We start from the raw sequence: 72,089 nt of genomic DNA, 5'->3' as shown, positions 1-72,089 counted from the left end.
TGTTTCACATGGTCTTTCCGGTGCTTGCCTGTGAATGGGATTTGGTAGGTACGCTAGCATATGAGAGGAATTTTGAGGAGTTAGAGTTGCTGATACGTCTCTTGACCACGACTGATCCATACTTTGTAGAGAGTGTTTTTCCCATTGCACAAGCTTACCCTTTTGACCAAGATGACTATAGGCGTCTAGTGACCTTCTTAGTAAACATTGGTGCCTCTGATGAAGAAGAAAATTTACATGATTACACGGATGGCACATATGGTCTCACGGATGATGACTTTGTTTTTGTCGACGACGAGGATAGGGGTTTAGCCTTAGGGTTCCCCCCCAATCTCTACAATATCCTATTCCCTTGACTCTCTAGGGGGAGTGCAAATAATTAGGCTATGTTTTTTAATTGTGTTCAATAAGTGTTGGTACCTTTTTCCACTTATGTGCCTCTGGAAGGTGGATATTTGGTGGTGACTATTGTGCAGTTTGTGACTACATAAGGATGCCTTCAAAAGACGACAATGATAGATGTTTACATGTTACAACGGATGTTCTCTATTATATAAGGTGTACTACTTTCTTTTATCTATGCTTCCACATTTACATGTTTGCATCTCGTCATTTGAATTCTAAAATGCATAAAATTTATGAAGTTGTGACATTGCCAATTTAGATGCTATAATTTTTTCAAAGTTCTAGTACCTTGTTCTTCTCTTTGAGTTTGGTCTATTAGTTGGCTTTAAGTAGGTATCAGGACCTTAGGCTAAACTAGGACACTTAATTGCTGACTTTAATTCCTAAATAGTCTATTAATTGTAGTAACTTTGGTAATGTTTTAGGCTATGGGGATATAGTTCTCTCTAGTTTATTCCACCTAAGTGTGACTTGTGTTATGGAAGCCCATGTGTTAAGATGGTATTTGAGACCTCGAGTCTCCCGGCTAGTTTATGCTCAAGCTGGTATTTGAGACCTTGAATCTCCCAGCTGTGCTGGTATTTGAGACCTCAAGTCCCCCAGCTACTTGTAGCAACAAAGAAAGAGAAAAGAAAACAAAAAGAGAAAAAGAAAAGAGAAAGCAAATAGCACAAACTTCCTTGTATTTTATGTGGATCATGCTTAAGTGATATAAGTGACAAGACCACAAGTCCTTAGACCCCAACGAGCGTTCCTAAGGTTAACTACTCTTTATTCGACATTTCTTAATTAACGTTGGTCAACCTAGTACTTACTTTAGCCCTAGCTCTTGTGTACTTCTCTTAGAGTCGACCTAATAGACCCTAACTCAATTGCATTTTATTCAGGTACTACGCTTGTTCTAGTTGGCAATGTTACAATTCATGAATTTGTTTTTGCATTTCCTAGAATATCATGTATGCATCTCACTTATTGCACACATGTACATGCTGCCTTTGAGCTTTCACAATGTTGTTTTTCTTCTGACATAGGTACTTCTATCGTGGATCCCGATGCTGCACTGTTAGTCCGAGGACGGAATCTACATCAGGAAGGGGGGCATGTTAATCACTGGCATCTACTTCTAGTAGTCATGGGCCGGGCTTGTCAGTCCAATAGGAAAAGGGTAAGAGTGATCGCCGATGAGAGGCACACTCTAACAGGAACATTCAAGGGTTAGTTGGCTAAGTATGGGTGCCTAAGTGTGCCTCCATCTCCATCTTCTTCTTCTTCATCTCCTTGTGTGTGTGTGTGTATGCCTGATAGAGAGGGAGAGAGAGAGAGAGAGAGAGAGAGAGAGAGAGAGAGAGGGAGAGTGAGAGAGTGTGTGCGATCGAGCATTGCGACAACGGCACGGCGGTAGCTCCTTCTTCTTCGCGGCAAGGAATCCTCCACGAAGGTGAGCGTAGGGCGGTGAGTGACACACCCTTGCTCTCTTGAGCTTGCTAGATTTGTGCTTGGAGCCATTTGTGGCTTGCACACAGTGTATCGGCAACTCCCTTGCATTGACACGTGCGACAGACACGCACAGTTCTCCTGTTTGAGCTAGAACACACCCAATAGCAAAGTTTTGATGCATCAATATGCACATGGAAAATTACATTCCAATCGGGCACTCGCAGGATGGGAGCATGTGTCAAGGCCTTTTTTTATCACTCATAACCATGGTCACACTCCACGGTCCAGTGGAACTCAATACGAAGCTTGTACAATGGGCAAGCTATCTCGGCAAAGTTTAAAATAAACCGCCTGTAATAACCGACATAGCCCATGGACCTTTGAGCTCCTTTATAGTTTGCAGGTGGTGGCAAATTGGAAATGGCTTTAATTTTGCTCTCATCTGTGTGGAAATCCCATTTTTGGACACTATATGCCCTAAAATGACTCCATGTTTAACCCAAAATTGGCATTTGAAAGGGTTTAATGAGATGCAATACAATCTGCACTTTTCAAACACTTCTCATAAACATGATAGATGTTCTTTCCAAGAAGAATAAACACAAAGTTCATCTAACAAAACTTTGCAAAACTCCCTCTAATATTCCCTAAAAACAGTGTTTATTAATCTTTGAAAGATAGCAGGGACATTGGTTAAGCCAAAAGCCATAACACAAAATACGAACACTCCAAATTTGGTTATAAAAGCAGTTTTAGCTTGGTCCTCTAGTGCAATTGTGATTTGATTGTAGCCAGAGTACCCATCTAAAAAGCTACAAGCTTCCCTCCCTGCAACTCTTTCAACCACATGTTCCGAATATGGCAAGGGGTAATGGTCTCTCCTAGTAGCCACATTGACCTTCTTGAGATCCACACACACTCTCAATTTCCCATTCTTTTTTGGCACAATAAACTATTTGAGCCACCCATTCTGAGTGCTCAATAGGATATACGAATCCGCATTTTCAATCTCTTCTTGAGAAATCTTTGCATACTTAGGATTCATTGGGTAGGGTCGTTGCTCGACTAGTTTAGCCATGCTATTCAATCATAAGAATTGTGTGTTGCACCACGGAAGGTAGAACACCTTTCATATTATGATATGTCAAAGCAAATATATCCTTGAATTCCTTGAGAAGCTCCTTAAGTACATATTCCCCAGTCTCTGTCAGATCTTGGGCAATGAAAACAAGTTTGGACTCCTCGCCTAGGTCTGCTAACTCTATTTCCTTAACTATCACTGGACCATCATAGATTCCATTGCTTCTATCGATAGGTGTTCTCTGGGCCTTTGTATACACAACCTTATGCTCCTCTATGGTGTAGGATTTGAAATGCTCTGGTAGTGTAGGGTGTAAATATGTGGGGTCTTGTTGTTCTGTGGACTGTGATTTCTCTTCCGCTTCCTTTTGTTGTTAAGCTAACTCTTGATTTTGTCGTCTCCTTATACTACAGCTCAAATTTGGCTTCTCTGTAGCTTCTAGATGTGCGATGTCAATGTGTTGTGGACTGCACCACATGAATTTTGAAGGTATTCACTCCAATTATCTACCAGCTTCTGATGAGCATCACATGCCCCCATAGAACTGATCCATTCTGCGATAGATTTCTTTTCATTTATCCTAGCACGTACATTGGCTCGATATCATCGCCTCTTATATTGCTTACTCCTCTTGTCTGATTTTTTATTATGGCCGATCTCTAGTGCATAGCTACTTGTGTCTTCTCCTCTCCAATATAGATTGTCATCTAGGTTACCATTGGGCCTTGAATGGTTTGTTCCCACATTTGCACCAAGATTTAACTCAGACTCTTCGTCCTCAAAGTCAATTTCAACTGGTGATTCTGACTCCAAGTCGTGTGGGTTGTAGTCTTTTGAGACGCTACTGGTTCCAATGTTAGTCAAGCCTTCATTTGGTAGGTCATCAGAAGCTATATGCATTGCTCCTATAATATTTAAAGGTACGAGTTGTGGCATTTCATCCCCCTCAGGTGTTACCCAGGTCGTCCCCTATTCCCTCAAGTGTCTATGGTTGCTACTAGGTGGACCCAATCCACATTGTCATACTCAGTCATCCCAGGTAGAACATCCATATAGGGTGAAAAAGGTGATTAAGGATCTTGTTTCTTTTGTTAGACAAGAGCATCCCAATCCATTGAGTCTCACCTTTTTGCTAGGATTTTGTTTGTTGTTGCAACAATGTATAACTTATGTTGGCACCACTCTTGCTACCTCCTAGGATTCCCAAGTCTTGGTTGCTTCAAGGACTCTCAAAAGAACTATTTTTCATTTATCTTAAATGGATCTTGTGTCTTCCCATTGGTCAATGATGATATACCCTCAAATGATGTGGTGTTGGGAGATAATTTGTTCAAGAGGTGAGCCAGGATGAGCCGGGACAGTGCCACTGGTGGCTGTTAGAGATGCAAGATAGGAGAAGAGAAAAAATATAGAGACGAATGGCATCAATAATCAAAATAAAGACTAGAATTATTAGAATGTACATGGTATGGTTCAATCGATCTCTTACAATTATCCATGATAATCAAAAAAATTGGGTGAATGTCTTAACATAAGCTCGAGCACTAATAGTCAATCAAAAACCGTTGATCGGCTTCCAATCAGCCATAATCTTGGAGTTTTCTTTATGCATGCTCAAGCCCTCCTAGCTACACACCGAGCCTCTCAATAAACATAGATTGGCCTTCACATATGTTACCATATACATGTGGTAGTAATGTGTGTGAACACACTAGGACTGACAAGGCATTTTTTCCCTCTTTAGGAGGTTTTTCCCCCCGTGCATTGTATATACGCCCATCACTCTAGGGCTATCTATCTTTCCATTATACACTAAGTAACACACTCTCTGTTGTGTGCCTTGAGCTTCCTTCATCTTCTCCAAGCTGTGTGCGTTTCCCTGCAACCCTAATTCCAACAATTGGTATCACAGCAGGTCACATTCTCCTGGGCTTAGTCGCCAGCATCTCTAGAACACCCCTGCTTGTTTTCTTAGATTTCAACGAGCTTTGGCAAGCGTCAGTTGGTCTACTTAAAATTTCATTTCGAGCTCATTTCGACCTCCGTTCCACTACAGCCAGGTCTACACAGGCAACTTTGTCATTTTGTGCAAAATTTCTATCAGTGTCAATTACTGCATAACAGGTCCCATATAGTCTATTGCGGGTTGTGCTATATAGCAAGTGCTGGTCTCACTCAGTTTCTCCTCATTTTGGGTAGTTTTCACATCAGGTGCAGGCATTTTCCATGGCTGACAACAACACATATGTGTTCAAGATATTTGCTACTGAGGACAGATTGGATGGGGACAATAACCCTATGTGGTCTTACATGATGCAACATGTACTTGTATCAAAGGGAGTTTGGAACATTGTGCAGGGCATTGAAGTACATCTTGGTACTGTGGATGTAGACGATGTTGAGGATGCTCCAGGTTTTGTTGTTAGGGTTGTTGATGTCAGAGTTGTTTTGCCTACGGCTGAGCAGGCTCGTTGGGATGTAAGAGATGCACAGGCTCATGCATTGATTGCATTGTCTGTGAAGCGCACTATCACTCCTTACATCCGTTCAGCAAAATTTGCAAAACAGGCTTGGGATATTCTAGCAGGTCTTTATGCAAGCCGCGATGAGGCTAAAATTGCTTTGCTGCGTAAAGAGTTGGAATCGAAGATTATGCATGAGGAAGATGAAATGGACACTTTCCTTGCTGGTGTCAAGGATGTTAATGAGCAACTAATTTTTGCAGGAGAAGTCATTTTTGACATTTCACTTGTGTAGACTGTTCTTGATGCTTTGCCAGATTCTCACCAGACTTTTGCTAGTACTTGGAGACTTATGACCCAAGGAAATCCTGAAGGTCTCAAGTTTGATGCATTATGCACATTGCTATTGCAAGAGTCACTTTCCAAAAAAAACAGGACTAGGCAGCGTGCAATTGAATAAGCTTTTATTGCAGCTCAAAGAAAAGGTGGGAACGACAATGTAACCACTTTTTATGGTTCTGCTGAGAGTGGAAAAACTTCTGTTTCTAATGTGTCTGCTGGCAGCACTTCGTCTGGCAATTCTGGTGATAAGGGCAAAAAGAAGATGCATTGCCATTATTGTAAAGCTAATGATCACTTGATCAAGCAGTGTCCAAAATTGAAGGCAAAAGAGGCTAAGAAGAAAGAGGTTGGATCCACTACACGGTCCAATACAAGTGCAGCGATTGTAGAGTCTTTTATCAAAGGAGATTGTGATGTTGATGTTGATGTTGATGTAGAATGGGCATTTAGTGCAGAGTGCACTTATGATCCTATTGTCCATGATGCATGTATGTCAACTGCTGCAGATTCACATGTGTGGTATTTTGACAGTGGTGCTACAAAGCACATTACCTCACATCGTGATTTTTTTACCTCTATTGAGTCTGTCCCTCATGGGAATACAGTGACTTGTGCCAACAATGCCTCTTATCCTGTTCAAGGAGTTGGAAAGATTGTGCTTACTACTGCAAATGGCAGTTCTTTTACACTTGTTGATGCATTGTATGTACCTGGGATCAAAAAGAACATTTTGTCTCTATCTGCACTTGCTAGACTTGGTCTTGTAGTCAAATTTGTGGATGACGGATGTACAGTTCATGATCTCGGTTTTGGTGATGAAATTGTTGCATCTGGCCTTTTGTGTCATGGGTTGTATAAGCTCACTTTGTATGACAAGTGTGGACAAAATTTTGCAAATGCAGTTGCAGATTCAAGGTTTGTTTCAGATGCAAAACTATGGTATGCACGTTTTGGGCATCTAAATTTTGCCAATTTGTTGCATTTGCAGAAATCTGATATGGTTGATTCTTTGCCGCCTCTTGAAGCACATGTCAAACATGTTTGTGAAGGTTGTATTTTGGGTAAAATGCAGCGTGCTAAGTTCCCAAAGGATGGGTCAGTTCGTGCTACATGCAGATTGCAACTTGTGCATAGTGATGTTTGTGGGCCTATGCAAACTCCGTCCTTGGGAAATTACTTGTACTTTGTGACTTCATTGATAACTACTCCAAGCATGCATGGGTATATCCGTTGAAAGATAATTCCAAAGTGTTTATGTGCTTCAAGCAATTTCTTGCTATGGCTGAAAATGTCTCGAAATGTACTATGGACATCCTCCATTCCAATCGAGGGGGGGATTATATGTCTCATGAATTTAATGCATTTTTGGCTAGTCGTGGGATAAAACACCAATGTACAATGCCGTATACGCCTCGGCAAAATGGTGTTGGTCTCTTTACCACATTTGTTTTGGCTTGAGGCTGTCATGTGTGCCACTTATGTACTCAACAGGTGTCCTATAAAAGCGTTGCAGTCTATGACTCCATATGAAGCATGGCATGACAGAAAGCTATCTATTGAGCACATGCATTTTTTTGGTTGTTTGGCTTATGGTTTAGTGCCACAAGCGCAGCGCAGAAAATTGGATGATAAGGATCTCAAATGTATTTTTGTTGGTTATAGTGCTGAAAGAAAAGGTTACAGGTTGTCCCATCCACAAACAAAGTGTATATTGGTCTCACGTGATGTTGTGTTTGTGGAAGATTCTGTTCAGCTTTTGTTGTCATGTACTAGAGATAATAATGTAAGCTCACAGGACATTATGATAGTTTATTGCCTCTTTTCAGTGGTGGAAGTTCGAATGTAAATTCAAATGAGGCAAATGTACAGCCTATGGGGGTTTTTCAAAATGTTAAGATCAGCCAATTACTGATGCCGATATACATGATGTACTTGATGAGGAAAGGGATGAAAATGAGCAGGCTAGAGGTATGCCAAAATGGCTAGTGCACACTTTGCGTGACAGTAAATTGGATGCACCTTTGTCTAGTCGTACTCGTTCAGGTTCTCACCATGTCTCTTATGCATCAGATTGTTATGCTTTGGTTGTGTCTAGCTTATGTGATATAGAGGAGCCTCTATCTTTCCATGAAGCATATAATTCAAAAAATTGGATGGCTACCATGCAATCAAATATATGATGCACTTCTAGAAAATGACACATGGAATTTATGTGATTTGCCTCCTGGCAAAAAGGCCATTGGTACAAAGTGAGTTTACAAGTTGAAACGCAAGCCGGATGGTGAGGTTGATCACCATAAGGCTCAACTTCCTGCAAAAGGCTATGCGCAACAGAAAGGCATAGATTATGAAGAAACTTTTGCTCCCACTTGTCGTATGACTACTGTTCATTTTCTATGTGCATTGGCAGCTCATTTTGGTTGGGATGTACATCAATTAGATATTGTTACTGCTTTCTTAAATGGTGACATTTTTAAGGAAGTCTATGTAATGCAGCCTCACTGTTTTGTCAAGAAAGGACAAGAGGACAAAGTATGCATATGTAAGAAGGCTTTGTATGGGTTGAAGCATTTTCCTCGTGCTTGGTATGAGAAAGTTGACACTCATTTGGTCAAACAAGGCTTTCAATCCAGCAGAAAGCACATTGTATGTCAAGCGTGAGAGCAATGTACTTCTCATTGTTGTTCTTTATGTGGATTATTTGCTAATCATTGGTCCCAATGAGGCACATATTGCTGAAATTAAGGCTGATTTGAATGCTACTTTCAAGATGAAAGATTTGGGGCTGGTGCATCATTACTTGGGCATACAATTTAAGCAGTGTGATGGCGGTATTGCCTTGTGTCAAAAAAGTTACATAGAGACATTGCTATGTAAGTTTGGACTTGAGGATTGCAAACCTATTGCCACTCCCATGGAGACAGGTTTGAAGTTGAGTGTACATGATGCTGGTGATCTTGTTGATGTCACTCTTTACCAAATTGCTGTTGGCTACCTCATTTATGTATGCAACACGAGGCCGGATATTCAGTTTGCAATCTCACAGGTCAGCAGATGTATTCATAGTCCAGGGTCTAAACATTGGCAGGCAGTCAAGAGGATTTTTTGCTACTACTTGAGTGGCACTTTGCATCTTGGCTTGTTTTATCCCAAGGAGGGATCATTGACGCCATATTTACATGCTTTTTTGGACTCGGATTGGGCTGGTTGTTATGACACACGAGTGTCCACAAGAGTGGTTTTTGTTTCATGCTTGGCAGTTCATGTGTTTCATGGTTGAGCAAGAATCAACCTACTATGGCCACTTCCAGTTGTGAGGCTGACTACCAGACAGTCTTCACAGCTATGGTTGAGTGTGTATGGCTCAAACGTCTTATGGCTGATTTGGGTGTTGGACAAGACATTTCCAACATCATCTACACTAACAGTCAGAGCACATTGGCAGTTGCAAGGAACCCATTTTTTCATGCTCGCACAAAGCACATTGAGGTGCATTACCACTATGTCAAGGAGAGGCTCTCAACAAGAGAGATCAGCTTGGCTTATGTGCCAACATAGGACAACCTTGCAGATCTTTTCACAAAGGCATTGTCTCGTGAGGAGTTCGAAGCTTTCCGCAAAGCTTTGGGCTTACTCCCCTTTGTGGATTGATCATGTCCTCGGGGCATGGAACTTCCCTTTACTCTTTGTGCCAACCCTCGTTGACCACATCACTCCCAGGGGGGATTTGTTACCATATACATGTGGTAGTGATGTGTGTGAACACATTAGGACCGTCATGCCATTTTTCCCCTCTTTACGAGGTTTTTCCCCCGTGCATTATATATACGCCCATCACTCTAGGGCTATCTATCTTTCCATTACACACTAAGTAACACACTCTCTATTGTGTGCCTTGACCTTCCTTTGTCTTCTCCAAGTTGTGTGCGTTTCCTTGCAACCCTAATTCCAACAACATCAAACTTAGGCAATCGTCCCACTTGTTGTTGAGCTCACCCTTCCTTTCTCGAAGCCCTTCCACACCCTCAAAACAATAGAGAACAAGAGACAGATACAGTGTTCTGCCTCCCTCTAGCTTATTTTCTCTTCTCTTTGTCACCACACACCTTGCTTTTCTTCTTTTCCTTTGCCAATAAAGAGATCGAGAATGATAGAGATGGAACTTCAATTCCCCCTTCCTCTTCATCTCCTTCTTCTCTTGCCTAGCCAAAAGATGGAGAGTGAGAGCGAGCAAGTGAGGGAGACCCCTCTTCACCCTTCTTCCTTCCCACTTCTTCTTCTTCCTCCTCCTCTTTTGTCCCCTTTTTCTTCTTCTTTTTTCTCTTCTTTTTCTTTCTCATCATCATCATCATCGTCATCAACATCTTCTTCTTCTTCTTCTTCTTTACCAACACCCACCTATCTTTTTCTTGATTAGAGGCCTCCTCCTTCCTCTTGTCATGCCAAAAAAAATATTTAAAAATCCTAAAAATAGCTCACTAAGAGTCCACCATCACTGCCTCTTTTTTTGGGGTTATACTTTGGCCAAAAAAAGGGGGCTATTGTGCTCCACATGGGGGAACTACCCCATTAAAGTGTATCACAACACAACTATTCTAGTGGAATTGAAAACAAGATTGAAAAATAAAAGAAACTTTGAATAAGTTCTCTTATTGCTATCGGAGGTGGCGTGAGTCCAGCTCGTTATGTTGGATTTTATTACAATTGTTCATGTGAGGAAAAAGGAGGTGTCAGGCTCAGAATCACTAAAGACTGTAGCCTCCTCAACAACTTTTTCTTCACAAAAGGTGCACAAACCAAAACATGTTGCATTCTGTTAGCAAACCGATGCATATATAGCACAACCCACAAAAGAATACATAATGCTTGCTTTGTAAAAATCTGCACTGTTAAAATTCTAGCATCAAAGGACAAAGTTGTTAGCACAATGTCAATGAGCATGACTGTAGATCACTTTCATTGAAGAAAGTGAAGCTTGCATGTGTCAACTTGCAGGATGCTCAAAGAAAGCAAAGCATGGGGTGTTGTGATGAATGCTAGATTTAGGGTCAAAAGAATGCACACATAAAGCTTGAAGAAGAAGGAAAAATCTAAGGCATACATCAAGAAGCAATATAACTTAGTGTGCAAGACCTTGAATGACTAACGTACACCCACCAATGCAAACGGAAAAAAACTTCGAGTGATGAAACAAGTTACTTTGCCAATGCTAAGTGTCCGCACACATCACTACCAACTAAGGTAGTGTTGTGCATTTGCTTTGGAGGCAAAAACCAATAAGATAGTTGGCTATATGGATGAACTTTGTTCAAGGAACGTGGACAACAAAAGGTCCAAATTTGGCTATATCTACTTTCAAGGCGATCATGTTTGTAAGATTTCATGTCCCAATCTAATCTAGAAATAGAGTATGTAGATGCATTAGATGCCAGTAAGGAAGATACATGACCTACTCATCTAGTGGGAGACTTGAGCATCCATACAAATTTTTTAGTTTTGCATTGTGATCATTGATTGTGAGGGAAGAAAGATATTTGAGACTCGAAGGTCCAATTTTGTGAGGCCATTCCCCCTCTAAAATTTGATAATCAACATCGTCATAACTGAATTTTTAGCATTTATGACCATTCTCTCTAGTGCAAAGAGAGAAAAATCCATCTCAAGTCTCAAACCTATCATTTGACTAAATGCACACAAACAATTGTGTGATAAAGATTATACTTTTGACATTGCAATTGCATTACATTTCCTTGCCTTTACCATGATAACATCTAGGACAATTTGCACATGGAAATGTATGGTAATTGTTGGCACACGCAAAAGGTTTCACACTGAGAACTTGCACAACAAGCTATATTTAACAATCCTATTTTGCAGAATGCATGAAAGGCACTTAGTTGTATACATGTATTTGTAATGAATCCACGACATAAATGGCCTCAAGAGGCAAGAGGGCCACTTTGCACTCTCTCTCTCTCTCTCTCTCTCTCTCTCTCTCTCTCTCTCTCTCTCTCTCTCTCTCTCTCTCTCTCTCTCTCTCTCTCTCTCTCTCTCTCTCTCTCTCTCTCTCTCTCTCTCTCTCTCTCTCTCACACACACACACACACACACACACACACACACACACACACTTACACTTTTTTACGAAGGTAAAGTTCTATCACATGTCCTTCTCTATCTTCGAACATTGAGAGAGGGTACCTAATGGCTTAAAAAATACTAGATTAATATTCTTGTTTCTAAGGTTTGGCATCTTTGATGATGTGGAAACAATTGTGGGATCACTGGTAGGTGGATTGTTCAAGGGTGGACTGAAGGGCCGATTGAGAGACTCGTGGGGGCTAGTGGCGGATGGTTGACCAAGCGACACCTTTGATATGTACTAAGTGGTGTCACATAACGATAAAGAGACAGTGTCGGGGATTTATATGTTCGGTTAGTGAGTCGATCAGCACAAGGCTGTTGGTTGCGGGAGATCGAGAAACATTTACAATACTCAAACGATGCTCTAAAACTAGTTTTTAACTACTGAAACTTTAAGTTTGCATACAAATTCAAAGTTACGGCTTTTGTTGTCTCTAATTAGTCGATCATGAGCGAAAGTGATAGAAATGGCCTTTGCCAAGAGAGCGCAAGAAGTCTTTATCTTGCCTTGCTCTCTTCTTTACACAAACTCTATCCGATGCTCCAGCACTTTCCTTGCTCTGATTCGCACAAAATCCGTCACTTCCACATAGATCACTTCCTTACTGCTTTAAGCACATGAATCGCCTTTATCAATCAAAACGCTCATCTTCTCAAACTTGGCCCTTTGTATCAGCCTTTGTATGTTGAAACTCTCTCCTACTTATCAGTCTTTTGAATCTGGAAGAGTGTAAGTTTTCTAATTGGTTGTTGTGTCGAGACTCAGTGTGAGAATGGAGTTCAATTTTTTTAATACCTTGAGCTTCAAGCTTTTAACCAAAAAAAAAAAGTTTGTTGACTCCTGCCTCCCAAAAATCCACAAAAAAAAGGTGCCAATTGTCCTCTGCTCTCTTGTCAACTAGTTGGAGGCCTCATGATGTTGCCCTCAGTGCCTATGTCGCTTGTCGACCTTGCCCATCTCGACCTCACTGACTGTTGACTCTACGCTTCCCTTCTTCTGCACGCCAACTCCCGTACTCTGCAACTCTCTGAAGCTACCCATCTGCGTCTTGATTTCCCGCTTCGTATCCTTCTCACCATGCTTTTGTTGCACTGCTTGTTGGCCTTCTATTTTCGTCTTCAAAAGCCACTCCTCCCCTTGCTCATTTGCACCTCTCACCACGCTGCTCGCTGACCTTCTCCAGTGCTTGCTTCTTCTTTCTTGCCTCTGCTCACAACGATGATTCCCCCTCTACAATCGACGCTAGGCCGCTTTCATCAATCCTCCTTACCGTTTATAAATAGGATTGCCTTTAATTTTAGAAATGCGGTCGTTCACACCCGTAATGAGCAGGCATTGCCCCTTGAGCCTAATTTGTCACCAAATTTGGCATACATTTTATCGAGGGCAATATTGAAGACATTCATATCAATCAAAGCATTGGCAAACCCCTTACTTTTCTCTCGTAGCCATAAGAAAGATCAATCGATCAAAGCTTAGTTCATATCGGCCAAGCATCACTAAACACAATCATCAAGGTGCAAGCTTAGGTGAATACATCAAAAAAATCTTCCTCGCTATGGTGAACATTAGGCTTATACCGCAATGAATGCTCTTTAAGAATTTAACTTTCGTAACAACCAAAGCAGCCTTACCACTGCCATTATGAGCATAATTTTGCAATCCAAGAACTTGAACTCCGAATGAGGAGCTCCTCAAGCACTTATGGTGCTCTCTGAAGTCCATCACATTTGACTTACATAATAACTAGGGCATCGTAAGCATCACATCAAAACCCAATATCTTTTTCCAAAAAACCCAAAAAAATCCTATGAATCTTGTGCTTTTCTCCTAGTGAAAGCGAAGCGTCATGACATCCACCCCCTCTGAACCTGTACAACCTCCTTAAGTCTGTTCCAACCGGTATTGTTGCATCGTTGTAAAACTGTAAATCAATTACCATAGTGTGTAAGCATCTCAAACTCTACCAGGATCATATGGCGTATATATCAACTGCCATAGGCCAAATACATAACCATGTCCTTTTGGATCAAATGGCATAAGATACTTTTCAAACATGTTGATCATATCTTTGTAACATTCCATATAACCACATGTATCACTGATTGATAGAAGATCATCAAACTGAATCAAATACGTAGTCACCTCGATCTTTGGCATAATTGGTACTAATCGACAATTAGTATGTAACAAGAATCCATCTTTCTTCATGGCATCCAAATCATTGTTTAGTACCTAAAAAGTTGTAGGTATGTCATCTCTGGTAAGCTTGAAATCCTCTAGAGCTTCATCAAGTATCTTCACGAGTTCTCTACCATCTGCTTCTTTTCGTTGCTCTAAGCTGCCTATGAAATGCAAGCCTCAAATGTCCTTCCCATATGGAGCAGAAAACTCTCTTAAAGCATCATCCAAAAGAGCAATAAGCTCTAGATCTTTCTAAGGAATTTCAAAGGTCGAGCAACATTTTTGAGAAAACCAAAAATTGAGCAAAACGAACCAATTGAAGAGAAAAACTTACACAATGTTATCAACACTCACCACATTTTGGTAGCAATTAAGAACACATAAAAACCACTAAACAAAGTCCTCTTAAGCACGCTTCCATCACAAGTATCTAAAAAGAGGTTTTTTTGAAGCATAAGAAAAATCTCTTTCTCTTGTTTTTGTGGACACATTCCATGAATTTTTTTATTAAATAAAACTTCTATCTCTCCGTCTCTTTCTGTGTGTGTGTGTGTGTGTGTGTGTGTGTGTGTGTGTGTGTGTGTGTGTGTGTGTGTGTGTTTGTGTGCACGTGCGCGCGCACGCGCAATTAAGACTAAACTTTAGCAAGACCACCCTTATAGTGGACTTTTAATAGGAATAATTTAAAGAAATTGGATCAAATATTCCAACTTTCTTCTATGATAGTACGACCATAGACATTACCAAACTCCACAAATTTGAGGTTAATGTGTACATGAAAATGGGAATTGATGTATATGGCAATGAGAAGCATAACCATGTCATAAACATATTCACATTATTTAAGTGTAGTATTTTTTATGCCATCCCTTACACTAATATAGATGGTTCTTATAAGTTGAAAGATACAGATCAAATAACAGACATGATTCTTGCAATGTTTCCATAGTAAATTCAAGATGGGCCAACTGAATAGGTTGAAGCAATGGATAAGAAAACTCATAACTTGGGTAAGTTGAGGAGCCCAAAGCATAGATGACAAAAAGATGAATGGAACCTCCTAGGCCAACAATATTATCTCAATCTTTTCCTAGGCCAACAATATTATCTCAATCTTTTCATTGCCCTTGTAGCCTCTACCATATTTGCCCTTGTAGACTTTGCCTACTTTGCATCATGTCTACCTCTCCCCTCTCAACTCTTAACCTTTCTGATATTGGTAGGGTTATCTGTACTCGTGCCTAAGAAAAGTGTTCACTCACTATGCAAGCTTACATCGCTCTCAAATCAACTAGGATTCATATGAAACCCCTCTTACATAGTTGACTTTCAAACCCTCTTTGACTAGGGCCCTAGATACCAATGATATTAACCTGGGCCAGTCAAAACTACCACCAGATATTAAAAGTTCCACTCTAGCAACTGCAATTTGAGAGCAATCAGGTTGGTGTATCATGGGCAACCGCGACGGTCGGAGCTCATCCCATCAGCTCCATTTCCTAGTTTCAAATGCTCCTTCAACTCTGCAAAAATCTGGTGGCCCATCAAAGCGTAGAGCAGTTGAAACACCATCAAAGGGCATTGCAAGATCGAGTGCGATTGATGGCTAAAGGAAAAACTCCCTTGTCCTTGCGCCAAGTGAAAAAGGGCAATCCCTCGCTAGAGGCGCATTGCATTGGAGCACATGGAAAACGAAGGGCTTTGGCATCCTTGAAAAAGCACACGGAGAGATAAGAGCGCCACTCACCCATCGCTTGAGGAGGTGCCCCATGTTATGGAATTGACATTTTACTATTTATTACAGTTGACAGGTGGAAAAGGCTTGACCAAGCTAGGCTATTGCAAAAGGAAATTACATTTTATGTATATTTATTCAAGTGCTCTTTTATGAGCTTTGGCCATTTATGATCGGCCGGCCAGTTTGTACTTACATTTGACCATTCAAGAAATCTATAAAACAAATACGTGCAAGAGGGAAATGGTCACTCTTGCACGGGGGGAGATTGTACCCAGAGCTTGTGTATTCTTCTCTTCTCTCCTCTCCTCTCCCTCGCCGTGCCAGGCGTAGCACTCCGCTCTCGGAGGTGCGCCTGCGCATGTTCTCTTCCTCTCTCTCTCTCACTCTATCTCTCTTTGTTCGTGTATCTCACGATTATGCGTCTACGGGGTCGGCAGGTATGTAGATTTATTCATTTATCTCTTGCTATGTGCTATTTTTGAGTATTTTGTAGGCCTTTCTACGCTCCCGGCTGTAGCAGTGGTATCAGAGCGTAGGCTGCGCTCCAAGACTCAAGATTTTCTACAAGTAGCAGCTAAGTGTTTGTTTCCTTATGCTTGTAGATTTTGGTAATTGCTTCAATTTATAATAATAGTGTTGATTATATTATATAGTTAGTCATCTTGAAATTAGAGACAATTTATTCTTTGTTGTTATGATATAGTAATTACTAGTGAGATTACGATAATTAAACATCGTAATTGAACAGATTACACTTAATGAAAATACTCAATAATAAGAAGGGATTAGCATACGGCCTAGATAGGATATTATAAAAGATTAAGTAGTAGAGAGGGGATTAAAAAGGATTAATAAAGGAATTATGACTGTTAATATCATTACCACTTGCTAACGTTGCGGATCGAAGTAAGAAGAAATCCGTGTTATTTTACTTTATTATTTATCCACTTCTCTGCACTGAGTCCCATTCTGCAACTTAGAGCGATCTATTGACGTTGATCTTTAGAGGATGTCCTCCGAGCAAGGATAAGCCCACTCCCAACTTCGATCATCCACCATATTACAAATCGCAGGCGTATCGAGTTTCTTCCTCGTGAGAACTGCCCATTGCATAAAATATAATAGGTTATATATAATGCAGTTGAAGCCTTCAAAAATTAGCAATGATTGCAGCAAATTCATATCGCCAATCCACTGAGGTGTGTATAGCGGAGCTGGGTACAACACAGTCTCTGCCTCTCTCTACAATCACATTTCTCTCTCTCTCTCATGCTGTGGTGCACTGTCAGCCGACTCCCTCATTCTCTCTCTCTCTCTCTCTCTCTCTCTCTCTCTCTCTCTCTCTCTCTCTCTCTCTCTCTCTCTCTCTCTCTCTCTCTCTCTCTCTCTCTCTCACTTTTCTCTTCTACTCTCACTTAACGAGAGACTCCAGCTCGTGGTCTACCAACCCATGCAAGTGGCCGTCTTTGCAGTTCGCCTACCTCTCTCTCTCTCGCCAACCACAGGCCACTTTTTTTTCGTGGTGTGCATGGCGTCGCCCAGCCCCACACACACACCGCATGTCTTTCTCTCTCGCTCTGCCAACCACTGGCGCACGCCAACCAACACACCACACCCTTCTAAATGTGTATCTCTCTCTATCTCCTTCGTAGGGCATGCAACCACAATGCCCCACACTCCCTATCTAACTCCAGCCACCATGCACACACACTCACACAAAACGTCGTTGAACTCTCTCTCTCTCTCTCTCTCTCTCTCTCTCTCTCTCTCTCTCTCTCTCTCTCTCTCTCTCTCTCTCTCTCTCTCTCTCTCTCTCTCTCTCTCTCTCTCTCTCTCTCTCTCTCTCTCTCTCTCTCTCTCTCTCTCTCTCTCACGTTCACAAGCTGCTCTATATAGCCGTGCCTACCCCACCAACCCTCGGAGTCGTAGTCACATCACTCCCAGTCTCATCCACCATTTTTATATTGCCATGCAAGAGCGCAGTTGATTGCAGCACACAGGTCTTCAGCCCACACATGGAGATGATCACATGCCGCCATCGAGTGTGTGTTCACTCTCTCTTTGTCTAGCTCGTAAGCTGCAGCACCACCTCTTTCACTCTTGCCTGGAAGCCACATGCACTCACATGAGTATGATGCTAATGGGAGATGAAAAAGGGATCCGACCAGTGCTTGGCAGAGACGGAGTTGCATGAAAGCTGGAAAAGAGATAGTTAAATGAAGCGCGCCCGTACTTAACGAAAGGTTGGCAGCCGCTTGCAATTGGCAGTATGTGGTGAAAATAGTTGCTGGTGATGATAGTCACCATCAAATGATAAGTTACTTTGTGAAAAGATCCTCTTCAGTTCACAATCAAGCAGTCAATTGGGCATGGTGATTTTGCCACAATACACGAGGTTGAATGGTTTGGCCAAAGGTTTGCACAGAAAGTTTTTTTTTTTTTTTTTTTTTTGGCGTGAATGAGACTACTTGCAAAGGCGCAGATGAGCTTAGGCTTGGGAGCTATCATCAGGGCTCGATAATACGAGATGAGGAGTAGTAACCACACCCCTCAGCAAACATGAAGCCTCCCCGCTCACCTCTCTCTCCTCACTACCCACGCTAGCGGCAGTACCTTGCATGGCGCCTTTGAGCGGTGTCCGGGACAAAACAATTTAACAAAGGGACGGTTGCATTACCTTGGCAGACAACGGCCGCTGCCGGGCAACCTCGACATGACGACGACAATGATTATTTTACTCTGATAGTTCGACTTTTTTTTATTTGTTTTAGCGTTGCACTATACATTTCAGTTTAACACCCACACATCAAATTCAATTCATAAGAGTGGCGTAAAAAGATTGTTCGCCATTGGAAACACCCCCCCCCCCCCCCCCCCCCCCCCTTTTCTCTCTCTCTCTCTCTCTCTCTCTCTCTCTCTCTCTCTCTCTCTCTCTCTCTCTCTCTCTCTCTCTCTCTCTCTCTCTCTCTCTGTGCCTGTTCGCTACATCCGACGCCCACACAACACTGGAGCCCCCCCAACTACTTACAGAGACGGACATTGACGAAGCTCTTTCGAACTTAGTCTAGTGCCCTGAGACTTTTAGTTTCTCACTTTATTTTATTACAATTTTGTACCCAGACATTGTATTCAATCCATAAAGATTGCATCAACATGGTCTCCTAGGCCTTTTGACGACGAGTAATATAACCTTTTATTTCATTTCACTTTCCCTCTTTCCCCTCCCAGTATCGCTGCATACAGAGGCGCCCATTGTTGACGTTCTTCAGCGAGCAATGCACTACTTTCTCGCACAACGCCCGATGCCATGTATCCTCAGTCATCAACAATAATGATGACGATTTTAGTATGATTTTTTTTTAGGGTTTTAATTTTAGTCTTTCATTTTACCTCATCTTATTTTTAGTACACAGGTCACATTGGATTAGATTCACACTGATTGCATCAATTTTGACTTACAATATAATTTTGGCCTTTGAAGGCATTTAATGTAACATTCTATTTCATTTCATTTCTCGCTTTTTTCCCCTCGTCTGCTGCGTCTGACACCTCCACAAAAGAGCCCCCCCCCCCCCCCCCCCCCCCTCCCTCTCAAAATTACATTGACGATATGCCCCATCGACGATTACAATGTGACTAGATATTGACGAATGGTACAAACTACGAAATGATATGTTGGAGACGACCACAATCAAGCTTCATAAAGTGATCATAAGACTTAGGTTTATATAACTCTAATATCTTCAATGGATTCCATCACACTATTTGCAGAGATTTTATTTTACTTATAATCTGTGGATTTTTATGGCATGATTTGCATGATCTTTTTTCGGTACGTAGCACAATATTTTAAATCCTTTGCGATACCTAGCAATGTTGTTAGCATTTTATTTTCAATTGGTTAATGTTTTAATTAGCACAAACTGGTACAAAATATTCTATGCTCATTCTACTACTGCCAGCTTGCTCGGTGACCTCTTTTCGCAACTTCATCTAATTGCAACACAGCTATATAGCATGCTCTTTTTGCGATTCCTTCTATCAACCGCGGTTGTCAAATGTCCCGCATTCTTCATTCGGGACTTAAAATTGGGAGGATTACCAAATTGTGAAGATTTTATGGGTTTCTCTCCTCTTCGAATGGCTCATCATTTAATGTACAATAGCACTGCTCAACCCCCATACCACAGTAATTGACAAGAAATTAAAATTATTTGTCTTGCTTGACTTCAATCAAATGATTTTTTTCATAATCTTCACTTGTTTTTGTTACATTTCTCTAACTCATTTAAGGATTCACAAAAACCGATGCAGACCATAATGCGAGGACGTCAGATAAGTCATCTTTTAACTTTATTTTTCAAATTCATTCTTACGGCTTTCGTACTCATCTTCTCACTATATTTTATCGAGTTTTATGATACCTCCTACTCTGTTATCGATCCAATATCTATCCTCACCTAAACCTTACTACCTCCTGCTTGATTATATTAACTCTGTCATACAAGATTGTGCCAAGCTCCTAGTTATGTTTACTGATACCATTCCAAGAGAAAACACAACTTTCTCGACACACATAATCAAGTAGCCACTCTGGATCCTGCTGGTATGTACCTCGACTACGTCACTCCTCTTTTTCTCTGCATTATATTTAAGGTCAATACTCAAACACTGCGAAGATTATGCCCTCTAATTGAATTCAAAGAAATTTTTGTGAGATAATTGTGTTGAGATGCTTTATCAGTAAGCTATGCAGCTGCTCATGCGACCTAAGGTGCTCTGGGATACTGCACGACCATTTGTAAATCCTTTGGTGATATATTGCACTGTGATGTCGACAATGTAGTAAATAGACTTATTTTTTTTCTCCTTTATGTCTTGTCTAGTCCATTGGTCACAAGCACACATATTCGCCGGTTTAGGCAGTGTGTAAATGCTCATCCTAGTGCAGATTCGTCGATTTAGGCAGCACATTGATAAATTGCAGATTCATGATTTTTAAACTTATACAAAATGCAGATCCGCCGATTTAGGCAGCATTAGTGCAGATTCGCCGATTTAGGCAGCACGTCTTATTGGTGTAGATTCGCCGATTTAGGCAACACCAATCACAAAACCATGCTGCAGTGGCTGGCCACCACTGTAACTGGTATGATTTTGTTACCCGGGTATACAAAATGACGGATATTTGGATTTGGATTTAAAATGGGTACATATTGGTAGATGTTTGGATTTGGATTTGGAATGGATATATCATGTTTTTCTGTCGCGACAGTACTTGTGGAATTGGACTTGAGATTGATGAGAATTGATTATTGAAAGATGAGTGTGACCAATGATATCCTGATTCATCAGGGTATGACATATACTGCTTATTCTAGTGGTATGGGACACTAAAATAGGTAGTATGTGGATGACGACAGGCATAAGCAATTTTGTTTAATTTCATTATTTTTACTATATGTTATTGTTTGACACAGATTTTTAATCATTGTTTTTGACAAGTATGATTTGCAGATTCTTATCTTTGCAACTGAGAACAGTTGCTTTCCAACGGAGAGGTATGTTATGGAATTGACATTTTACTATTTATTACAGCTGACAGGTGGAAAAGGCTTGACCAAGCTAAGCTATTGCAAAAGGAAATTACATTTTATGTATATTTATTCAAGTGCTCTTTTATGAGCTTTGGCCATTTAAGACCGGCCGGCCAGTTTGTACTTACATTTGACCATTCAAGAAATCTATAAAACAAATACGTGCAAGAGGGAAATGGTCACTCTTGCACGAGGGGAGATTGTACCCAGTGCTTGTGTATTCTTCTCTTCTCTCCTCTCCTCTCCCTCGCCGTGCCAGGCGTAGCACTCCGCTCTCGGAGGTGCACCTGCGCATGTTCTCTTCCTCTCTCTCTCTCACTCTGTCTCTCTCTGTTCGTGTATCTCGCGATTATGCGTCTACGGGGTCGGCAGGTATGTAGATTTATTCATTTATCTCTTGCTATGTGCTATTTTTGAGTATTTTACAGGCCTTTCTACGCTCCCGGCTGTAGCACCCCATTGGTCTGTGTTCGGTGGTGGTGCACCGGCATGCAAGGCCAAACGGTAGAGGCAAGAGCTAGGGCACGGATGGCTGCATGCAATGGTAGAGAAGACTAAACTACAGGCATGGATGCCCCGCTTTTCTAGAATAATTTCTCATACAAGAGTTAGGATAGAAGCTGAGACTCGGGATACAAACACCAGCTCTTTGGATAAAAAGCCGCATGTAGCCATCCGTGTCGGCACGGATGGCTACAGGAATCTTTTTTTGTCAAATTGGTAATTACTCATTTCACTTTGATTTGCAAGGGAAAGATAATAATGCTACGTTCATTACTTGCTTGCTTAGGTCCATGTCACATTGTGAGAGGCAAAATGCAACCCATCTGAGATGGCGACTCCATGTTGACTGCATGAAAAGAAAACGGAGGTCTCCTCGCCTCACAAGACTGGCCTTACCAGCTCGGCCATCTTTTCTCTTGGTGGACATCCTCCAAAAGTGGGAGCACGAACACAACTCATGGGATTTGATCTCTAATGTATTCGAGAACTGTGCACACCTTACCAGCTAGCCACACGCCATTTGCTAAAAAAAATTGCTAACATTTTGTTTAAATTATAGTCCAGTGTGACATTGTGAGGCCATCGATCCGCCGTCCCAAATGAAAGTGGGTGGATGCCCCATTGTGCCAAGGGCCTTAACTTTATTTTGGCGTCAACATTGTTTTCCTTGTCTAGCATGGATTCAAAGCCATGAAGGTCATTAAATTCTAATATCTCCTTTAGCCCTTTCCTAGCATGGGGTCAAAAACCATGTAGGTCATTAAACTTCTCTAAAAGCTCTTTTAGCCCTTTGATGGTTGCATGTAGTCATCCATCCCAACATGGATGGCTACATGAAATTGTTGAAGGGGAGCCAAATCACCATGTTATGTTGGTGTTTTGGATATGACTATAGCTCTTAAGCTGAGTATTCTTGGTGAGGTGATTGACCCAATATAGCTTTTGCAAATTGAGCTTTTTATGAGAAATTATATGTTCTAGGTGATCGTTTTTGCATTGTTATGCTGCACAAGTCCTGATTGTGTTGCACCTCAAAAGGCTTCAAGGTTAGTTGTTTCATTTTGAATTTAAGTACTTGTTATGAAGATCACGCTACAAGAATACACCTACCTATCATCAACGTGCTTGATGTATCTAATTTCATGTAATGCTCTTTCACATAATTCTTGAAAGCTTCAAAGTATTTGGGTGCAACCAATCTGAAGACCAGTTTCTTGGGAGATATCCATGATAGCTTATGCTATTGTTGTAACTTCATTTGATACCTTGAAATTGGATAGTATTTCCATGAGACAAACTAGTGAATATATGAGGGTGTTTTAAAATTGACACAAAATTTGAGAACTCTAAAAGGATCAACTTGTTGACCTATTGTTGCAACATTCCCTTTAGCATGGATAAAGAAACAAAAATTTTAGTCTGAACGAGAGAGAGAGAGAGAGAGAGAGAGAGAGAGAGAGAGAGAGAGAGAGAGAGAGAGAGAGAGAGAGAGAGAGAGAGAAAGAGAGAGAGATGAAAATTATTATTTTGTGGAATATGTCCACAAAAGCAGCAAAAATAGATTTTTCTTGTGCTTCCCTTGCTCCACCAATGCACAAGTGCTAGCTAATCTCTACCCTATCAACAAAGATAATGCAAGGTTTGAAAATGTCATCCTTTTTATAATGGACTGCACCTTTCCGAGCATGGTTAATAATTTGAGGGTGCATTCCATCTTGTGTGTACGTATATGCTCAGGGAATGGTTGGATCTTGAGCAATAAACTAGGGTAGGTATATAGGTTACATGGATAGTAGATTGTATCTTCTAGCTCTCTCCCCTTCCTAACATGGGTTTGTGCTTATGATCAAGTCGCTCGGTTATGGACTTGCTCGAAGATATTCGCTTGCCAATCGGTAGGACTCTTTCTTTCTCAATCGGCAAAGAATCTTGTAAAGCTTGTATATCTTGGTCCACATAAACCTGTAAAATCCCTATATCTTGATCAAAAGAGGTATCAACATGCCTAGAGATCAACGGTTTGGCAAAACACTATGCACCCCTTTTACTCTTTATCAAATACCGTTCAAGTGTATCAACACAAGATCTAGCATGCATCTCAAAGATTTCATTAATCTCCCTAGTAAGAGCATCATCATAATAGATTGGGTTAAACAGAGCATTGTATGGTTGCACAACAGCTTCTTGCACCCCCTCTGAACTGATACTAAGCACTAAGTAACCTGCATACCTGGGTGCTTCAAGTTCACATACCATCGGTTGAGAGTCAAAATCACAAAATATGCATGCATCAAGTGGTGAACCTAGACCTTCATAAAGGAAAGTCTCTACATTTGTATCTACATCATCATCAAAATTATTAGAGCTAATATTACCCTCATCCATACGTAGTTGTGTATGGTTGCAATTATGCGCTTGCATGATTCTCTCTGTAGATTCACCCGACTCGCCTAACAGCAGAGCTAGACTACTCCCTTTATACTCCTCCACTTGAGGTGGAGCTTCATCTGGTATAGGTAAGATATGTAAATCTTCAACTTTATCAAATATCTCCTCTCGCACAGTCAAACCATATAATTCTGCAGCTTCGATAGATACTTGCTCTAGCACATCCAAGCCATCTGAATCCTCATGTATCTGTAGACCTTGTATATTGTCATTCTTATCTAATGGCACAACTGGATTTGTAGAATCTGGAACCCCAAGATTTGCATAAAGCATCTTTGCAATTTCTTGATCATCTGCAATTTGTAATAACATGTCATTTTCAAGCAGACAGTCATCAACTACAGCTTCAAGCTTAGCTCAAATGTCTTTACAAACATTTGTATAGGTAGGCACGTCAGCATTATCTCTATCTTCATCTACATCCGTGCAAGAATCAATGATGGAAGTAGCTTCCAAGCGAGTAGGCTTTGAAAAACTTTCATTAATGATTTTAGGATGGAAGTCATTATTTACCCATGTTAGGTTACCTGAAGCATGACCTAACCTGAAGCGTGATTCTCTGGGGCTAAATATGCTACTTTCAAAGTTGCATTTGCTTTAGCTTTACTTCTTGCACAAAATCTGCTCCCAAAATTGATCATAACTGATTGTCTGCAATTGATCTCCATCACCTTTATTGAAAGTAACCTCCTTCTTTTGAGTCATTTGCTCTATTTCCAAGGTTATGTGCCGGCCAACCACCTATACAATTGCCTCTTCAAATTTTACCTAGTTATCTGCATACATACAGATAAGCTCTTGTATTTGATCACACAATTTTGGAGCTACTAACCGGTCAAACTCCTTGATCATATGCTTAGTTGGAATACCCATAAGCTCCATCTCTGACCTGTAGCATGCAAGATATCCATCACCATCGTAGCCATCGAACGTACCTCTTTCAGCGTAATCCTTATCCAATGCTTCTTCCACCGCTTCGTCCACTTTTGCTTGTTCCATCTCAACTTCATCCGATTGAGACAATCCTCGTAATAAATCTGCTTGGCCCAAACCAAATTGCCCATAAGTAGCTTGCTACTGTAAGAAAGCATCAAATAGCTGCATCATTTCTACTTGAGACGTCGTCATCATCCTCTCTACCAAAATTTCCCACCCCAGGTCACTTCACGTTGGGTTCACCAAAGATGTTGGGGATTTTTATGTTTGGTTAGTGAGTCAGGTCAGCACGGGGCTGTTGGTTGTGGGAAATTGAGAAACATATAAAACACTCAAACGATGCTCTAAAATTAGATTTTTAACTACTGAAACATTAAGTTCGAATACAAATTTAGAGTTACGGCATTTGTTGTCTCTGATTAGATGATCATGAATGAAAGTGATAAAAACGGCCTTTGCCAAGAGAGCACGAGAAGGATTTATCTCGCCTTGCTCTCTTCTTTGCACAAATTCTATCCGATCCTCCAACACTTCCCTTGCTTTGATTCACACAGAATCCGTCACTTCCACTCACATCACTTCCTTACTGCTTTAAGCACACGAATCTCCTTCATCAATCAAAACGATCATCTTCTAGAACTTGGCCCTTTGTATCAGCCTTTGTATGTCGAAACTCTCTCTTGCTTGTCAGTCTTTGAATCTGGAAGATCGTAAGTTTTCTAATTGGTTGTTGTGCCGAGACTCAGCATGAGAACGGAGTTTAAATTTTTTAATACCTTGAGCTTCAAGCTTGAGCCAAAAAAAACTCAGTTTGTATGTCAAAAATCTCTCCTGCTTATCAGGCTTTGAATCTAGAAGAGCGTAAGTTTTCTAATTGGTTGTTGTGCCGAGACTCAGCGTTAGAACGGAGTTCAAATTTTTTAATACCTTGAGCTTCAATCTTTTAACCAAAAAAACTATGTCTGTCGGCTTTTGCATCCCAAAAATCTGGAAAAAATGGTGCCAACTGCCCTGTGCTCTCTTGTCAACTGGTCAGCGGCCTCAACATGTTGCCCTCAGTGCCTATGCCGCTTGTCGGCCTTGTCCGTTCATCGGCCTCGCTGCCAATTGACTTCGCGCTTCCCTTTTTCTGCATGCCAACTCTTGTACTCTGCAACTCTCTGAAGCTGCACGTGTACGCCTTGATTGTCCGCTTTGTATCCTTCCATCACGCTTCCGCTGCGCTGCTTGTTGGCCTTCTGCTTTCTTCTTCAGAAGCCACTCCTCCCCTTGCTCATTTGCGGCTCTCACCACTCTGCTCGCTAGCCTTCTCTAGCGCTTGCTTCTTCTTTCTTGCCTCTACTCAAGGCGATGATCCCCCCTCTGCAGTGGACGTTGTATTGCTTTTATTGATCCTCCTTACCCTTTATAAATAGCATTGCCTTTTATTTTAGCAATGGGCGACCGTTCACACCCTTAATGTGCGGGCATTGCCCCTTGAGCCTTGCTCCTCACCAAATTTGGCATACATTTTATTGAGGGCAATATTGAAGACATGATATCAATCAAAACATTGGCAAACCCCTTACTTTTCTCCCATAGCCATAAGAAAGAGCAATCGATCAAAGCTTCCTTGCTCATATCGCCCAAGCATCGCTAAACACAATCATCAAGGTGCAAGCTTAGGTGATTACATCAGAAAAATCTTCTTCGCTATGGTGAACATTAGGCTTATACCACGATGAATGCTCTTCAAGAATTTAACTTTCATAACAACCAAAGCATCCATACCAGTGCCATTATGAGCATAATTTTGCAATCCAAGAACTTGAACTCCAAACGAGAAGCTCCTCAAGCACTTATGGTGCTCTCTAAAGTCAAGCACATTTGGCTTACATAATAACTAGGGCATCGTAGATCACCACATCAAAACCCGATATCCTTATACCAAAAAACCTTAAAAAATCCTATGATTCTTGTGCTTTTTGCCTAGTGAATGCGAAGCGTCACGACAATGGGCTCTCAGAGTCGAGGGGGGCTTGTAATACAGCAAGAGGGTGACGGAGGGTGCATCAAAGGTGAGGCCAAGTAAGTGATCCATGGTACGAACTGAGGAGACAATGTGCAAATGTGAATTCAATGGCTGAGGGCAATATTGGACTCACAAGCAGAGGCGGAAGGCTTGTGTGAAGGTAGATGGTTGGAATGACACAACGAGGAGACTCAAGAGGGCAAGGCACCAAGTGCCGTATGGTGCCACAGTAGAGAGAGAGAGAGAGAGAGAGAGAGAGAGAGAGAGAGAGAGAGAGAGAGAGAGAGAGAGAGAGAGAGAGAGAGAGAGAGAGAGAGAGAGCGTTGGGTTAGAAATTAATTTTCATATATATACCCATCACTCTAGGGCTAACTTATCTTTCTATTTTGCACTAAGCAATACCTCCCTCGCTGCATCTTTTTTTGATGAAGAACGAACGAGCCCTTGGATGTTCGAAATCCTTCACATAGGCTGAGTAGCTTTAGAGGCGCCAATAGGGATCAAATAGGCTGTGAGTACCCTTAGTAGGTGAACTTGAAGAAAAAGGGTTTGAAAAGCTCAGAGATGTCGAGCAGATGACAATGAGGACCACGACTTGATGCACTAGGGGAGCAAATCTTGACGAGCTTTAAGGAGTAGGTTGCAGCTACAACAACAGTGGCAAATCTTGATGAGCTTGGCGATAGGGAAGACGAGGCAATACTCTAGTTGGTTAGGGGCCTCCCTTCGGGGCTACCCCTCGCCCAAGGGGAGGTCAACAAGAGTGAGGAAGGTTTCTCTGTTAGGGCTACATCAAATGTCGCACAAGTGCACGAGAGAGAGAGAGAGAGAGAGAGAGAGAGAGAGAGAGAGAGAGAGAGAGAGAGAGAGAGAGAGAGAGAGAGAGAGAGAGAGAGAGAGAGAGAGAGAGAGAGAGAGAGAGAGAGAGAGAGAGAGAGAGAGAGAGAGAGATATTGTCTTTTGTCCCACTACGTACTTGCTACTCTGTCCTTGTGGGTTGACTAACAGCGAATGCAACAAATAGACAATGCTAACGAGTAGTGGACTCGGGTAGAGTAGCTAAACGCAACCAAGCCAATAAGATTTATGAAGGGGCATTACTTGACTCTCTGTCATTGCTCACAAAGGCGACTCTCTACCTATATTCCAAAGTCTTTAAGGTTTAAAGCCTTAAACTTGTAAGCGTTTTCCCTATCTGTATGACTTTATCCTTTAAAATGAAGCGAGGGTACCTACTCTCTATCTTCACTCTCCCTCTTTTTGTATTTCATGCGGGTGCAATTGATAAATTTCAGCGCTTGAAAAAACCTAGGTTTAGTGTAATCCCACCTACGAATTTTGAGATTGAACTCTAAATTTTAAAATTTAAAGGTGAGATAATTTGCAAAAATTGAAGGTGAGAAAACCTTCAAATTTTAAATTTGAAGGTGAGAAAACATACAGAATTTAGAGACGATTAGTGCAATTAAAATTTGAAGGTGAGAAAACATACAGAATTTAGAGACGATTAGTGAAACCTTTAAATTTAGTCACTTAATCTCTAAAATTTCGCATGTGTACGTTTCCAAGTTTTTTCGATTGGAAAAAAGATGGAATCCATAAGGATGCTTAAGGATATGCTTTGATCAACATGCGTGCTAAGCTTAGCACCATAATGCTTTGTGGGCTCCACTCTGAAAACAAAGTCCGTATGTGAAGCTAACTTTGGGGGTGGCTGTTCCATCTTCGTCTTCGTCTACCTTCCCAACTGCAGGCCTTTTCAGCGTGATACTGGTTTGTGCTGCAGGCTATGGCGGCCTTAGACTTGCTTCCACAACCTTACTCTGTTGACAACCGCCCCAAGAAACGGCCCCGCTTGCGTTGGGACGATCCGGGGCCTTCTTATTGCGACGAGGCCACTCGCTTACAATTACAGCTCGCCTCTCAGTTTCTCTTCTCGGTATGCTTGCTCTCGGTGTCTTTCCCAGATCTGTCATGTAGTTTTTTCTCTCTGGTCTCTTGACCTTTACCTGTGGTATTATGGCTTTATCTGAACCATTGCTTTGCATATCCCTCGTGTAAAGTGGAATTTGGAGCTGCATTGGCGAAGGTAGGTAGGTATGCTGTTCCTGTCTTGACATGAAAGCAATGTTAAGGCGTTAATGGCCTTGGAATTAGGATTGCATGTTGAGAAGTATATGTAGATTATATGTTGCAGGGCTAGGATATGCAGTTTATAAAGTTGCGAGCAGTGCTGCTCTCGCACAGAAAATATTGCTTTTAAGGAGCGAGCTCTGTGCCTCTTTCCAATTGGTCAATTTATCCAGCAGGGTTGTGGATGCCCTGCCTTGCTGCACTAGTGTGCCCTGCCCTGATGCACTTACTCATTCACATTGTCCATGTGGGAAGTTCATCTTTCTGGATGTCTTCTTGAGTTCTGTGTTAGTGTCTGGCCGTTTCTGTGTGTTTCGACAGGATAGAAATATCACGGCGGAGGCTCTATTCTAAATGATTTGAGGCTGTTGCTCTGATGATGTGAGGCAATCATGATGTAGAATGTTGTTTTTCATGGTGCAGGCGAGTGGAGAAGATGTGCAAAAGGGAGCAGATAATCCTACTGCCAGGGAATATGCGACTGTTAGCTCCCAGCAGGTCAAGCGAGTCAGTTCTTGTCGACTGCCCTCAGCTCCTTGGCATGCGGATGATGAAGATGGTCATTTTAACTACAGGGTGGGAGAGAATCTGACCCCTCGTTGTAAGTTTCTGTCCATTCAACAAGCTGGAGGGGAATTTGTGGCAGTTTTTTGCAATTTAATAGTGATGGATTTCCACTAAATTTAGATCCATTTCTCTGTTGTGCATGACAGATAAAATTTTGCGGCAGATGGGTGAAGGTAAGTAGCTGGGGCCTCATGCTGCTGAGAGAACATTTTAAGTTGAAATTGTACTTATTAAAAGCTTCCTCTGTACAGGGACATTTGGTCGGGTCTTGGAATGTTGGGATAGGGATGGCCAAGAACTTGTTGCTATTAAGGTTGTGCGCAGTGCTGAAAAGTACCGAGAGGCAGCAAGGATTGAGATAGACATGCTTTGCACACTTTCTGAGAAAGATGTAGGAGGTTTGGGGTACTGTCCCGGACCTTAACTGGAATTATCATGTATGTGATTTCCTGTACTTAGTAAATGCTTTGGTTTGCAGAGGTTGCGTGCAGATCAGAAACTGGTTTGACTACCGAAATCACATTTGCATTGTAAGTTTATCCGCATCCATGGTGGTTGTGTAAGTATGATTTTTCATTTCTTTTTATTCGTGGTTTTTAAACTTTCACTGCTTTTCAACTGAAGACTTTTTCTTGTGTGTTTCTCTTTTCTACAAGTAATGTTGTTTTCTTTGCATATGAATATCCACTGCTTCACAGGTTTGTGAGAAGCTTGGAGCAAGTTTATTCGATTTTCTTCGGACAAACAATTATCGCCCATTCTCTGTTGATTTAGTCCAGGAGTTTGGCCGACAGATTTTGGGTTCTGTAGCATGTGTGTCGCTTGGACCTAGCTCTCTAGCTTTTTTTTGACCCATTTGAGTTTATCTCTGGCATGATTGTGACTGCATACACTTCTTGAGGACCTGAATTATATGTTGATGCTTGTCATTGTCTGTGATGCAGTCATGCACAGCCTGCGCCTCATCCATACAGACTTGAAACCTGAAAATGTTCTTCTTACATCTTCGGACTACTCCAAAGTTGTAGATCACAAGGTGCTTACTCCCAGTTTTACGGATGTCTGTATTGTACAATTGTTATGCTACTTTTATTGATTCAAAGTTGGCTGAACGATCATCATGAACACTTTGTACTTGCCGCTCTCAATCACTTAACACTTGAGCTTCTCATGTTCTGCTTACAGAACAGCTCGAAGCATCCTTTTCAAATGAAACGGGTTCCTAAATCAAGTAGAATAAAGCTCATTGATTTTGGTAGCGCTACATATGACAGAGAGGATAGTTTTTCTGTTGTCTCTACAAGGCATTATCGAGCACCTGAGGTGATTTTAGGTTAGTCTGAAAGCCAAGGTTGGCATGGAACTTACAAAGTTCTGCTTTTTGAATTAGTGATTGTTAAGAGGAAACGTATATATGCTCATTGCAAACGATAATTGGGTTTATCAATCACGTGGATATGCTTTTGATTATCCATGTCTCAGGTCTTGGGTGGAGCTTTCCTTGTGATATCTGGAGCGTGGGTTGTATTTTGGTTGAACTCTGCTCGGTATTATATTTTTCTTACATATGTGGCAGACTGCTCTGACTGCCAGTCTTGCTAGGAACTCATTAGTTAACAATAACAAGGACATTCATGGTGTAGGGTGAAGCTCTTTTTCAAACCCATGAAAATATAGAGCACCTTGCGATGATGGAACGTGTGCTTGGGCCAATTCCCTCACATATCATCAAGAGGTCTATGTAAGTATAAGAGCTCAAGTGTAATCAGGTTTTCTGGTTCTTGGAGCCAGTGCTAAGCTTCTGTCGGTCTGGTTGGATCTTTCTTCTCTGAAATATCACCACTTGTTGATGTGTGATGCGTGATCTGTGTTTTGACTTCTCAGTATGTGTAGTGGCTTGTAATTCTCACACAATTAGGAAGCCCTGATTTGTGGTTTGACACAGTTGAACTCTTTGATGCTTCAAATTTGGCACTGTCCTTTTGAAAGTGTCATTTAATTTCTCGCTGTGTATCATAGACAGTCTGTTGGGGTATGGCTGGCATCATTGGTTTCCTTAGTGTCTTAGTCTCACATATCTGCATACCTTGGTTTTACGGTGTGGTTGCTGATCAAATGCAATGAATTTTGCATGCTTTGAAAAATTTGTCCGTGTGGTCACAGCTTGTTACCCTTGAGAATATTCATCTTCCATTTTGTATCAGTTTGTATACATGCAAAAAAAAGTTTCTTGAGTTCTAGTAGGCTCTACGTTCTCAAGTGAACAGTGCTCATGAATGTGCATTCCACCATGGGTGAGGAGGTCGCGTTCTTGTAATTGTCTGGCAGAGTATGTTCATTTACTCAATCTGCAGGCCTTTGTTTTATGTCTGGCTGATATTGCCTTGTTTTCGTGCTCTGATTTGTATTTTGATCATTTCGATGTTTTGATTTTAGGCGGAGAGCAGATAAATATTTCAGATATGGCCGAGAGCTCAATTGGCCTGATGGATCTACGTCCAAAGATAGTATTTGGGCTGTACGGAAGCTACCTCGATTGAGAGTAAGCCATTTATCTTGATGATTTTAACTAATTTGTATGCATGGTGGCAAGTATCAATCAGGTGCTCCTGTACTGTCGTGCAGAATCTTGTTATGCAGCATGCCGACCACTCTGCAGGGTCGTTGATTGACCTACTTGAGCGATTGTTGAAGTATGATCCTGAAGAGAGGCTAACAGCTAGGGAGGCTTTGAAGCACCCTTTCTTCAAAGAAAGTTCTCGAAGATGACAATTGGTTAGCTGGGTTGTGTGTATCATTAGTGAAGCTGTGAGATAGCTGTGGGTTGTATCTTCGCTTGCTTTCAAGATAAAAGCAATTGCGCCTTACGATTGGAGCTATGCAGGCTTCATCACTTAAGCTGTGTCAAAGATGCAGCAGGAACAGTGCTGGAGTTGCGGCTTCTGTAGTCCATTTATTTCACACCTTCCTTGGTAGGTATGGAATGTTTGTAAAAGAGGATTTCTGTCTTGCCTATCATACACCTGCTTTTGAACTTCCGAAGGTTTGTGTTCCGAAACGACTCTGCCTCAAGATACAGATGTTTGTAAAGAGGCTTGTCTGGATGGCCAAATCACACACCTGTGTCTGAACTTCTGAAAGAAACTTGTACAATCAGTTGTTCCAAGCAATGAGAATGGTCTCTCTCTCTCTCTCTCTCTCTCTCTCTCTCTCTCTCTCTCTCTCTTTGTGAGATAAGGGGTTGCATTTTGTGTACAAAAGAGACTAACACAAAGTACAAAATTGAGATAACAACGTGAAGGCTATGTAAATGTCATGCTTGAAATGAAACACTGGGGAGGTGCATGATGCCTTATGATGTAGGCATGGTCCTGACTGAAAACAACTGACGATCTCGCCCATGTGCGAGGAAAGACCCATCTTTGTTGCTCTTCTCCTGCCTTGGAGGAGCTGGCTGAACTATCCCACTGAATGTGAAGAGTATCGAGCAACTGCACCCAAGTTGCTGGAAAACTGTGAGCGGAGAATGTTAGCACACTGAGCTTTCCACATGGTCCAAAGAGTGAAGTATGTGGCAGTGAAAACTCTGTCCCGCTAGTTGGAAGTCCAACTGTTGATCTACATCTATCTTGGATCGTTTGTAAAGTGCCCAATTTGAATCCTTAGGAAGTGAGCATGAAGATTGGGTTTGTTGGTAAGCCTTGAAAAAAGGTGAGTTGCTCCCACGCCATGAACCCATCATGTATGCTGATTCTAATCGATAGACAACAAGTTGCCATCTACACTGGCTGTGCATGTGGACAAACCCAGAAACAGTGCGTTAAGGACTTGGGCTCTAAAGTACATATTTAACAAATCAGATTATGACCAATGATTGCAACCCAAGTTCCAACAGGCAATCTTTCGTACGTCGTTATCCACCTGATTTGTAACACATGTTGTAGTTGATCATGTGGGTCCGAATGCATGACCAAGACTGTTGCTAGAAAGCAAGGAGAATTTGATACCTTTGCTTGGCGTGGATAGTGAGGTAGGTGCAATAGAGGCTTCCTCCTAGTGGATACAATGTACTCAAAAAAGGAAAGAGGGCTTCCATCATCGCGTAATGAAGGCTATTGTTACTAGTCCAAGGTGCTTTCTCTACCAAATCCACAATCTTCTATTGTCACTAGTCCAACGTGTTTTCTCTACGAAATCCACAATCTTCGAAGTGGTACCTCTTCCGGAGTATAAACTGGTCAACACATGATCTCCTCTCGAAAGAGCCTACAACTCTGATCAGGTGGTGCCTCCTCTCTCTCTCTCTCTAATTGAAAACTAACACATGAAGTGTGCGTTGTGAGAGCGTGTGTGTGTGTGCAGCAATGGAGAAGAGAGAATAAGAGAGGAGACATAGGTTTGGGTGGACTCCAAACACAATAGTGTTAGGGTTACGAGTCCTTATTGTTTTAGGTAGAATGAATGGTCAATGTTAGTTCTTGGTTAGTCTTCGGTTGCTCAACACTTCGACATGGCACATTGGGTTTTACCACCCTAACAACCTCTCACTTGAAGGACAATGTGTCTTTAAGCTGGGGTGACAATGTATATATACATACAATATAGGTAGACAATGATCATGATCATCTACCCAATGCCCATGAGTGTCTGGTAGTGTGCAAACTGCTCTGAAGGTAAGCCCTTTGTTAGAAGATCAACAGGATTTTCAATGGTGTGAATCTTGGCAAGCTGCAATAGCTTGTCCTCAAGCATCTCACGAATGAAGTGATACTTCATATCCACATACTTTCTTTGCATGAAACACTGGATTCTTTGCCAATTGTATAGCACTTGGGCTATCACAATGTACCACATACTTTGTTTTTGCATGAAACACTGGATTCTTTGCCAATTGTATAGCACTTTAGCTATCACAATGTAATAGATGTATCTCAACATTGATTCTTCACGGCGATCTCGTTTGCAAGGTTGTGTTCCCTTGTCTACTACAGAGGCTAAATATGTTGCAGCTTCAGAAGCTTGCAAGGAAGCTATATGGCTTGGTCGGCTAATGGGAGACTTGGGAATCAATGTTGAGATGCCCGTGGTACATTGTGATAATCAAAGTGCTATACAATTGGCAAAGAATCCAGTGTTTCATGCAAAGACAAAGCATGTGGATGTGAACTTTCACTTCATTCATGAGGTGCTTGAGGACAAGCGATTGCAGCTTATCAAGATTCTCACCATCGAGAATCTTGCTAATCTTCTAACAAAGGGCTTACCTTCAGAGCGGTTTGCACATTGTTGGACACTCATGGGCATTGGGTAGATGATCATGATCATTGTCTATCTCTATTGTATGTATACATACATTGTCACCCCAATTTAAAGACACAACTATCCTTTAAGTGGGAGGTTGTTCGGGTAGTAAAGATCAATGTGCCGCGCCTATTGTTGGACGTTAACCGGGAACTAACACTAACCATTCATTCTACATAAAACAATAAGGACTCATAACCCTAACACTATTGATTATGTGTTGGCTTGGCAAAAGGAGGAGTTACTATATTTTATACCCTTTCTGCAACTACAAATTCTTGTAGCCCCTGCTATTGAGCAGGGTAGCTCCACCCCCCAAACTTAGATCAAAGCACTTCATTTTTGAAGCTCTTCCTTACAAGCAGTGCAACATGGAATGCAATGATGACCCTCTATGAGCTGATCAACAAAAGCATGGCATTGAGGAACTCGCTTGTGCATCAAGGTGTTATAACTCTTTTACCATGGCTTCACATACTTGTGTTGTTAGGGTGGTAAAGCCCAATGTGCTGCGTGAGTGCCACTCAAGAGTAGAGTTCTTCATAGTCAAGTATGTTACTAGCATACAATTGCTACTAAGTAAGTTTGCCATGACACAACCGCAATATCTCCACTTGTATTATGTCATTATAAGGGCTGGAGCGAAATTGTGTCGCTCACACATTTGTAGTCTCCTTGTGCTATTGGCTACCTAGAAAGAACCAATAAAGGCAAAGGGTGAAGAGTTTACAACACAATTTTCTAGGTTCAAATGTGTCATCAACGTCAGCATGGAAAACACTCACATGCTATCAAGTTAGATGAATGCTTACATATTTTGAAGTGATGATGCCAAGTTGTGTGAGGAGCCAACACAAATTATGGGAATATCGATGAATGTTAAACACAACCTACAGGTGGAGGATTTGTTAATTGTTGAGTGAGCGAGATCAGCATAGAGGTGATGGTCAACTCTAGTAGGGGAGGTCTCTTAATTATATTCCTAATATATAATGTACAAAACTTTATTGATATGCAAGGTAGGGGTTGATATTAAAACTTTGTACATCAATGTACGATGTTTCACATAAAGCATCATCTTGTTTGGTGGTGCATGCCCCTCGCCTCCCTTCTTGTGTGTTGGCGGCTAGTCTCTCTCTCTCTCTCTCTCTCTCCCCGCGCCCCTGCCGCCCCCTTTTTAGGAATCGTCTTACCCCCAATAATCATGCAAGAAGAGCCACCTTTGAGAAGTTGGTAGCTTAACTCGTGTATATCATTCTTCCATTTGTGGAGACAATGATTTAAGCCTCTTTGCTGGCTCGCTGTCTAGGGTAAAGGAGCCAATCTAGAGGTGTTTTGTTGAAAAATAGTATTTTTGGGGGGGATTTTGCAAATCTAATCATTTTTCATATTTACACATTGCACGGGATTCCTTATGAAAAGGCAAATCAAATGATATCAAAATAGATATATTTTGGATTTTTGTTTGAATGCTCCATTTGAAAAGGAGGCTTTTTGAAGCATTAGAGACACTCAAGGTCCATTAATGGTACACTTTTTCAACAAATCACAAAATGACACATAAGCAAGATTCTAAGCATATTCCAAATTTTTTGTCTCTAAATTGGGGGTGGATATGTGTCTAACCTGGGGGTCAAATTTTTTCGTCTCTAAACTGGCTACCCTACCCTATATATATTCGTGCTCCAATTGGAGCTTGTTTTTGCATTCTCTAGGAAAGAGAAGATGGTGAGCTCGTGGTCATTGTCCGCTTCAAATCCCGCAACGTCTTTGCTACCCCTCATCCGTTCTTGATCGACCTCCTGGTCGCCCAAAATGGTGAAGTGCCCTTATTTTAGTGTACCTAAATAGGGGTTTTTACCCTACTGCATGATCCTATCATGAAAGAACGACCAAAGAGACACCCCCACACAAAATTTAGCCTTCTTGCCTCCTGTAGACTCACAGAGAGTTTCTCTTTAAAGGCCATCAATGAGGGCTTGGGAAAAGATAGCTCAGCCCGAGAAATTACCCTCTCAGTTTTGGTTGAGAAGAAACAAAATCCATCTCGAATTTTAGAATTTGTAGTCCTAAACTTGAAATTTATATTGATATATTGAATGTCTAAAATCACAGCTTGAAACCCAGCTTGAATCAGTTTTCCCAAGCCTTGCATCCAAGAGCATTTTCCAAATGGTAGCGGTGGTATGTCATTGGTCCAATAGAAAGCCATTTAGTATACCCACAGTACAGAGGTATTATATAATCTATAAATTGCTTGTGCCACAAAGGGGTGGTGGCGCAGTTGGCTAGCGCGTAGGTCTCATAGCTCTGAGTTATCCTGAGGTCGAGAGTTCGAGCCTCTCTCACCCCATATTTTTTCTTTCCTATAGGACTGCCGTAAGTTGATGTCCCTGTCTTTCTTCTGTGCAGCCACTTGTTCGTAAAAAGTTGTGGGACATATGCCCCATACAGCACAAGGTATCTCCCAAAATGCCGTCAATTTTTTGTCAATGCACTAGTCATGGAGGCAAGGGAAGCTTTGGCTGGTTTCAGCCAATGTGGAACAAGGGCTTCTCTCCAAATAGGTCAGGGCTCGGGAAAATAATTTCATGGAGCAGGCTTCATGAAGAGGTAAAAACCATATTTGAGAAGGTGAATTTGAACTTTCAAGTAAAATGAGCTGGCCTCAAATCCTTCTTGTGGCCGCCATTTCCGGATTTGAATAGGTTTTAGTTTTAAGCGAACCTACAGTTTTTCCAAGCCCCGACACACATTCGCTCGGATGGCAACATATAAGCTCACTTGGGCACAAAATTCATGATGAGATCATGTGCTCTTCAGACTGATCAATAGTAGCATGCTTGGAAATGATTTAGTCAACATCTACTAACATAATATGGCGGAAGGGCTCCCCTTTACACGTGTCGCAATCTGCGACCTGAAGGCTAAAAGTCCAAAAAGAAAAAAAGCCGGCCAGCTACACGCGATAGAGAGGGAGAGAGGGGGAGAGAGAGAGGTACTAAGTTCTTTCGTAGTCTTTGGGAGTGATGGATTGCAGGATATGACCAAAGAGGGCTTGGTCAAGAAGCTCTACGCTGTTTTTAGCGAATACAGAACACTAAATTGCACATGGACCGCATTGTTGAGTCGAGAAGGTTTTACTATAGAAACATTAATAATCACCTTAAGCACCTTGGTTCTATCAGCAATTCTTGACTTTCCAACTCTCACAACCTCTTAGGAATATTGGTGCAATGAACCTATCACTCTAGTACCCTAATCTATCTTCTCTGCAGCCGAATGCGAAGACACACACACACACACACACCCCACCCCAATAAAGTGCCTCCACCGCTCAATAATTTCAAGTAAAGTAATTGATAATGAAGTGAACCTTCCTTTTCTTTTGCCTCATTAGAGTGATGCATACTTAGTTTGTGGTGAAACTTCAGTATAATATTTGTGTCAGGACAAGGGTAGGACCATTGGGGGGGGGGGGCACAGCCAGTTCAAGTGTTCCTAGAGATGGGCTACGATGCCTATAAGAGGATACAGTTGGGTGGAGAATGGCATGCTTGGTCCCATGCCCTCTCAAATTGCTATCAATATTTGTGCATCCATTTGTGTGCTATCAAATGACATCAATTAAACAAAAAGAGCATCCTTTCAAGTGGATCTCGACAATAGATTTGCTTTCAGCATCGAGTATAATAACTCAATACTACAGCTCACATTCTTTTTTGCACACAAACATGCCCATGCATTGCACAAATTGTACAAGAATTTGTGCATAGCACATATACAGCCACCAAAACATACACATACAAGTCAACACACAGATAAAAGGAGCTCTGCGACCGCTTATACGATTTTATGCAACAACATATGACAAAGGTTGATTGATTGGTGGATCATTAGAAACAATTAAAGGAAAATAGTCTCTCTGGAAATAAATAAAGCAAACATTCGATCCTGAACTCAACAAAGACTGGTTCATTGGACTTAGAAATGTTTGTCTGCGCATGTACAAGCCCATCCACTTAAGCATGTAAGTATACGTTGAGACACAGTCACACGTGCTTTGGCATGGCAAGGCAACTTACTTGCACTCTTGCACCACACTATAAGATACAGACGCATAAAGCACAACTACACATACATAATAAAATAATCACTCAAGAAAACCTCAAGGCCATGTAAATTTGTAGCTGTAAGAACAAGCTCTTAAGGCAAAACTGGAGTGTCATCATCTATAACATGACGTCTGGCCTCAAACTGATAACAAGTCCCAAGTTATCTTGTTATTCCCAAGGTGTATTGTTACATACGAAGTTTTTCATCGTGATTCAAACATAAGATGTAGTTTGGCAATATAATAGATGCCATGATTCACTCAAAAAATAACATACAAGGCGCTTGTTTGTTGGCACCCTCAACTGAATCTTTGTGTCAAAGAATCTTGTCGAGTCCAGGTTGATAGAAAAAAGACCACCTTCGCTGGTTTCTCTCGATGTACTCCTTTCTATTTGCGGATACAAGTTATTGCAAGACTTATACGCTGAGACATTGAAGAAACTCCCCTTTCAATTTAAGGCAACCTTGAAGAAGCCTGAATTGTACATCAAACAAGACCCCTCGGATCATGGACTCAATCATTGGACCATTGACTTCTCATGTGTCCCCCCAGAGCCTGGCCTGTCACGAATATACGGTGGCAAAGAGCACACTTATGTCCTTGTACGTCATTCATGTCCTCAACTGAACTCTTTTCAAAAGTCCTTAATTTCTTGAGCTTCACGTGCCTTGTTGTATGCCCTCCAAGAGCTTGATAAGAACTGACACGCTTGCGACAAACTTGACTCTTGAATTGGTTTGTTAATTGCTTATTGCTCATATGTTCAACCTTGCATGCAGGGCCAAGGTAGCCATATTCATGTTCACATATGCAGGTGCCGGAAATAGTATCCTCTGCTAAATCTTTCAGCCCTACAGAAAACATGATCAGGGCAATGGCTGCTTCAACTTCTCTCGGTAAAGATTTTTCTTCAAGCGCTGTATGTGCTTGCTTTCCTTCAATCGCAGAAGCTGAAAATCTTTTGGTTTTTGATGTAGAGTCGTTCACGGATGTCCTTGGTGTCGAAAAAGAGAGAGGATGCTGCATGGAATTCAGGGGATTTTGCTCCTTGTCTGTAACAAACTGCTCATTCTTCTGAACTGGCTCGTCAGTAGGCTTGGATGTATCGGAAAATCTCAGAAAACTGCTTGTTGAAGAGCAACCACCCGTCCTCTTGACATATCGAAGAACTGGATTGACCAAGTCTTTCTCTTGACATGTCTGGTGATGTCGATGGATTGCAAGTAGGTGATACAGACACCCTATTTGTATGCCATCGCATGTCATGAAACATTACACTCTGAGTTTGAACGCTTTTCAAACACATGTTTACGTAAGACTCATACGAGTAGTAGTTCAAAGGTGCCAAATCGCATGAATTTTGAGCGGCTATATTTGAATGATGTTCTTCCATACCCACATAATCCTTGTCTGTCAAGAAAGAGTTTCTCTTGGATTTCTGTCGAAGCACATACTGAAGAGGTATTCTCTTCAAGCTCTGCAAATCTGAGGTGTTTCCGGAAGGACTTACGAATGAGCTTATCTTGTGTTTCTCCATATCCTGCATTTTAACAAATCCATTGTTTCCTGTTCCATACTTAGCTTCTTCCTCTGCTTCAAAGTCATTGTCTGGTGAATTTCGGTCGTCCGTCTCGTCCTCCATGGATGGCACCTCACTCCTCCAATGGTTCTGCAGGAGAGACGCTTCGAAAGGAAGGTTCGAGATGGGAAAAGCTGTGCTATCAGGGCGAGCCTCTGAGGCACCACCATGGACTCGCATGTGCCCGACGAGAGAGAAAACTCTTGGAGCACATATAACATACAGAGGACTCACCTGATGAAGACGAAACCCTAGCTTGTCTCAAGAGAGGAGACGCTGATCTGCTCCTGAAAAGCTACGGCTCCGAGTCGAAGAGAGAGCGGGCGTATTTCCAAAATTCAGAGTTAGTAAGGGAGCAGTGTCAATGCTATTAAGTAAAATATAGTTAGCAGTCAGATTACTTCTGAATGGACAAATGAGGAACTAGAGTGCATCGTTAGCCTGCATGACTGCAAGGGCACTATTGTAATTACTATTTTCTTCTCATCGAAGCATTGAACAAGAGTATACATCAGTAAACAAGAACATAGAAGTGAAAGGGGAGAGAGAGAGAGAGAGAGAGAGGGAGGGAGGGAGAGCACGTGAGTGCATTTATCATTTGTTTTCCAAAAATGTTGTTACCCTAAGTGAGTAGAAGTCACTGATACATACAAGATTGTATTTACTATTTTGTTCTCATGGAAGCATTGAATAAGAGTATACATCTGTAAAAGAACGCAGAAATGAAAGTTGAGAGAGAGAGAGAGAGAGAGAGAGAGAGAGAGAGAGAGAGAGAGAGAGAGAGAGCGCTTATTATTTGTTTTGCACAAATCTTGTTATCGCAAGTGAGTATAAGTCACTGAAACGATTTGATGTAGAGAGTATGCAAAAAAAATGTTGATGAATTAAGAATGGAACTAAGCAAGAGAGAGTTGGGAAGACCTTGAAATGTAGCAGGCAATGACTGCTTTACTATGCAATGGACAAAATTTTTGTGGAGAAGAAGAGGAGGACAAGGTAACTACACATATCAATGGGAGTTTTTGATGTAGGAACAAAGGGCTATATCGGTAAGATGCTCTTCAAAGTTGCACGTGTGGTTAACTGGTTGTCAGGAAAGTAGCGTGAAACGAATTGTTTAGTTGACTGAAGGTGGTTGGGAACCACATTAGAGTAATTTATTTCTATAGTCTCAAGTGGGCGAGCACATCCGCAATCTGTACGAACAACATACAATGGTGTTTTGTGGAGCAACTAGCCAGTACGGTGATGTTGATGTGGTGATTTGTCGACCGAGTGTATTCCAAGTGATGTAATGTGGATGCCATGGGGTAGGTGGTTGAACTGGCCATGGAATGAACTCACTCCATTTATGCATGTAGTGTCTGAGCACCTGCTCTTGAAAATTTGGGTAAAGGCAAAATTGCAACTTATACATTGCAGTCTCAAATTCTATCTGCTGCTCAATCAGGTGAGTTGGAATTGGCCTACCCATTCTGAAGGAAAAAGAAAAAGCATGAAAAAAGCTCAACCACCTGCTATATACTTTAGAAGTCTCATGCTTTGGTGAGGTCTCACAATATCAGGTTGTTTGGGTGCTCTGTTTGATTTAATGTTAACATTTGAAAATTTTGATTAAGTTGGTGGCTTATACTAAAGTACTTCGTTCGGATGGGGCGAGACGCCTGGTTCACAGATCTGTTTCGAGAAATTTTCTTGCGGAGTTTCGTTACGGCATCACGTGATTCCTTCCAAGCAGTAGAACATGTTCCACAAAGAGGGAGCTACATAGGCCTACCTATCCTCCAACTACTCTGGCAACCTTATCGGCTTGGCCTATCACTCGTAATATACGGCTATTTTACTTTTTAATGCTGATAAGGTTGCCAGAGTAGTTGCAGGATAGGTAAGCCTATGTAGCTCCCTCATTGTGGAACATATTCTACTGCTTGGGAGGAATCACGTGATGTCGAAGTGGAAATGTTTCAACGTCCTGATATAGCCCCAACGTCCTGATCTCAACAGCCTCCTTTCCCAGCTAGCCTGTCGGCCAGCTTAGTACTGCACTGGGCGAGATGATTATGTGGCTGCTGCTAATTAGCGTGCATCATTGTCAATGTCGCTAGCAGCGAGTAGCACCTGTATCAGATACATCAGATAATCTTGCCATCATCATTAGATACGTCTCTGCACTATCAGCTCCAGTAAGTAATTTGATCACTACTGATCAAGGCCCAGCTATAATGACCCGCCGGAATCGGAAGGTGAATAAGCACCGCTCTGACAAGCAGCCGTCCAATACCGATCCAACCGCTGCCAATATAAGACCAGTTGCAGTCAACAACCGTAGTTCGCGTGTCCACGACTGAATCAAAGCCGAGACTGTTGGTCGGATAGCTGCAGCAGCTCCTACACGTGGAGTATTCCAATATTGGGTGGTCAAGCATGACCCGCGCTCAACTCTGCAAAACAGTACTACAACATCACAACAAGCAGCGGCCGCGCATGCACGGCAGAGGCATGCAAAGCCCAACAACAGGGGAGGCATCGGTATCTGCACGTCGTCGAAGGAGCATATTGTGAAGCACAACAATGAAAAAGGCAACATTTATAATACCACAAAGGCAGTGCGTCTACCGAATGCTCAACGTACTACTCCGATGCAAGCTGGCGGACGCCATCCTCTCCTGTTGCATATCGTGCGTCAAGCAGCAGTAGCAAGAGCATCTGCTGGGCCTCCGCAAGCTAAAGTAGCTGGTATTCATCATGACGATCTTATTGCTGCGCCTAAACCTAAATCCGAGAGAGAGATCATGATGGGTTATAATGCTCAGCAACAGTACGAGCTGGCGGCCATGCAAATCAGGACTCCCTTGGTTGTAACCAAAGAAGCGCATGAATGGCCGCCCTTGGAGACAACATGCAGTAGTATTGACAATGCGAGGTTGTCCATGGTCACCATATCCAATATAGAGATAATAGGATCTCTTGGTGAGGGAGGCTATGGGCAAGTATTCAAAGTTAGAAGGAATCATCAAAGTAACAACAGCGGGCGGTGAGTTAGAGCTGCGACCTTGTGAGGCAGAGCATATCATGGCCTGCAAGACATTGGTCAAAGAGCTTTCTGCTCATGAAATGCACCGCAAGCACCAACTTTGGCTGGCTAGGGTAGAGATCCGCATCATGCGGCGCTTATCCACTCACGCAGTCGCAACAATAATGCCGATAGTGAGGTTGCGTAGGGTGCATCTGGCAGATGGCGATGGGAGGCCCTGCGTAGCGATGGATTTGTGCAAAGGTGGAACGCCTCTTAACATGATGAATGGGAGGAGGAGGCAAGGGCTCTACATGACGTGCCATGAGGGGGCGCTGGTGGTGAAGGCCATGGTCACCGCTCTAAGGTTCTGCCACGAGGAGAACGGAGTGTTGCATCTGGATGTGAAGCCAGATATCATTCTGCTGCAGAGGAGAGGGGGGCTGGAGACGGCTAAGCTGGCAGACTTCGGGCAAAGCATTATTTGATTGCAAGGTATGTCCAACATTGCACCGGCATGCAACGTGTTGATTGCAGGATATGCCCAGCAAGGGTTGTTTATAAAACTTGTCGTGTTTGGGAATGCCTTGGTCGATATGTATGCTGAATGTGGTGCACTTTAGAAAGCACAAAACGAGCTTGAAGAGCTTCTTGCCCCAGTGCATTGATTGCGCATCAGGAGCTGGTCCAGAAATCTCTCAGCTGTTTTCAAAGGATCCGAATCGAGGGCCTCTCTCTAGAAGCAATCACTTACGTGTGTATCTTGCAGCCATGTGTGAACGCAAGATGTCGATATGGGCTTCAAATTTCGCTCTGATATTGTTAGTCAAGGGTCTTGCTATAAAACGTCTATAGAATACAACACGTCATATGAAAAATGACATCAAGCAACTAGCAGTAAAGGAAAGAAGACCGCCACAAAGATATTATTATGTTTATAAGAGGGCACAAAGCTAAGTGCATCAATTAATATGGTATACATGTGTTATCTTGATGGCTCAGCTAATGTTTCCAAAATCGAGAAGCTATTTTTTCCTGCGCTTGACCCATCAGTTCAAAGGGTTGTAGTTGTGAATGGTGACAAATCATTGTGCCTAGAACCTCTTTAGACAATATACACAATCCTATTCTTTTGTGTGGTTGTTCAACCATGCACTTATATCTCTGTAATATGGGATTGTTCTTCTTGATATTGAAAGCTAAGACATCTGATATGGATGAGGTGGATAGTTCATGAGTTGTAGAGTATAGACTAGCGTTACGTGACTAAGATATCAGTGGGTTATCTAGCAAAAGCCTCCACTCCAATAATCCTTGTGTTATTGCATGTGTAGTTTTTGTCACATTGATCGATACGTCTATAATGCTAAGCAACTGTGTATATAGTTGTCGTGCAGACAGAATTCGTTTTATGTAGTTAGGTGCATGGATGACAACATATCTTAGATGGTAATTAGATTTTTTACAAGAAGTACAGGTCGTCCATGAGTATTTGACTTCTGCGTGTTCCAAAGCACCCAACAATAGTAGAGAAGTGAGCGTAACAGGAGTTTCTACTTCATTTATCTAACGACCTTGCTTGTCACTATATGTGAGGTATGTGGCTGCGCAAGAGGGACATATTTCTAGATTGTGAGCAAGAATGTCACATTGCATGCTCCAATCTTTATGCAGTGTAGTCCAAATACATAGTTCGCATACCACATCATTCGGTCACCGCGGACTAGCATTTTGACGGTGAGGCACAAATTAGGTGGTGCAATCTTCTTTAGATTTGAAGTGGCAATGTTATCGCCATCGACGTTATTATTGTTTTCCGCTTGTCATTGCTATCATTCTTCTCTTGTGAGCACGTTGATCTATTGCATGCAGCCACACGTGCTTGCAATCTCAAGCACATACTCTCACCCCGCTTACAACCTACCCCACCAAACCCTGCACCACAACCTCCCCACATGCTGTGACACATGCTCAACCACACCGTGACCACAACCTCAAATGTGACATACCATATCTCTCTCCCTTTTGGGTTTGCTCCATGCCATACGCTTGACCCATAGTTAGTTCACGACCTTACTCCCTCCTACTAAGTTGTTGTCGCCTCAGTACCTGCCGGCCTTGCGCTTGCACCATCACCTTTATAAGATAGTGCTCTCTCTACACGATGATGTATGGCTGTTCGTCAATCCTCACCCACCCTTGCTCTCTCACACAGGTGTTGAAATCTGCTGTCAAGCCGTATGGCTGTGAAGCTTGATCCCACAATCATGCTCGATCCTTTTCTCGAGCTTCTAGTCCTACGCAGTATGGCTTCTCGGATGATCACAACAGACTCTATAGCTCCTCTTTTTATTATGCGCAATGGCTCCCTCTGGTGCGCTTGCAACTACCTCCGCTCTCTCCTATCGCTTCTAGGTCCCCCTTTTGCATCCATCCTTCTACTCTCCCTTCCATACCTTTTTGATTTATCCCTCTCATGCTCGCATGGTCGTATTTCTTGCGCACACCCTCTGCACTGTACATGGTGCCATAGCCTCCTGATAATATGGACAAGCCCTTCCTCGCCCCCCTTCTCTTTCAACTTTCATGGGACCTCTTCTCCTACTCGTGCCCATCTGCTTGTTTTGGGCCATGTCATCATTCTCGCCCCAGCCCACGTACACTTGCCTCCAAATACACACATGTCGTTAACTAATGTTATCTCTCTCTCTCTCTCTCTCTCTCTCTCTCTCTCTCTCTCTCTCTCTCTCTCTCTCTCTCTCTCTCTCTCTCTCTCTCTCTCTCTCTCTCTGTGGCAGGGAAAAACCTGTGAGCTGCTACCTCTGCGAACCTGCGACACTGCTTTTGTTTACCTGCGGACCTGTAATACTGTTTTTTTTTTAATTTTCACGGCGGAGATTTTCAGCCACGTGGGTTAATGAGAGCGTAGCATTGAGATTTAGGCTCCTATGCTAACGAAGTAACTAGTCTTGCTTGGTGGGTCTTGCTATATAACATCTATAGAATACAATAGGACATATGCAAATTGACATTTAGTATCTAGCACTGAAGGAAACAAGAGCATGACTAATTTGGCAAATTTGGCACTGCTTGAAAGGGATAGGCATGCATGGGTATTTCCACTTAAAGCGAAGTTCGAAGTTTTTATGTGCTTCAAACAATTTCTGGCTATGGCTAAAAATGTCTCGAAATGTACTATGGGTACCCTCCGTTCCGATCGAGGGGGGGAGTATATGTCTCATGAATTTAATGCATTTCTCGCTAGTCGTGGGATAAAACACCAATGTACAATGCCTTATACATGTTTATGGGAGGAGACAAAGTTAAGTGCACCAATTATTCGAGATTATAGGGATAATTACAGCTAAGATTATATCCAAGCGAGGTTGTCTATTGATGAATGTTTTTTTCTAGTATATGTGCTACATGTAAATTCTTGCAAACGGAAAGTATTTCAAAAGAAAATTTTCATCGAATGGTTGGTAGCATAGAAGGTGGATGTTGACTGTGTTTTGCCTTTCTTCTTTTGTAGTTATTTGTGTTTTTCCTTTCTTCTTTTGTAGTTATTATGAGTAAAATGAATGAGGACAACGATACATGTAACTTCACCTTCTTTGTTTTGTGCAATGGCATCGACAAAGCATGTTGCACTGTTTGCCACACCGATTGTCAAGTCGGTGTTTTCAGTGATTATGCAGCACATGCCAATTGCAATCAAATCTAGCTCGTTAAACTTAGGGTCTAGGAGCCACTACTGAAGGACATTTATCTTACCCCGTTCGTCTTTATTTCAACTTTTGTAATGTCAGTTTGATTGTACAACTTATTCAAGGTCAGGTTGTTATAGTATTGGAAGTCTCATCTGTGAGTACAAATTATCGGAGTAGAGTTGTTGATGTAGTCATGCATATGTGCTTCATCTATAATACATGCACCCAAGGTATAATCGATCTCAGCTACAGCTGGTTTTCTTTCACGAATAATAGTCAAGAACTGAAGCAATTCAGGGTCCGTTGCATGTCTTAATTACAGAGCATGACATCCTATAGAAAGTTGCATGTAGAAAGTGGACCGACCTTGTGATATGGCATGTGTTACAAAGCTCCCATGCGTGACTACAAACTGGGGGTAATTGGGCAAGATCACCGAGCAAGAGAACACATTTGTTGTTGAAGGGATCTGCCAGCTTGTGATATGGCATGTGTTACAAAGCTCCCATGTGTGATTACAAACTAGGGGTAATTGGGCAAGATCACTGAGCAAGAGAACACATTTGTTGTTGAAGGGATTTGCCAATGTATTCCTTGTTACATTGACATTTTGTCTTACGATAAGGTAAAAAATCGTTTGGATTAACATGGATAGCTCCTCTATAATTATAATATCTGCCTTTATAACATGGATAGCTCCTCTATAATTATAATATATGCCCCTTTTCTGTCCAAATATCACTCATCGGTGTCATGAATAGAGAGGGGTTATTGTTGATTCGTGGTTGGTGTCTTGAACTGGTAGCGTATTTTAGATGCAATGCTGTAAGTCTTGTTGTTCTTGCTCTGATGGCAAAGCGCCCAACAATAATACATAAGCGAGGACAGTAGGAGTGTCTATTTCATTTTTCTGTTGACCTCGTTTATCGCTATATATGTGAGGTATGCCGCCGTGCTGGAGGGACATATTTCTAGATTGTGAGCAAAGATGTCAGATTGCATGCTCCAATCTTTATACAACACAGTAATTGTAAACCACGACCTAGCATATGGACGATAAGCTAGTTTCAAGTTGGTTGCAATTTGCTCCCTAGCTGATTGATACTTGGACTATAATCTTCTAGGTCTTGAGAACTTCATACTGACAAGCACTTCCAATCACCACATGTTTGCATACAACCCCTACCAAAGCTGAAAACACCTTAGATGGAGCACAAACTGACGCGACCGAACTGCTATGGAACTGGCCCCTGATGAAATTTAATCTGGTGATATCTTGGTAGCCGTAACTCCGATTGTTGATCTAGAAAGACCGATGTGCTCCACAAAGTGAGCACTTCAGGCCCATGCATTCACTTCATTTCTGTCCCCTCAGCTGCAGTTGCCCAATCCGGTAAGGATCTACAATTAACTCAAACTTCAAACTACCATAACTTCTTCACCGTAGCTCCAATCGACGACTTGTAAAGACAAGCTGATAGAGTACTTCAAGCAATGTAGTTCTAAATCATAAACTCCCACATGTGCTCACTTCAAGCATACTCTTTTTTTAGCATCATTAAGCATATGTTGGCCCTTTAAAGCCGCATTTGGCATACATTAATCGTAAAACTAGCTTGTTAGCAAGCCATGAACATTGATCATTAATCAAGTAAGCTTAAATTAAGCACGATGTGCATCTTCTTGGTATCTTTATTATCATGGGAACGGAGATGCATGACATCCATCCCCTCTGAACTTGCACAGCCTCCGGTCTGTGCCAACTGCACTTCAATCTGCATCTATGCTATAGGTACCTTAAGATGTTTGCCAACATCAGACTCATGTAACTGGTAAACATATGGAAAATAATATAAGGATTATCACCTATCATCAATATTCTAGCTTAATCATTAGGTAGCTGCCCATCAAAAATCTTTGAACCGTATTTGCCGTATCTCCAAAGCATTCAATTATGGAAAACCTGTTTAGTAAACCGTGTCAGACTCAAGTGCTTCAGTTAATGATGCACACGGCTTGACCATCAAGCTTGCTTTAGGAAACCTTGTCAAGCTCAAGTATGCCTTACTCTGTCTGCACACGGAATGGCCGTCAAGTCCTTTACTTCAAGTTCTGATAGCAGAACTAACTCAAAAGATGTGAAGATACTTCATCAATTGTCCAAAGAAGTCAACAGGAAGCCAACCATGTAATATTATTGAACGCATATTAAAAAACTCTTCTAACTTAGTATAATCTAGAAACCAAAACCTTGTGCCATGCAACCTGCTACAACAGATAACTGGTACTCTTTGAATCTGCAACTTGCACTTTAGTAGCCCCCCGGGATCAAATGGAAAACCAATCATCTGCCCGACTGTGAGCATTCCTTTAAAAAAATTTGTACCATCCTCCAAGATCATAGGTAAAACACAAGAATTCCAATCAGTAGATCATAAACATGAATTAACCCACAAATCTTCATGAAAACTGCCTGAATCATATGGCATATAAGTCAATTGCCTCGGACCATGCATATATTTGTCACCTCCCGGGTCAAAAGCTAGCTCAAAATCTCCTACATCATAGGGTAACATCAAATCTCATATAGCTTCAGGTATCACTAGATACTGCCGTATCCCCTGTGCAACTGGCTCATCCAATTGTCAATCATCAATCACAAGTAAAAGCATTGGTAGTGCACCTTCACTCTCACTAGGATTGGAATCCCAATCATGCATATATGAATACATCAAGTCTTTGGCAAAGCTCTCTTCATTAGGATCGCAAGATGCATCAGAAAACAATTCTCTATCTTGTAGAGGCTCAAAATCAAGTAAAGCATCATCCAACAATTTCATAAGGTCATCATCAGCTGCATCTGAACAAACTTTCTCATGCATGAATTTAGATTGATTGGTATCGTTAACATCTATATTTGAGAATCCTTCCAAAGCTTCATCCAATAAGCACATAAGGTCTAGGTCCATCGCTTCAGAAGATTCCTCCATCTTGCACATCTCAGGCTACTGTAAACTAAGATTTCCACATGCATACTAAACACATCTACTGTAAACTGCTCTTCAAGTCTTTCACCCTCATCCAAATATCTTTGCACTTTTGTAACACAAAGTTCAGCATGAAAATTGAAAATTTCATCTATTGCCCTGTCTGTATCATCGACATAATGAAACCAATCATATTCAACACCAAGAGATAGCACTTCACTATACCCCCTCTGAATCAGCATCATCAAGTTCATGATCATCCTGCCATAGTGTGAGCCCTGTGTAACAAAATCTTGATAAAGAAGAAATCTTCACCCCCAATAAATCATCACCAAATTCAGGATCAGTTTGCCACGTCGGTAGCTTTGGGTCACAGAAATTTGTCAAAGAAGGAGTCTGCACCCCCTCTGAACCATCATCATCACATTCAAGATCAGTTTTCCACTTTGGTAGCTTGGTGTCACAACAACTTGTCAATGAAGGAGTCTGCACCCCCTTTGAATCCAAATCTTATAGATCTTCAAACACATACTCTTGCTTAACCAAGTCCTCAAAATCTGGTATATCCAAATTTAGAAAATCTAGTATACCCAAATCCATGGTCCTGCTGCTCTCAACAGTAGCCTTGCTTTGACCTATAACATCTGTATCATCAATCAACTCTATGGTAGAATCTGTACCCAAAAAAAATTGCTCTAATTCTGAGTCAGTGGCAAAAGTATCAGTCGTAACCAAATCTTCATGCATGTCTACTTGAATATGGTTGCACTCATTTACCTACAAAATTTCTTCTTGAACTTCGTTGTTTTGATCCGTTGATTTCTTTTCCTCCTGTACTGCATGTATAGGTTCTTTGAAAAATTAACCTTGTGTATCTTGAGGCTGTAGAGCCTCACCCACAAAGACTTCTACTTCATGTAAGGCATCTGCTAATCCCAACTTTTCATACACAACTTCAACTATATCTTCATCATTAGCCTGTAAGAAGGTAGCATCTTGTACAATACACTCATCAATCATAGCTTCTAATATTGATCGTACTTGTCCTCGAATATCTGCGTAGTTTGGTAGACTTGGAGTCTGTTCTTGATAGCTTGCATAATGCTCATAACTTGTACAATAGTGAGAAGCGCAAGTGCAAAACGGACCCCAGTGGACTCTACACTAGGCCCGTTCATGTAGAACTCGTCACGGGGAGTGAACACGGGGTACCACCTAGCTTTGAGCGGCTAGGGCGTGGACATCAATGATTCAAATAACACTAACATAGCACACCACAAAGAGAGAGAGAGAGAGAGAGAGAGAGAGGGAGAGAGGGAGAGAGAGAGAAATGGAGACGTAGACGGAGGAGATGAAAACCATTCGGAATGTGAGGGCAAACTTGATTCAAGATGGGATTTACAAAACCCTTTGTTTTGGTGAGATGGAGACCGCAGAGAGAGAGAGAGAGAGAGAGAGAGAGAGAGAGAGAGAGAGAGAGAGAGAGAGAGAGAGAGAGAGAGAGAGAGAGAGAGAGACAGAGCCTGTAGTGCGTTCTCTTAGGAAATTTCATGTATGCAAAGATCCTACTCCTGTGCGTAGTGACCCTTGGAGTCAATGTGTATGCATGACTTCTCTTTCAAGTGTTGAACCCCCTTGATAGTGACCACTCAGTGCTCTTTTATAGGTGCAAGCTGCTTAGTTTAGTATAAACTAATTAGGTTTAGGGTCCTAAGCTGGAAAGACAAAGCAAGCAACCGGCAATCCCAGACGATTGACTGGTGCTTTGTTTTGGGAGAAATAAGAAAATGATATTCTCCTAGGTGGGCCTTTGTGACCATCACCTAGAGAGAGGTGGAATATATAAAATGGTTTTTTAACAAAGTTTGGCTTGGAAAACGGAAAATGAGTTACCCTACGAATGTTACCAAGGAGGTCCATCGTGGGTGAGATGCCAGCAAGTCTTAGGCTTTACTGGTGTATTGGTGTAGCGCGCTCGTCAATTTCGGTGCCGCTGGGGCATGCCTTCGGCGTCATTCTTTGATGTGCTATCTTCCATCGCGTGTTTTTGGTCCTTCTTCATTTGTCGATGCGTTGATGTCCATTTTCTTTGCTTCTTCCTTCTTGTGTGTGTTGTGTGTGCGCGTTGTTGGTGCATATGTGATTATGTGCGTGTGCTTATGTGCGTGTGCTTATGCGTGTATTGTATGTGTGTGTGTGTGTATGTATGTGCTTGTAAGTGTGTGTGTGTGTATGGAAAGAGAGAGCTGAATTTATTTTCCTCCTTTGCTGCCGACACAGAAAGAAAGAGAGGGAGGGAGATAGAGAGAGAGCTGAACGAGATGGTGTGTGAGGGTGAGTGTGTGTGTGTTTGTCATGTGTGTGTATGGAGGGAGAGAGAGAGAGAGAGAGAGAGAGAGAGAGAGAGAGAGAGAGAGAGAGAGAGAGAGAGAGAGAGAGAGAGAGAGAGAGAACTTCGCCTTCTTGTTGCTGACACAGAAAGAGAGAGAGAGAGAGGGAGATAGAGAGAGCTGACACAGAAAGAGAGAGAGAGAGAGAGGGAGATAGAGAGAGTTGAAAAAGAGAGAGAGAGAGAGAGAGAGAGAGAGAGAGAGAGAGAGAGAGAGAGAGAGAGAGAGAGAGAGAGAGGGTGGTGCCAAGCAAGAGGGAGAGAGAGAGAGGGCTAGGCCTAGGGTGGCGGCCCCTCTGTGAGTGCCAGGACAAGAAGGGGGGGTAGTGGCGGCAAGTTGCAACAAAAAATGTTTTATTTATTTATTTATTTATTTGACTTAGATTATAATGCTCCCCTTTTGGGGTTAGTACCCACGGCCGAGGTTTTTGAAATCCGGCTATCATTAGCCCTCCCCCTCTGGCTAGAGGCATTCATGCCTCTAGCTCTGCTTCTTATTCTCTAGCAGCGGAGTTAAAGGGTTCTCCCTCCTTTGAAATATCTACTATGAACTCCGGATCAAACCTTAAGAAGTACCTTTTGAACCTCCATCCATTGACTCTCGTCTTGTGAATTCGACCATCTGCCTCCATCAATTTGTAGCTACCATTGGCATATCACCTTTTGATGATGAATGGACCTTCCCATCTGGGCTGAAACTTCTTATCTTTCCTAGTGTCGAATTTTTTGTTGTATCTCAATACTAACATGCCTTTCTTCAGACCCTTTTTCTTAAGCCCTTGATTGAATGCGAGTCGGTGTCGTTCTGCTTGCATTGCATAGTAGTTGATCGCATCTTCCCTGTCTAGCTAAAGCCTTTCTAGATCGAAGATGTGGTTGCGGAGATGGGCAATTGGGCATTCTAACTTACTAACCATGACTAGCAAGCTGGCTATTTGCACCTTGATGGGTAGAATGGCCTCTTTTCCATATACCAGATGGAAAGGGGTGAAGCCTAGTGATGTTCGGAATGTCGTTGAAACCTAGTGATGTTTGGAATTTCATGTGGTAGGCCCAAAGAGCGGCCATGAGATGCTTATCCCAATCATTGGTGTGGTTATTCACCTGCTTTGTGATGATTTTACAGATCATGCCATTTACCTTTTCCATTAGACCATTGCACTGTGGATAGTACGGAGTTGAGTGTCGGCGTGTGATGCCTAGCTTTTTCATCAGTTCTCCCACCAAGTCGCCTCTGAAACCTGGCCCTCTATCAGATATTATCTCCAGAGGTGTGCCAAAGTGGAAACAAATGTGCTCAAATATAAACTTCGCCACTTCTTGGGCTGTAATGCGTGTGGTGGCTGCTGCTTCCGCCCATTGGGTCATGTAGTCTACACCAACTAGAATGTACAGTTTACTTGATTGGGCCCTTGGTAAAGGACCAATTGCATCTATTCCCCACTTCTCAAACGGACCATATGAGATGATAGGAGTATGTGGCTCATAGGTTAGTGCTCGATCACGAGATACTTGACAAGCTCTGCATGTTTTACACCAATGATGCACATCCCTGTTCAGACTAGGCCAAGAGAATCCTACCTATAGAATCTTTCTACTAGTAATATCTAGAGAAAAGTGTCCGCCGCAAACACCATCATGGAAACTTGAGATTACCTCCGTGATCTCACTGGAGATTGGCACTCACCTGAGGATCTGGTCTTTGCCCTTGCAGTACAAGGTGCTGCTTATAAGGCGGTATCTTGTTGCCTTTTGGACAAGCCATTGTTTTTGGCCCTTGGTATACCCTTCAAGACATTCTCCTGTATCTAAGAAGCTGATGATATCACGCATATCATCGCTACCCTGAAAGAGGGGCAACTTCAGTTTGATTGCTCCTATGGGAACATCTTGTATTCTTTCCTTGGCTGAGCATCTGCTTCTTGATTTTCTGTCCTAGGGACATGAAGCAACTACACCGCTTCAAACTTTCTTAAAAGCTCCTTAAATTGGCGTAATTGACCAAGCAACACCCGATGTTTACAAACCCAAGTGCCATTTATCTACTTAATCAAGAGCATGGCATCACCAAACACATTTAGGTGCTGAACCCCTTGCAAAACACATTGTCCTAATCCAAGAATTAGGGCTGCATACTCTGCTTCGTTGTTGGAGTGGGAGTGTAGTAACTGCCCAATAGAGAAGACCTTTTCCTTTTGCTCATTAAAAATGACGATGCCAGCTGCATCCTGGTCCATTGTTCTTTTGAGAAAAAAACGGTCGGTTTTGCTGAATTTTTAAAGTTCACTTGCTCTCCGAATTTGAAAAGGTGATACAAACAAAAGTTGTAGCTCGTGGGCTGAACTTTTGTCTCAAACTTTTTCATATTTTTTTGAGCTACGAGCTGTGAGCTATGATTTTATTAGTGGACCCCAGTTTTCCCATGTTATGCAGCCACACTCTCTCTTCCACTTTATCATTTTCCTCTTTCACACACACTTCTCCACTCATCATCCCCACCTCTCTCACCACTCCTCTCTGCACCCTACTCACCTTCTCCTCAACCGTGAAGAATAAGAGAAACCATGGTGAACTCATACCTCCCACACACAATTCCATTCCAAAATTGACCACCTAGTCTCATTTTTCCTCCTCCAATTTACCCATATCTATAAAAAAAACCACAAAATTCAGCCTCTTCTCTTAAAAGACAACATCATGGTGGTTGATTACTCAACTTCAATTACCTTGTCTCTCAAGGAAGGTCAAGAGTGGAGAAAAAATGTACCATCAAAGCTAGTGGACCGTCAACAAGTGTCAAAATTGGCCCTACTCAAGACACTTGGAGCATCAACCTTGTAAGAAATCCACCTTTTCTTACCTCTTAAGAGTTTTTCTTCCTTATTTGTATCCTACATGGATACTCCCATTGTAAATATCCAATTCCATTTGTAAATTAATACTAACTCTACTAACACTAACCCACTATGAAAAGTCCTATCACCTCCATTTCTCTCCTCTCTCTTTCCCCACCAACTTCTTGATAATTCCAAGCAAAAGAAATTAGATAAATTGGTGAAAATCTAACCCAACCATGGTTAGAGGAGTAACCCTAGGCTTCAAAATTGCTATAAAAGGAGGGTGTAGCTAGCACAAAAGGGGGAGCCATAAGCAAGAGCACTATGCTATAGCTTGAGAAGCCAAGCTCAACCTCTCTAGAAGGAGCTCTTGAGTGGAAGCTCATTGTCTTATGCATGTGCATGTGTTGTAATAGGAGATTAGAAAGGGAACTCTATGCCATTGTAAGAGAGAGAGTGATCACTCAATTGAGAGTAGGAAATCTATCATTTCTCCTACTAGTGTAAGCCCAACATTTGCTGAATCAAGGAGGGTGGATTTGGACTAATAAGCTTGGATACTTTGTCTCTCTTCCCACGTGAAGTAATGGACAACAATGATGTGTAAGTGTCTTGGTGTTTTTTTTGTTAAGTTCTTGATAGCTTGTCTCTAGTGTTGTCATCAATTTAGCCATAAATCCCACATACTGTAAGAGGGCGACAGGGTGGAGAGGACTCCCCTGGCCTTAAGACAGTGAGTGGGGTGGCTTTTCTTGTGATGTGTTGTGGTGTAATTTACTCAAGCTATGTTGAACAAATATTAATATCACTTTGATTGGTCATGACAGATTTGTAAGAAGGTATTAGTGCAACAAACACCCCCTCCCCCTTCTCTCTCTTTCTTACATATATAATTGTGTTTGCTTGATCATTGCCGATACGTTTCAAAGCAGCCCAAGCACTATCTCTCTCTCTCTCTCTCTCTCTCTCTCTCTCTCTCTCTCTCTCTCTCTCTCTCTTTACGCGTCCTAGTTCGCATCCAAAACTAGGTGGTGCCCCAAATTTGTGTAGGGTTAGGTTGCGGGTTTGTGTGTGTGTTTGTTGTTTTTCCAACCCCAACCCAATTGAGCAGCACGGGAGCCTTGAAGGGTGTCTAGAGGTTGCTCTTCTTGTTGCCCGCCCCGGACCGCCTCAATAGGTAAATATAAATATAAATGACATTATATATAGTATATCTTCAGGAAGCTGTTTTGGATTGGATTACTTAAACATCAGCCTAGCAAAATGGTCCTGTAGACATGTACTTCTATCTTTGTATGCAAGAAATCACTTCTGATGAAGGTAAGTATATAGTGGCGAATTCACAATTGTAAAGTACTTTTTGATGCTATTGGATAAATGCATAATTTTTAACACAAACTACTTTGAAATTAGTTTAATGAATGTTAAAAGAGCCTTAATCCTCAAATGGGGGTCTCAGATGAGATGACAGTAAACTGGACTTTTGAGAATTGATCCAATTTACAAAGGAGATGCTGTCTGATTTTTTTTGGAATTAAATGATGTAAACATTATCATAAATAAATGGCTCAAACTTAATATTAGATCTTTGTTATGGTGTTAGTTTTTGTTGTAATTTTTGACACCAATAACAAGGGGAGGGAGTCGTTGACACCTGTCTTCCCAAGTAATGCCAGTTTTGATAGGCTTGTGTTTCTTGGATGGTGATAGGTAAGAGACTCTTTCCTTGGGATTACAACGGCAACTGCAACAATAAAAGAAGATCATCCAATGTTTGGTTATTTTTATTAGTGATAGATAACCCCTGTATATGATTCTTTGATAATAACATGAAATACAATATATGTCAGTATCATTGTCAATTGTAATCTTAACTTTATCTACTTGTCATCTAATGTATACATAAGGTTTGGTTTGTCATCTAATGTATACATAAGGTTTGGTTTGTTACACTTTGACTGGTCTCTAGTTCCATTATATGGTTCAATAGTTTGTGAAATCAAACTATTGTTAGATAAATCATTCTTAAACACACACACACACACACACACACACACACACACACACACGCACACGCACACGCACACGCACACGCACACGCACACGCACACGCACACGCACACGCACACGCACACGCACACGCACACACACACGCACACGCACAGTCATAGGGCTCAGAGCAGGGAGATTGACAGATTATAAAATTGATTTTTAATTTCTCTTAAGGATGTATGTAAGGGTACATTCACACACAAAAGAGCTAGCACAATTCTCAGGAGAAAGAGAGCGATCTTGAGAGCTCTCTTCGTCACGATGAAAGGAGAGCCGGCACGTGTGCTCTTGGCGCTTGCACGGCAATTAAGTCAGGGCACCCCTTGGCATCCAATCCTCCCAGGCGGCAGCAGTCATGCCTTGACACATTGACAACACATTATTCAATGAGTGTTTCTTCTCAGCTCTCGACAATTTTCTTCTTGGATTCAAGCATCGATGGCTTAGCATCGGCTCAACGCATCAATTTTGACACCAATTTAGGCGGCTACAATCTTGGCGAGTGCTTTTGTTTGGCAACAGACAAGGCGACATCAACCTTCTTTTCTCAACTTCGACATAGCAAGAGCAAGAGAGAGAAGTTTGGCTCTCCTTCGGTGTAGCTTCACTAGCGACTCCCCTACCATGCCCTATTCTAGAGTGGATTTTCTCAGACGGACATTCCTTGGCACCCTGGCACCCTACCTTCTCGACCTCAACACAGTAGGAGACAGACGAGAAAGAGTGGCATCGGCTCTTCTCTAGTCCCCATCCCGAGCGGCGTGGCTTTGACGTGGTCTTAACAGTATTTCAACTTCGATGGCACTTCCATTTTCCAATTTTGGTGGCACACATAGGCACATACCGGCTCCAACGGACCATTTTGGAGCAATTTTTCCGGTGACCTTGGCTCTTAAACGATGATTTTGACCACAGGCAGCTACTTGTGCTTTGTGTTTAGTTTTTGATTGACGTGTTTTTCTAATCGATGAGGTAGTGCACCAATTTCCAAATGGTTTGCTCACAGTTTGTGCTATCTTGTAGTGCAGACTATGTATGACTGTGTGGGGCATTCCAGAGAGTGGTTTAGCACGGTTTTGTGTAGCCTATGATATGTATGCATTTTGCGGATACAGCTTGAGCTAGGTATAGCTAACAGGTACCAGGTTCATAGGTTTACAACATTTTTGTATAGGGAAAGGTCCATAGAGCTTCTCATTCAGGAGTGAGCTTGTTTGCCAGGGTTTGGAATTTTATGTATACCATTTGTGGATCTCTTTACTAAGACATTGAGTGTCTATATGCTTTATGCGGCATTGGTGAGATTTTTTGAGTTTTCACTCAGTTCTTAGGGAAAACTCTGTCAAATTTTTTACAGATTCTCACCATGTTCCATGCGCATCTGCGATTATGCTCTCTAACGGTTTAGTGGACGATTTTGACTCCCACTTTGACATGTTTTTTCAGCTTGGACACAATTTAGTGTTCTTGTACCCACTCTCACAGGAGTGAGGATAGCATATGCTTGTGTGGCTATAGACTTTGCCAATCACAGGTTTCACAGTTTTTTTGCAGATTTTTACAGGCATTTTCTCTTGTGGGATGCGTTTTGAGCTAGTTTGCTCACTACTTGTATATATGGTTATGCGCTTTACGCTCAGTCAAGCTGTTTGTCCCAGATTGTATGCTTGTAGATATAGCAGATTGTGGAGCTGATTTTATGCATATGTGAGCATCGGTTTTGATGTGTTTGATTATGGTTTCCATGATTGTGTAATGGTCAAATGATCTCCCACTTTGTTGCTAGTTTGGCATGGTTTATGGTAGAAATTGTACTTGAATTTTTTGCTCAATTTATAGGGACACTCTACCAGATTTCTCCCAAGATTTCTCGCCATAGTTTGGTTTCTTGGCATCTAGTTCACAGATATGTGTGACAATTTAGAGTCGACAGTGATGACTCATGAGAGACGGTGGTCTCATAATTGCTGATAAATGCGATGTTGGCATTGGGGTCACACATGGCACATTAGGCACCATTGTTTTAGACATATGAGACAACAACAAAGATGTATGTGAAATGTAGATGAGCACATGGGAGGCGAGTACATCCAAGTTTTCATAGATTTTGTCAGTATTTGGGCGTTTCATGTACGACCTACTAGTGTTGAGGCCCTACCTAGCAGCTGTAGTGGGAGCATTTGCAGTAGGGATTGTCAGTTGTACGATGACTGATACTAGCATGATGCATAGTGGAGTTTTGCAGACCATACAGAGCTTCTACGGGATTTACATGTAGGCTCTAGCATGGATACACATGCTCACCTATAGAGCCAATATGACTGCTTGTACATCAATTGAGTGAGCCAGTGGGCTTTGATAATGGCATTTTATGTGTAGTTATGATAAGCACGGATGTGTTTCCATGGTTTGTAAATAAAATATGCTAGGAGGCTTTGTGAAAAGACAATAGTTGATGGTCTTAAACAATACTTTGGTGTACTTACAAGATTTTCTTGTAGTAAGCTCTTAATGGGAGCTAAACTGCTTTGATGTGCATCCTCATGGACTTGGCGAGCAGGGCATTATGTGGAATAACTTTTATGGTGAGGTGTATGGTAGATATGTGGGGGGTAATCTTGTTTAATTCTGGGCTTTTCAATATGCAATTGTGGAAAATAAACGATCCAATTCCGTGTGTATGTTAGGGGCAAGGAAACTCGATTTTATGCACATTCCTTGTGGGCCTTTGTAATGAGAAAAAAACTTTTTGGTTTCATGGTTTATATAGGTGGATGTTGGATGAGATTTAGATATGGTTGATCCGAATAACCACATTTTCTTAAGTTTGCTACGATCATGTTTTTTCTTGCGATAGAAACAAATGGTAAACAATGATGCTAGAATGTGTACAAGGAACATTTGAAAGTGTTCATGTTGGTTGGCTGGTCAATATGTGACGCGCTTTGGTGAAATGGTGTGGGCCACTTCAAAGAATTTGATAGCCAAATTCTTGCACTCACTCCACCATGTGCAATCTAGATAGATTTATGTTCTCTCTCCATATTGCATGTCGTTGTATCTCCATTTGTATTGACTAAATTAAAACTGCAATAGTCTTCAACTTTGCATGCGTGTAGGGGTGAAATCTCTCTCTCTCCCCCCCCCCCCCCCCCCCCCCCCCCCCCCCCCCCACACACACACACACACACACACACACACACACACACACACACACACACACACACACACACACACACACACACACACACACACACACACACACACACACACACACACACACCATGGAGGTATTTGTAGTAGCATCGGGCACAATGTGGTGATTGTAGAACACAACCTAGGCAAGGAAACAGGTTTATAGGTGGGGTAGTAGCTTTTAATGGGAGGTAAAGTGTGCAAGAGATCAATGTTCAAAGGCATTGATGTGTTATAGCTAATGCATCGAGGCAGAGGAAGGCCAAGAGAGGGTGAAGAGGTTTTTATTCGGGGTAGAGGGGTAGATGAAGGAGTGGGGAGAAGAATATTTACACTAATGATTTTTTTAAAAGTCAACTAGTATGCTAGTATGAAATTGGTCCGTTAATTGATGTTCACAGGGGTTTCAACTAACCCAATCAAAGGCTACATTGGAGCCAAATGAAGTCACAACACGGTCAATGTCCTAGTGAACTTTAAAAAAACTAGCAATAGGAGGCTCAAATTCTAAAGTAAAGGATGAAAATCTAATATCATTAATGAACTTCCACATCATTATCTTTCAGTTTGTCACATATAAGCTTCAGACATTTCACATGATATGTTTCTTTTGGTCCCATAGGTCATATTTGACCTTTTGCGAATGATAATGAAAACTCTCTCTCTCTCTCTCTCCCCCCCCCCCCCCCCCCCTCCAACTCAATTTTGAGTAAATGTGTATTGCCTATCGAGCTCTTGGGGTAGAAATTTTTCTTAGTCATTGATTTGTCTCTTGGCTACCATGGCATACACAAGACTCCCAATAGGCTACAACTGAAGAACATGGCACCGTTGCCATTTTTTCTTTCTCAGCATCAGATTTAGGAGCATCATTCTTGCTAAGTTTTTTGTATTCTTGCATTGGGGTACTCAATGTAGCCTTCCCTCTACATATTAAAACGTTGCAAGACTTTGTGGACATACTTTTCTTGTGACAACTCTAGTGTTCCATGCTTCCAATCTCACTTGATTCACATACCAAGAAAGTGATTCAATCTCCTGAATCTTTCATAGAAAATTGCATGTGAAGTGACTTCTTCAAGATGGCAATCTTGTCTTTAGACTTCCGGGTAGCATATCATCGACATAAAGTATCAAGATGATAAGTGAACCATCATTTTCACCATCGCTCAACCTTTGGGTATACAAGCAATGATTTTCTTGGATCCTTTCATACACTTGGGACTACATGTACTTGTCAAAATTCATATACCACTGACTTGAGCCTTGTTTTAGGCCATATAATGTCTTACACAATCTACACACTAACTATTCCCTCGTAATCTTCTTAGGTTTGAATTCAAAACCCTCTGGTTGTTTCATGTATGCTTCCTCATCAAGATCCCCATGAAGAAATGCTATCTTCACATCCATCTAGACCAATTCCATGTCCTCAATGCTACTAGTCCATGCACAAGATGCAATGTAGTCATCATGACTATTGGAGAAAAGATTTCATTGAAATCAACTCCTTTTGTTTGCTTAAAATCCTTAGCAACCAATCTAGCATTGTACATAGGCTCAAGATCCTTTGCCGTGTAGTTCTTCTTGTACACCCATTTGCAAGGCAAGGCTTGTCTTCCCTCTGGAAAAAAATTCAGCTCCCAAGTTTCATTAGCCACATTTGAGTTGTACTTAGATCGCATTGCATGTTCCCACTTCATGCTATCTTCCATCTCAATAACCTCTTGGCAGTAGGTAGGCTCTTCACAGTCACTGAACAATAGATAATCTAATCCTCACTGAAATTTCTCATAGGCATGAGATGCATGTGTAGATCTCCTCACTTCCTGATTGCTAGACTTTTCTCTCTCTTGAGAGCATCACTAGCTCTCTCTAGATCACTACTAGTGATAGGTAAATTTATAGTAGACTGAGCTATTTGCATAACTAGATTAGAGGCTACGTCATCAAATGTTACTCTATGATACTCAACCTCTTTCGCAGGTTGGCTATGCATCTTTGATTCATTAAGTATAACTTGTGATCTACAAATAACTCTCCAAGATTGAAGGTTCCAAAGAAAATAAATCATCTCTCTATCTACACCATAGCCAATGAAGATGCATTTGTGTGACTTGGGGTTCCACTTCTTTCTAAGCTCTTTAGGACATGTGAGAATGTCTCACACCCAAACACATGTAGTCTATCATAATTAGGCTTCTTTCCTATCCACATCTCCTATGGAATCTTAAAGTTCAATCCTATATTAACCGACCTATTGATTACATGCATTGCTACCATAACAGCCTCTCCCCAAAACTCTTGAGGTAAATTCTCCATAAATAGCATGGAAGTGACCCTCTCCTAAATAGTTCTATTCATGCACTTAACAACTCCATTTTGAGAAAGTGTGTACAATGTAGTAAACTGCCTCCTAATGCCTTGTTTGCTACACATGTCCTTAAACTAAGAGGATACATATTCTCCCCCATTGTCGGTATGCAGAGCCTTCAGCTTCTTGCCTGGCTAGTTTTCTACCATAGCTTGGAACTTTTGGAAGACACTAAAGACTTTGTATTTCCTCTCCAAGAGGTAGATCCACACCTTTTGAGTAGAGTCATTTATGAAAGTCAAGAAAAAAATGCCCCCTCTAGAGACTTATACGGCATAGACCCACATAGATCACTATGAACAAAGTCTAGAGGATTCCCTAACTCTCTATTCAATGGCAAAGAGGTAAGCCTAGTCTATTTTTTGTATATGCAATGCTCACACAAACTAAAATCAAGATAGTTTAAGATAGAGATACAACCAAACACTGTAGCTATTTTATTCCCTTCTGACTCATATGACCTCATAGCTTGAACTTAGTACTGTTATTCATACACAACTTCACATCTTCAATGCCCCATATCTCAAGCTGATGAGAATCATCTAGCTTAATCGAACCATGTATAGAAGCAGACTAGAGAACCATTCCTTTGTGAGGAGTAACATGGAAATGGGCACCACCCGAGTCGATAATCCAATATTGTGCATAGCATTTGTCAAGAGCTAACAATTCCACCAAACTCAAATCAGAAGTGAAGACTAGTACATCTCATAGTTACAACACATCAAGAACAATTTTGTTAGCTACTCGGCTAATAGGAACGCCAAAGGAGCATCATCATTATTTTTTATCCCCACTTATTGTATCAAAACCTTATTCATTGATTTGAAATCCCGTAGAAGTCCAAAGTTGCTGTATCATAATTGATTGCCAAAGAGTGTAAAGGTGCTAGGGGATTCCAAAGTTGTAATTATTTGCATTTCCTAGCCTTATTAGTGAGCCAAGTTAGCTAGGGATTCATTTCTTAAACCTTTGCTAAGATATAAAAGCCAGTTTTTGTACCTTTTGACCTAAGTTTTGTATAATGAAAGTGAGCGGACGCTACAGTACTGTTCTGTGAGCTCCTTACTATTTCATCTCTTTGTGTCACCCTCATGGAAAGTGGCATTGCAAATGCAAGCATATTAATGTGCTTGTAGGTGAAAGCTCTTCCACTCTACGTAAGTTTCTCACGATGAAGTTGTGGTTTTACTCGTGTTTGTCTACAAGTTGTGTTTTCATTCCTTATGCACCATACTTGCATCCAAATTGGTTTTTGACCATAGGAATAGATAGAGCACGTCCTAAGGAAGCTATAGAGTGCTTCGGAGGCCGAAATTGGCCTGCCCAAAATAGGTTGCTTATCTTCGGTGCAATTTTGCCCAAGTGTTAGAAATGACTTTTGAGCACATGAGGATGGTGAGGATACTTTGCACATTCTAAGTAGCAAGTTTCATTTCATTTGGAGCACTATAGCTATACAAATTTGTCGTATAGGCTTGTAGTAGGAAGGTTACCTTTTGGTGTTTGACACATACATGAGATCTATCTAGGCGAGAGCACACTAGACTTGGGTTTTTGAGAGATAAGCTATCTGTTGTAGCCTCCATGCACTAGTTGGATGAACTACGTCCCACCAATTGAAATTTTATGTCTGTGATTCTTGCTTTGCTAGCATCGATATGGTGAGGCTTGTCAGCCGGTCTAGGCGCTGTTGCCGGGGATGAGGCAACCTAGACCAAAGAAAATCCCAAAGCATTCGCTTATAATTACATTACTTCCTCTAGTTTTGATTAGAATAAAAGAGTTTTTGAATTTATCACTGCTTAGAGGTGCTTGAGAGTAGGGATAGTCGGTGAGGACCTCGGTAGCATTAGATTAGGTGGTAGGATTGGGTGAAGGGTCCTTGAGACTAGTGATTAGTTGAGAAGAATAACACCTAGGTAGAAATTAGATTTTTGGTACTAAAAGTTGATTTTTCCACAATATTGCATTCTTTTTCATGTTCAATAGGAGCAGGGGAAGTAGAAAGAAGTAAGGATTGCATTTGATCTAAGGTGCTTTGAAAAACATCAAAACAATGTCAGAGTAATCTTCAGCACGCCGAAGATAAATTGCGGCTATTTGGGGTTAAATTTAAAAATTGAACTTGCAATGCGATAGACCAACTTGATGCCCTCCCTGTTGACTTTGGTACAATTTGGACCACCAAAAGCCCACGTCAGGGCTCAAATTTGGTAAAAACTGCCATTTTAGAGAAAATTGGAAAAAGTAAAGTCAAATCTAGGCTAAACATTGAAACGAGAGCAAGGATAAGCCTTAAAACATTGGAGAAAATCATTCTATGAAACAATTTTATCTTCGGCACGCCAAAGATAAAGAGTCTACCATGGGGGTGATTTTGGCAAAATTTTCATTGACAAAGTTTCATTTGAACATTGTGCAGCTCTTGAGAAAGTTTGAACAACAAGGGGTGGTAAAACACATACATATAGTCCAAACCTTGTGAAAATCAGTGGAGAGATTGGAAACTACATGTAAAAAGACAAGAAAATCTATTGGGAAAAAATCTCTTGAAATAGGGATATTTTATCTTCGATGCACCGAAGATAAAACTTTTACCACAAAGGTGATTTTTTGATTTTGACACTGAGTTTAGCTTTGTGTGACTATAAGAACCCCATTCAAATGGTCAAAGCATATCTCCTCTCACAGAAAGGGCGCAACCATCTTCGGCACGCCTAAGATAGCTTGCACAAAATTAAAAGGGTTTTGGCTCATTGAGTGCATGTAGTGGTTGATGATAGGAATTGTCAAATATTTTATGACTTCAGGTTAACAATGGTGGAATCACATACGGTTTGAAGTGCTGGTGTGCAAGAAATCTTGTCTTGGTTGAGAAGGGCTAGGCACGGCTTAGAAGCATTGTGTCTGAACCAAAGTGCATATTTCCAAGTTTCAAGTATCTATTCTTTAATTTGCTTGTGTCCATTTATGAACCTGCGATTTGGTAGGGTGCTAGGTAATCTTGGTACTTTGGGAGAGAATCTGAGTAGGGCATCCATCAAAGAGAGCGTAAACCAAAGGAGACCTTTAATGACTATAGCGAAAGAAGTGCCAGACACTTACTCCAACTCAAGTTCCGAGATGTCTTCCTCTTTTACCCAATCAAGGACTGGAACCTCACTCAGGTGCAAGCATATTTTGACCTTTTTAAGACTAACAAACATGGGGCTCAGATTTATCTGGATCCTAACAAGGAATATGTTGTAAGGGTAGATGACCATATCCTTGAGTTCAAAGAGGAGGTTAGAGAAAACAAGCAAGATACCTTTTACATGGACCAAAACGGGGTGCAATATCTCAAAATACAAAATCCCGACTCTGTAGACACATGAAGATTAAAAGTAGACACTCTGATTCCAAACATGATAAAAAAAGAAGGACCACCAATGATAGACAGTAAACCTCTAAAGCGTATATCTACCGATAACCCAAGGCTGTTGGGAGGAGAACAATGTTACCACTTGGCGTGGATTGCTCATGCCATACTAGGATAGTTGACATCCTTCAAAATCATGTATATTTTCAAGATAAGGGAGAAGAGCTTAGCAAAACTTCCTGTCCACCTCTTTAGGGATTGTTATGACGATAATTTTGTTATGATGACTCCAAAGGAGATTGAACAGACAGAATACCATGGATACTCAATCCAAGAAGTCATTATGGGAACAATACCCAAAACAGTATAGCACTGGGGCCAAATGAGAGAGCCTATGGTAGCATGGCCAATCAGAAGGGAAGTATGGCTCGAACGAGTCACCTCAATGATAGAAATGGGGGTAGAGAAGCAGAAACCACCTTTAACACGAGAAAAATGAGTGACACAAGGACAAGAAGAGGTCCACACGAGTCACACCTACTAAGCTACTGGTTTAAAGGATTAATGGGAGAAACACCGGCCAAGAGAGCATGTGTGAAACATCATCATAGAATCAGACTAGCCAATTTTTTAAAATGGGTCAAAATTTACAGTGGGTCAGGGATCCATATGACCATTTAGCAAGCTTCAAAAAACTTCTGAGAGCTGAATGTATAACAAACTTCCACACGCAACTCTAGGGGTTTGGGATTGCTTTAGAAGGAAAATCTTTGACTTGGGTTTTAGACCATACCTCATGGATCAATAATTGATCTGCAGACTTTGGCCATGAGATTTGTTGCTACTTGCTCGAAAATGGGAATCAAGCATAACACCGTGGCATAAATCTATAGCTTCAAACAAAAACAAGGAGAAATCATAAGAGATTGTGTGAGTTGGATGAGGCAATGCATCGATAGATGTTCTGAGTTGGAAATTCCAATCAAGGAGAGGCTTGTCTCATTGTTCCTAGAAGGATTAATTAACAAGGATTTGCATGCTATTTTATACAATAAAAAGCATACAACTTGGGCATGTAGATTGGATGCAATCAATTTGGGTGATGATTGCAAGATTTTCAATGAGGAAAGCATTGTTAAGGCTGCATAGAGCGAGAGGAACAAATCTACCATGCCTGCACAAGTAGGACCAACTGTGGCAGCTCCTGTGAATTCTATAGAGGACACATTGAAGAGCATGAATGACTTGATGAATAACATGAAAAGGGTGCCTATGAGAGGGCCATGATAGGGTCCACCACAGGGACAAACTATGAGACATCACAGACCATTGAAATGGTGTGCCATTGAAGGGAAATAGACAAACCACAAAACAAATGAGTGCTATAATGTCCAGTATGTACCAATGAGACAACAAGGAAAACCCATGTATAGATATCCGCCAAACATGGCACGTGTTTAGAAACCACCTATAGCTATGGAGAGACCACGACCCCTATTAGGCTAACAGCCAACACTACCAGGAAATAATGTTGTATCGGTCAAGTACATGCTCCTTGAAGGGCAAGTGGATGAGCAAGCTCTAGTACGAATCACTCCATATCATGAAGTGAGCTCTACAAAATTGTGGAAATAGAGGACAAGTGGTACACTCAGCAACTCCCATCCCAAAAGAGCAACTGTATCATACGCCTCCAAATGCAGCACCAGTTTACTTTATTGCAAACCAGGGGACTAAACCACCTATGATGAAACCACTGCTTAAGCCAAGAATCAAGAATTGCCATAACTATGGGACAGAAGACCATTGGAAAAATGATTGTCCTGAGTCAGATAAGAATGTAAAACCAATAGAGGCATATGGAGTGTGGTCGCAAGGGCGGGCATTTTCCATAAGATTGTCCTAGGAATCCAGCAAACAAAGGGAAGGAAACCATAAATGTAGTTCAAGTCATGCCAGGGGAATCCACAATTCTAGTTCAAGTAGCTACTAGGGCTTAGGTTAAGGGGAATAGACAAAAAAATGCAAGCGGGTCAGATGCACCTGGCCAACCATCAAAAGACTCCAAAAAAGAACAACGCAAATGGTACGATCATAGAAGACAAAAACAACGAAGGAAATCGAAGAAAAAAATTCAAAAGAAAATAGAGAAAATGATGCAAAACTTGTCATCAAAATTTAAAGAATCAAAACCAAGATCGACAGGATTTGTATTGGTAGACAAAATAAATGAACCAATTAACACATCCTTGGAAGCTTTCCAAGCGGGATGAAGCGGGTCACACATTAGAAACAAAATGAAAAAACTACCCAGCACTTGACATGAAAGCCGCCAAACTTGAAGCATACAAAACAATTAGTGCAAATTACGCAATCCATGTTGGAGAAACAAAAGCCACTGTTACAAATCATAGGAAAACCAACAAAAATTGAGATCAGATCAATAAAGAAAAAAGGTAGGATGATAAGGAGTTGAGAAAAACTATAGTAGACATTGATACACTTGAACTAATAGTTCTAGATAGTGAGGAGGGGCTAGATGGAGTTCCCATAGTTGAGGAAGATTGACCGAACCGCCCTTGGAAACCAGTCCAAGAAGTGAAAGACGGGAGCCTCTCTGAAATCAGCTCCAATCAAAGAAGTCTGGCTAGATCAACAACCCATCAAACTAGATAAACAATCTTTGTATGGAGATTAGGGATCATATCAATCCAGATTATCAAAATTTTGAACATTGGGGATGCTACCTTTGTACCTAGGTGAAAACGAGGAAAAATCATTGGTGTGTAAAGCGAAAAAATTGAACAGACCAAAGAAAACTTTGGATGTGGTGAATTTGCAGCCATTTATGTCGACTCCTATCCAATGCACAATCACATTGGGTGAGCTACGTAAGATACGACCATATCTATGGAAGGATCTACAACTCACCATGGAAAAGATGGGCTTAAAGGGGGTAACCCAAGAAAACCTAGCATAATTGTAAGAAGAGAAATTGTGGACTAATATTATTAAATCCACGCCCATGAACAAAGTGGGGGATTATTGTGAGGGAGACAAAGGAAAGACGATCGTTCCAATACAGTACAATGATATAATGACCATGGCTAATTTGGATAGTGGAGCAAGCATTGCCATAGCAATGAAAACTATCTGGGAAGCCTGTGAAAAACTAGCAATTAGACAAAAACGAATGAAATTGCAATTGGCAGATGGACATATTGAGAAACCAATGGACTTATTGGAAAATGTAATAGTCAGCTCCCTATGGAATTGACTACCATCACACTTTGCCATTGTAGATTTTGGAAAAAAACACAATGATGAAATCATCCTTGGAAGACCTTTCATGAGATAAATACAATTGATCCAAGATTGGGGAAATGATTATCTTTATATGAAACAAGTTGGATCAATTACTCAAGTAAATTTGAAAGATCATATTTACAAGGATGTTTTGAGGACACCAATCCAGGAGTTGGATTCGAAAACCTTAGCAAAAAATAAACTACCGGCATGGATACGTAACGACACTCCAATTTGGATGTGTGGAGCTTCTGAGTGTGGTAGTTTACAAAGGGAGGATTACATATTAGACCAGTGAGAGGTAAACAATGTTGAATACAGACCTGAGCCCTTTCTTGAACATCTGTGTGACCCATTTGAGTCGACTTAAATTCTAGATACTATAGATGTATGCGTTAAGGAGTCCACACCCACCCACTTTTCTGATGAGGAGGGTTACACCATAATTTCTATTCAAGTGGTAACTATTGAACTATTTGACGAGCAGCACGTTTTCTCTGATCATCATTATGATTCCATGAATGAATTAGAGGAGAAGACACTCATAACAGAGGAAATAGATTCTGAAAAAGAACATGTAAGAGCTAAACTACTACTCAAGGGAGGAGAATAAATTTTTTGTTGAATATTCAAATCAGCATCGTAGATGCCAACAAAGGTATCATAAAAATGAGAAGATAATATGAAAAGGAAACAGTCAAAACCAGCAATGGAGAACAAAACTCAATACTTGATAATGATAGGTGCGTTGGATTACATCAAAGACAAAATAACCAGGAGATATCTAGCTAGGAAAAATGCAAAACAATGGTCCAAAACAAACACAAATCAAGCAAACCTGATGGTAAGGGAAGAGAACCTCCAATGACTAAAGTTGAGTGCAAAGCAAAGCACAAAGAGCTGAAATAAACCTTGAAAGAGGTTTGGATAACTTAAATGGAGTCAGAATACAACAAATCAGGGGCAATCAGTGTTCGTTTGCACTACAAAAAATACACTTTGCAAGATCGATGAATCATAGTGGAGCAATCATTGCGCCAGCCAAAAGAACCAAGAAAATCCTATGAGGGACATGAAAATGCCAAATGCATTGTCCTCGTAGAGCTAGGCGAGGACTCAAAGCCAGCATACATAGGTACATATTTTTCTCTAGAGGAGGAAGAAATTATCATTCGGACGTTAAAGAAGTATAGGGATGTTTTTTCTTGGTCTTATAAAGATATCAAGGGAGTGGATTTTGAAATATGTCAGCATACTATCCCTATGAGAGATGATGCTAAGCCGAGTAGACAACGACCATACACCTATTATGAGACATTTGCTAAGAAGATCAAGGAAGAGATCAAGAAGCTCAAGGAAGCAGAATTCATCTATGAAATGGGACACACTGATTGGGTATCACCTATTGTGGCACTGCCAAAAAAGAATGGAAAACTCAGAGTGTGTGTGAACCTCAAGAAGGTGCCATACAAGATAACTATCCTCTTCGTATTATGGATCATGTTCTAGAACGAGTAGCTAGAAAAGAATCTTATAGCTTCTTGGATAGATTCTTGGGTTACAATCAACTAGCCACAAATCCCAAAGATGAACACAAAACATGTTTTGCCACGGAATGGGGAAATTTTGCTTACATGGTCATGCCTTTTGAACTGACCAATGTACTAGCAACGTTCCATTGAAAAATGAGCCATGTTTTCAAGGAATATCTATGAAATTTCCTGGAATTTTACATGGATGATCTTTGTGTGCATTCTACAAAAAGAGAGAGCCATTTCAAACACTTACGATGCATCTTTGAGAAATGTCATCTATACAATTTTTTTTAAAAATCCGGAGAAATGTGTATTTATGGTTAGACATGGCAAAATTCTTGGAC

The 72,089-nt window shown here is 41.4% G+C and overlaps 2 protein-coding genes and 1 pseudogene across 2 annotated transcripts; 1 reads left to right on the top strand and 2 right to left on the bottom strand.

The window, feature by feature from the left end:
- Nucleotides 1–25,110: 25,110 nt before the first annotated feature.
- On the bottom strand, nucleotides 25,111–25,406 carry LOC147426374 (uncharacterized; annotated as a pseudogene).
- A 3,578-nt stretch (nucleotides 25,407–28,984) lies between these two features.
- LOC147426373 (serine/threonine-protein kinase AFC2-like) lies at nucleotides 28,985–33,180 on the top strand. The gene is made up of 12 exons (XM_086499274.1): nucleotides 28,985–29,228; nucleotides 29,846–30,023; nucleotides 30,136–30,162; nucleotides 30,241–30,394; nucleotides 30,468–30,519; nucleotides 30,688–30,802; nucleotides 30,934–31,025; nucleotides 31,175–31,322; nucleotides 31,472–31,536; nucleotides 31,633–31,730; nucleotides 32,426–32,531; nucleotides 32,615–33,180. The coding sequence occupies exons 1-12, from the start codon at nucleotides 29,079–29,081 to the stop codon at nucleotides 32,756–32,758; spliced, it is 1,329 nt and encodes a 442-aa protein (XP_086355400.1). The 5' UTR covers nucleotides 28,985–29,078; the 3' UTR covers nucleotides 32,759–33,180.
- Nucleotides 33,181–39,548: 6,368 nt separating this feature from the next.
- On the bottom strand, nucleotides 39,549–41,365 carry LOC147426372 (uncharacterized). The gene has a single exon (XM_086498488.1). The coding sequence runs from the start codon at nucleotides 40,671–40,673 to the stop codon at nucleotides 39,921–39,923; it is 753 nt and encodes a 250-aa protein (XP_086354614.1). The 5' UTR covers nucleotides 40,674–41,365; the 3' UTR covers nucleotides 39,549–39,920.
- Nucleotides 41,366–72,089: the final 30,724 nt, after the last annotated feature.

The sequence above is a fragment of the Adiantum capillus-veneris genome, chromosome 24 (assembly GCF_014529385.1).
Source record: "Adiantum capillus-veneris isolate H3 chromosome 24, ASM1452938v2, whole genome shotgun sequence".
NCBI classification, from domain to species: Eukaryota; Viridiplantae; Streptophyta; class Polypodiopsida; order Polypodiales; family Pteridaceae; genus Adiantum; species Adiantum capillus-veneris.
This window is presented reverse-complemented; position numbering and strand designations above follow the sequence as displayed.

What these genes read in the sequence shown, in the direction of transcription:
- LOC147426373 (XM_086499274.1), top strand. Translation starts at nt 29,079, where the DNA reads ATGGCGGCCTTAGACTTGCTTCCACAACCTTACTCTGTTGACAACCGC. An exon ending in CCTCTCAGTTTCTCTTCTCG is followed by an intron (nt 29,229 to 29,845) that starts GTATGCTTGCTC and finishes TTCATGGTGCAG; the next exon opens with GCGAGTGGAGAAGATGTGCA. An exon ending in CCAAAGTTGTAGATCACAAG is followed by an intron (nt 31,026 to 31,174) that starts GTGCTTACTCCC and finishes TTCTGCTTACAG; the next exon opens with AACAGCTCGAAGCATCCTTT.
- LOC147426372 (XM_086498488.1), bottom strand. Translation starts at nt 40,673, where the DNA reads ATGACATGCGATGGCATACAAATAGGGTGTCTGTATCACCTACTTGCA.